General features: G+C 27.2%; 4 protein-coding genes and 1 long non-coding RNA gene across 13 annotated transcripts in view; 4 read left to right on the top strand and 1 right to left on the bottom strand.

Annotated features, from left to right (window-relative positions):
* The window catches only part of LOC126907980 (uncharacterized), a 13,429-nt gene extending 10,275 nt beyond the window's left edge, over positions 1 to 3,154 (top strand). For both annotated transcript variants that reach the window (XR_007704672.1, XR_007704673.1), the window contains exon 3: positions 2,248 to 3,154. This is a non-coding gene — a long non-coding RNA (uncharacterized LOC126907980). The remainder of the gene's footprint in view (positions 1 to 2,247) is intronic.
* Positions 3,155 to 5,652: 2,498 nt separating this feature from the next.
* Positions 5,653 to 9,910, bottom strand: LOC126908234 (mitochondrial GTPase 1-like). Its single transcript, XM_050690146.1, has 6 exons — positions 9,744 to 9,910; positions 8,464 to 9,460; positions 7,526 to 7,554; positions 6,553 to 6,704; positions 6,252 to 6,462; positions 5,653 to 5,986 (listed from the first exon to the last, which is right to left on the bottom strand). The coding sequence occupies exons 2-6, from the start codon at positions 9,405 to 9,407 to the stop codon at positions 5,895 to 5,897; spliced, it is 1,428 nt and encodes a 475-aa protein (XP_050546103.1). The 5' UTR covers positions 9,408 to 9,460; positions 9,744 to 9,910; the 3' UTR covers positions 5,653 to 5,894.
* Positions 9,911 to 10,072: 162 nt separating this feature from the next.
* On the top strand, positions 10,073 to 17,405 carry LOC126907923 (melanotransferrin). Its single transcript, XM_050689615.1, has 15 exons — positions 10,073 to 10,278; positions 10,384 to 10,541; positions 11,710 to 11,842; positions 11,947 to 12,089; positions 12,156 to 12,273; positions 12,728 to 12,907; positions 12,967 to 13,130; positions 14,296 to 14,472; positions 14,699 to 14,863; positions 15,006 to 15,094; positions 15,164 to 15,330; positions 15,513 to 15,779; positions 15,853 to 15,996; positions 16,706 to 16,877; positions 16,935 to 17,405. Exons 1-15 carry the CDS (start codon positions 10,206 to 10,208, stop codon positions 17,164 to 17,166), a joined length of 2,382 nt encoding a protein of 793 aa, XP_050545572.1. The 5' UTR covers positions 10,073 to 10,205; the 3' UTR covers positions 17,167 to 17,405.
* A 13,119-nt stretch (positions 17,406 to 30,524) lies between these two features.
* LOC126907922 (ABC transporter G family member 23) lies at positions 30,525 to 67,410 on the top strand. Of its 4 annotated transcripts, none has more exons than XM_050689611.1 (16): positions 30,525 to 30,865; positions 52,541 to 52,834; positions 56,689 to 56,848; positions 61,322 to 61,476; positions 61,563 to 61,670; positions 61,736 to 61,829; positions 61,901 to 62,071; positions 62,359 to 62,606; positions 62,686 to 62,893; positions 62,962 to 63,139; positions 63,767 to 63,882; positions 63,947 to 64,017; positions 64,083 to 64,171; positions 64,854 to 65,030; positions 65,217 to 65,303; positions 66,692 to 67,410. In XM_050689611.1, exons 1-16 carry the CDS (start codon positions 30,813 to 30,815, stop codon positions 66,904 to 66,906), a joined length of 2,424 nt encoding a protein of 807 aa, XP_050545568.1. In that variant the 5' UTR covers positions 30,525 to 30,812; the 3' UTR covers positions 66,907 to 67,410. The 4 variants fall into 4 exon arrangements, with proteins under 4 accessions (XP_050545568.1, XP_050545570.1, XP_050545571.1 ...); XM_050689613.1 differs by lacking the exon at positions 30,525 to 30,865 and adding an exon at positions 36,464 to 36,575; XM_050689614.1 differs by lacking the exon at positions 30,525 to 30,865 and adding an exon at positions 45,388 to 45,649.
* A 1,528-nt stretch (positions 67,411 to 68,938) lies between these two features.
* LOC126907944 (uncharacterized) overlaps positions 68,939 to 72,089 on the top strand; it is a 67,677-nt gene continuing 64,526 nt past the window's right edge. For 3 of the 5 annotated variants that reach the window (XM_050689675.1, XM_050689673.1, XM_050689679.1), the window contains exon 1: positions 68,946 to 69,859. In XM_050689675.1, the coding sequence (XP_050545632.1) occupies positions 69,027 to 69,859 (833 nt within the window). In that variant the 5' untranslated portion in view covers positions 68,946 to 69,026. Of the gene's footprint in view, positions 69,860 to 72,089 lie in introns of all 5 variants that reach the window. The other 2 variants (XM_050689680.1, XM_050689677.1) reach the window with 2 other exon arrangements.

Raw genomic sequence — 72,089 nt, 5'->3', positions numbered from 1 at the left:
ACGAAGCTGAGAAGGTATTAATTTTACTATGATGTGTTTTTTTTTTTTTATGTCTGTTGCCACTTTTTCTCAGCTCTCACTGGACCGATTTCTTTCAAAAATACGTCAAAAGATCACAAATCGTATCTAGTTGGAGACATTACCCTTAAAAATTGAAAAAAATTCCCTCGTTCCCCGAAAATGGGGGAAATATCCAAAAAAAATACAAATTTAAAAATCGGTAATTTTCGAAATTTTTTCACTTTTTTTTCTTAAAACTTCCATAACTTTTTGAAAAATCAACAAATCAACATAATTTTTTTTTATACTAAAACCTTTGATATTTAATTTTCATTTGATATCATTTTTTTGAAAATCTATCACTTAACCTGCTCATTGGGAGGGATTTAAAATAGTAACTTTTTTACAAAAATTAACTTTTTCAACTTAATTTTTGAAAATGTTCCGGAAATACTGCGTCTTTCAAACATATATCAAATTAAAGCTTATTTTATGTACTATAAAGTGAAAAAAAAAATTTGTCCCGACACTTTATCTTCTACATTTAAACGGCTGCCGTAGTTAAAAAAACACTATTTTTTGTTAAAATTTTCAATTTTTGATTTTAAATTTTCAACTTAAAAATGCTATAACTTTTTGTAAAATGTATATATCAGCACAAATTTTTTTTTCTAAATACATTATAAGTACATCTTTCATTTGACATACTTTTTATTAAAATTGAACAAATTCCCCTTATATAGAGGGCGTTCAAAACTTGAAATATTGTAAAAAACATCAATTTTTTTCAACTGAGCTTTTGAAAATGTTCCAGGAATACTGCGTCCTTTAAACATATATCAAATCAAAGGTTATGTTATATACTATCAAATGAAAAAAAAAAAAATTTTCCGACATCTTATCATCTATGCGCAAATGGCTACCGTATTCAAAAATATGCTATGTTAAAAAATTTTTTTTTTTTAAATTAAACACTATCTCCAGATTTGCATCGAAGCGTTTTATGATAGTTATTTTAATTACTGTCAGATATCATCTATACTGGACCCAACTATGCCGCCACCCAACTGTGCTTCGATTTTTTTTATATATAAATGCACGATGTCTGTACCTATCTTTTGGTATATTGTTTTTAAAATCTGACCTTTTACCTGCCCACAGGGGAGATTCAAAATGACAACTTTTTCAACTGAAAAATTAACTTTTTCAACTGAACCTTTGAAAATACTCATAACCGTAGTTAAAAAACTTGCTATTTTTGTGTTCAATTTTTTTTTTTATTTATTTATTTTAAAATACCTATACAAGGGTTTGTTATAGTAATGATTCCATCAATTTTTATAAAATTTACATGAATTTAACATAGATTCAATATAAATTTAAACTTATTTTACCTCCTCAAAAGTAGAAAAGCTACTTTAAATTTTTGAATTTGTTTAAATGGTTTTTTTTATCTACTTATTTATATCCATCATAATATAAATAATTACAATAAATAGTATTGTATGTATACTATACAGCCATATAAGTTAGGGGTACCAATTACAAACCCCGGTAGCCAAAATAACTTTTTTTCATTTTTTTTCTTAAGTCTTTTTTGAGGTGGAAAAAAAATTCAAAATGGATAATAATAAATAATATTCAATCAAATTTCTCTCGTTCCCCGTTAATGGGAGATATCTCCAAAAAAATTACAAATTTAAAAATCGGTAATTTTCGACTTTTTTCATTGTTTTATTACTTAAAACTGCCATAACTTCTTTAAAAACCACCAAATCAATAGAATTTTTATGCGAGGATAGTTACCTATTATTTTGTATATTTTTTTTTTATAAATCTGACACTTTACCTGCCCACAGGGGGGATTCAAATTAACAACTTTTTCACAAAAAATTAACCCTTAGACGTTTATACAAATCGTAATCGTAACAAATACGATATTATCGAAATAAAATCGAAAAAATATTATATTTCAAGGTAGGTAAATTTATTATAAGTGAAATAAACACACTGTTAATAACAATTGAATACGCATAAAAAATTTGTGACGTGTTTATTTTACATTACGTAGTACGCCATCACATAATAAACTTGTTAATTTTGAAATTGGAAGAAAATATATTATTTTTTAATTAAACTTAATTGCATGCTATACGTATTTTTAAGTAATAACTGTATTTTTCAATAATTACGTATTAAATCACTTAATTATAATGATTTATAACATCTTTATATTTATCTTGGTAGTCAACGCAACGAATGGACAAGATGAATGCGACAAAGAGAATGCAATTAAATTTTTAAATTCATTTCTAAAATCGAGCAACTGGGAGCTTACTAAGAACTTCGTGCATGACTATACAAAAAATGATAAGGATGATTTGATAGCATGGGAACTATTAATTGATGAAAGTGATAATTTAAACATCGTCGATATAAATAATGTTTATAAAAAAATATATGATACAATATTGCTTATTAATAACGAGTACGCCATAAATTTTGCATGGATCGTTGATCACATAAAACAAATGATTTTTGAATGTAGACATATCAAATATTTTACAAATAAAGATTCATCTCATTGTGTGGAGATATTGATATCAAGTGTTAAGAAAGCCGAACAAATTATAAATAAATTTATCAATGCAATAAATACCCTAAGAATTTGTTAAATATCAACCAATCCAATCCGTTTATTTTAGAAGAATTAATAAAATTTGTTAGATTGGTAGAGAAAGTAAAAAATGTAAATAAAGATGTATATTTAAAATCGATTTATAATGAAGCCTCCTCTATCTACTTTATTAAAAATTGTGAACTGAATAAGATAATCAAAAATTATAAACTTATTGACTATATTGTGTTGGATAACAGTAGATTTATTTATAATTATTATTTAAGAAATAAAAATAAAACTGAAGAAACGTTTTCATATTCCGAATTTTTAGAAGAACTCTTAAGAAAAGGTATTCAGGATATGGATAAAAAATTGTATACAATAAAGGTTTTCTTTTTAAACACAAAATACGATTTCTAATATTCACTGTAATAGTTAAAAAAGAAAAAAAAAACTTAATTTTGTTTTAACTGTGTTTAATTGTTAAATAACTTTGTCTCTATTATACATAAATAAATGAAACAAATCCATCAATTATGTCTTTATCTATAGTTATTCTAGCTTTGATGCGAAGCTGAGAAGGTATTAATTTTAATATCATATGTTTTTTTTTCGTATCTCTTAACACTTTTTCTCAGCTCTCTCTGGACCGATTTCTTTGAACGATACGTCAAAAGATCACAAATCAAATCAAGTCGAAGACGTTTTCCTTACAAATTGAATAAATTTCCCTCGTTCCCCGTAAATTGGAGAAATCCCCCAAAAAATTATAAATTTAAAAATCGTAACTTTTTGAGTCTTTCAATTTTTTTTACTTAAAAATAACCTATTTAATATAATTTCTTTTTTTTTATATAAATGCATGATGTCTTNACCTATTTAATATAATTTCTTTTTGTTTATATAAATGCATGATGTCTGTACCGTTCATTTGGTATATATATTTTTTAAATCTGATCTTTTACTTTCCCACAGGGGAGATTCAAAATGACAACTTTTTCAACTTAACTTTTGAAAGTGTTCCAGAAATACTGATACTTTTATACAGATCTTAAATTAAATCTAATGTAATATTCTTTATTATGGAAGAAAAAAATATCGAACTTTATTTTGTCTTCACGGTGAAAATGGCTACTGTATGCTATTTTTGTGTTAAAATTCTCGATTTTATATTTTACATTTTTAATTTTATAATACTGTAACTTTTGAAAAATGTATGGATCAATAACATTTTTTATGAGAAATATTATTTATATACCTCTTTCATTCGACGTAGTTTTTTTTAAATCTGACCATTTCTCTTTATACAGTAGTGGTTCATAACATAAATGCATCTAGAAAGTAGATTTTTTCAACTTATTTTTAATTAGAATATACTTATTGATTATTCATACGTAACCTAAGGAAACAAAAATATTTGTTATATTAATAAGAAAGATTTTGTTATTATTGAGGCCATATGTGAAACACTATTTGCAGATTTAAAATCGGTGCAAAAAGGGGTTTAGAATTGTACATTTTGGTTTTGGATGAAAATTCCTTGTAGACCAGTAAATTTATTTATAAGTAACAAATCATTTTTTTTTTAATTATTGCATCAAGACCTTCAACTTTTATATACGTTTGCCATAATAGTAATAACTACTTTATAATTTTTTATAATTTCTCCGTAAAAATTACAATACTAAATTATTAAATATCAATTTCATACTATATTTAATTGCTATAATAAATATTTATACATATATTACACTAATAAATCATAAAACTTCAGAATAATAAGGATTTAAATAAGGAAAAGGAGATCATTTTTTTGCTTTTGGAATAGTCCACCAATANCATTTTTTTGCTTTTGGAATAGTCCGCCAATTTTTTAAAATTAAACACTATCTACAGAATTGCTTGGAAGCGTTTTTTATAATAGTGGTTTTAATCACTGACAGATTAAATCTATAATGGACCCAAATATTGTTNCACTGACAGATTAAATCTATAATGGACCTAAATATTGTTATAATACATACACCACTCATTGTTCAGTAGTCTATATATTATTGTTTATTAGTCATCAAATTAAAAATATATTATTCATGTTAATATTTTAAACTATTCCGAAAAATATGTCTAAAAATACATTGACACAAATCTAATGTAATAGCTATAAGAAATTCTTTAGTTGTGACAAATTATCTATTTTAAGTAAAATAATATGTAATAAATAACACAATTGAGTAATACACAGATAATAGTAAAAGGTCGTGACACTTCTTGCATATATAGATGATTTAAATTTAATATAAATGACATAAATACTGTAAATCTCTCTCACTACTACTTCACCTTATGAACTTTTAACGAATGCAAGGAGTGGTTTGACAAAATACGATTTTACATAGAAAATTGAAGTATATTCATTTTACCAACATTATTCCTGGCATCATTAAGGTAAATTCATATTTTACAGAAGATTTATAAGGTCTAAACTTAAGCATAATGAGTATATAAATTAAGTAGGGAGCCAGAAAAATTAAGTGATCTCTAGAGTAAAATATTGTCTAAATAAATAAGAGAATCAATAACTTTTGTACGAAGTTCGCTAGTCTAGTCCAATCTTCGAGTGGGTTACCTGTGTAGTTAATACTAATTAAGACTCTCTTGCGAAGATAGAGGAGAGCCCACTTGTGGTTCCTATACTACTCGAGGTATTTATTGACACGACTCACAGTCAGCCCAAGCCTAGATAACTACTGGTACGAATGGTGTTGATGATAATCCATGTGTGATAATTAATCACAATAATTTTAAACAATTTTAACATGATTTTTATATTTTACGTATCAATAGTTTGTGATAAAAGTTTTGGGCCAATTTGCGATAAATTTATATCTACAAATTATTCATTTAATTCAGGAATATCATTAAATTTTAATTTCTTAATGGTATTCTACCTCAGTACGAAATACGACTATGTTAGTTTGGATATTAATTCGTAAAGATTTTACGAAAACAGTATAATTAAAAAACAAATCAAAGTTTTTGTTAATTGCTATATTTAATATATCACTCGTATTTTTTTCTTGTAAGTCTAAATAAAATTTAAAAAAATATTTGACATACGTAGGTTTTGTATTATTACACATAATAAACTAATTTACAGATAGTTCAGTAAGTAAGGAAACGGGTTTCTATGTTCTTGTTGTTTGTAACAATTAGCCTGTTTCCTTACTTACTGAACACCTATATATAAATTATTATTTTAAATTAAACATAGGGTTTAATAATTATGAGGCCTGAATGGATTATCTGGATCGAAGAGCTTTGGATCATGACTAAATTCCGGATTTCTAAAGTAATGTGGCAAAAGACCTGAAATTAAAAAAATAAGCCGTTAATATAATACAAATTAAGTTTTCAAAAATTTGGCACATACACATTCACAAACATTTTTAATTTTTATTTGCAGACACATAGTTCTATTTAAATTGTGTAGTTTAATTGATTGCATAAAAATGGTTCGTTGTTACTTACTGTTCACGGCAAAGGTTTAGATTACGAATGAAATTATAACATGGTTGTTTACATTTTCGAACTAATAAAAATTTAAGTAAAAAATATGTTGATCCTTTATTACCTGCTTCTCTAGCCTTTTTAATTTCCTTCTCGACATGATCTTGTTTATGTCGGCAAAGTCCTGTTATGTGTCTGCCGTAAATTCGACCGGTAAACCGAGATATAAACTGAGATAGCATTCTGGTATTTTTGTAATCCGGAACGATGTTCATCTTGCAAAGTATGCACACACGTTGTTCCTTTTCGTATGGATTAGGGATGTTTACTAAATGCTAAAAAACAAATTTAAAACAGTTGAAATTAGTGCAATATAAACACAATAAAATAATGCATGTGAAACATTGTGCAATTAAAGGGTTTACCTTACTGCTCTGCATCAGTTGACTGTCTGTTTTTGTTTCGGATTTTTTTTGCTCTTGCATTTTGTGTAAATTAGTCCATGGATTAAATCTGTTTATACCTCGACCTGTAAACCTCGCCATATGACGTATGTGGCTTACGTTGATACTTACTCCTAAAAAAACATTCATATTGTAAAATATATCAATTTTTAAAAATTAATTATATAGTCAAGTGCTTTATCAAAATCATGTAACATCATCAACCTACTTTTTTCTTTTATAAATGTGCAGAGATACTAAAACAAATTTTAAAAAGAACTACAATTTTCTATTTGTAGATCCATTTATCAATTAATAGCAAAATAAATACAATAACTATCTTATGACTTACAGGGATGTAAACTTCTTTTTTTTTAATGCCAACATACAAAACTATCATATATAATACGAAATATTCTAAAATAATGACAAGTAATATAATAATTAAGATAATGACAGGTCGATAACAACTTTTGGATCTATAGTTCAAAAGTTATAATGATTTTAGGATATAAACTGGTGGAGAGACGTGAGTATTAACTTATCCCGTTGGGTTATAAGAATGTTATAAACTTTAAAAGTTCTCCATCTGCCTTTTATTTGATTAGATAATTTCATATTATATAAGCTTAGTAATATAAACGTTGCCATTAAAAATAAATAAAGTCATAGCGGATAATGCTAAAAAGTAATTAAAAAATTAAAAATCATGAAGCATATATAACTGAAAGAAATCAAAACATTTTTTTTCAAATATTGTATTTATTTCGTAAGTATATTAGTATATTATATTGATTAGGTTATAATTATCATATTATTATTCTATATACATATATATATATATATAGAAAAAGTTTAATCTATGCCAATAAATTATAAGAACTGTATCAATCAATACTTAAATCAATATTTCAGTTGCTTAATTAAAAGTATATCGTTATTTTTTTTTTTACACCGTAGTTTGAGTCATAGGGTTTATAAGCACTGAAAATTCAAAAAATTATGTACATGATAAATTTTTATAAAGTTTTAAAAGTATGTTTTACGTGGTGGAAATTATAATTAGCTCTCGGAAATTTTTTTTAAGCTCCACCTAAATTGTAGATACTTAATAGATATACAAACTTGATATTCATTTCGTCTATGGTAATTTTCTTTTATATTACCATTCATAAATTATCATTAAATTTAATGGTTATGTGTACATTAAGTGCATCATAATCAATCTTTTTAAAAATCTATTGTGTATTAAAATAGTAAGAATATTTAACATAAAATTAACAAAATGTAAAAATGAATTTAATTCACTTTATAACTTTTTACCATTACTGCATACAATTTAGTAAAAGCAGAAGCAGAATATAAGATAATTATACAGTTATATATATAGTAGTAGTACTATAAATTATAATAAAATATAATAATTTAACTATAGTAAGTAAAGTTAAATTTGAGAACATTCAAAACAACAAATTGACCTTGATGATTAATATTATGCAGTAGGTACTACATTGATATCATTTTATCTAAGGTCAATATTGTTAAACTATATTTTTGAAATAAATATCTTCATGGTTAAATTGCAACTGAATATATTTAATTTTTTACTATAAATTTTAGCTTATTTAATTTAAACTATTTAAATTTTTTACAACACATTATCAAATTCATATTTAGCAGCACTTTTGACAACGATTGACTAAATTAAATACATTTTGTGGACTACACAATACCTAACAAAGTTTTTTTTTATATAAAATACCTATCATAAAATAAAATTTTCTTTCTTATGTTTAAGTTTATATTTAAAAACAATTAAAAATGAAACATAATTGCATGATTTATGTGAACAAAAAATTTTTCTTAAAACAAATACTAGTTAAAAATTAAAACTCAAGTAAATCTTCATCTAACATTAGTTTCCCAAATACTCCAGTTCTGAATGCATTAATAAAATTTCTAGCCATTCCAAGTATATCTGGACGATATATATATGATCCATCAAAATTTCGATATTTAATACTAGATTGACGATGTATTGCAGCTTTAGCTAATGCAATTCTAATATCGTCGGTTGCTTCATCACAGTTCAAATAACTAACATAGTCAAAATGATTATTTTTGTTAAGCCAATACAATAAGTAATCTGCTATTATTTCTTCTCCAACTAAATGATCTTTTAATGTAGCACACAATGCCAATTTTAATCCAGTTTCAACATTTTTAATTGATGGTGACATTATTCCGGGTGTATCATATACATAAATTAATGGATTGTGGCTAACTTTGATTTGACATTGAACGGATCTAGTTATACCAGCTACAGCTCCTACATGTGCAGCACTCTTTTTTCCTAAGTACGCATTTCTAATAGAATTAATTAAAGAAGATTTTCCAACATTAGGTACACCAATAATCATGATACAAAAATCTTTATTTTCGGAACGATTATATCTATTTGAATTTTTAATTAAGTTCTGGGCTGTAGGCACTAATTGTTTTATTCCTGGACATAATGATTCCTTACAATTAGTAAAAATCACCTTAGACACATTTTGTTCTTTTAATATTTTCTTTTCTATAGCTTTTTGATACTTCATTTCAATCAAATCCATTTTATTTAAGACCAAAATATGAGGTCTTACACCTGAAATAGTATATTTAAAATCAGGATTACGCCCAGATAATGGTATTCTAGCATCATGAACTTCAATAATGCAGTCAACCGATTTTAGTTTTTGCTGCATCTGTTTCATTCCTTTGCCCATATGACCAGGAAACCATCTTAAAAGAGCCTTATCCACAACTTTAAATGATTGCCTAAATTGAGAAGCCATTTGTTAATTTCTCAGAAATTGATTTTTTGAGTGAGCAAGAAGTAGTAAATTTGCTGTAAAAAACAATATAACTACATGAACTTTACATTGTTTACATACTTTACATGACATTTACACTTCACTCATAAAAGAAATCCCAAATAACAATATATTGCAATTAAACAATTTAATAGTATACTTTTGTTTTAAAGATGAATATAAAAATAAAAATATATAAATATTGAAAATTATGGTCTTTAAAAATTTTTCAACTATTTTATTAATATTTATGTCTAATTTTGATCATTACATATTATACTTAAAATATTAATAGCGTTATATTAATCTGAAAATTACCTTTAAGTAAAATATCACATTTCCTTAATATTAAAACTGACATTTTTTAATTGTGTTTTATTCAATTAAAACAAATTTTCATTTAATAAAATACAAAAACATTTTTTTAAATTGATAAATTTTTATTCTTTCAAATCCTGTTAAAAATTTACCATAACGTGCTCTTCAATTAAGTTGTTATCAATTAAAATAAAAAATATCTTTTGATAACATAGACATTTATTTATCCATGATATTTTGGGTGGGGTTGCCGCACCCACTTGTAGAAGACAGGCAATAAACGGTTATCACATTACATATTATTGTTTATGAAAAGTTTAGTAAGCGTTTAAGAGTGAATTTTTGAAATTCTCTCCTATTGAGTAAATTTATCAATTGTCAATTATACTCTGAAGTTTATAGTTTTACATTATTATAATGTTTATAAAGTTGTAGTAAATTTTTTAGAAATAAAAAAAAAAAATGTTTTCGTTAAAAACGTTAAATCACTTAATAACTGTCGTTTTAATATTCTTACAAGTTGCATTTATGAATGGTTTGTAAGATTTTCGTAAATAATATTGTATGATAAAATATTTTTTAATTTTTTCTAAATTTAATTTAATTTTGCTTTTCTAATTAAATTTGATTATTATTTTAGCATTTATAAGTGATTTTATCAATGAAAGAAGTAATCATATAGCATGGTGTACAATAAATACTCAAGAACAATCAAAATGCTTAAATTTATCTGCAGCAGTAAACAGGGATAAACAAATGTTCTACTCTAGAGATTTTATGGAGCTTGTTTGTAAGCAGGTATGTGTGATATTGTTATTATTAATCATAAAACTTGACTATGATTTTAATATAATAATGTTACTTAAATATTGCAAGAACCCATAGCTTTAAAATTTACTTGAAGTCAAAAGTCAGTTCCTTAGTCCTAATTGACTATAAATTTTGTGAAAATGACTTTCTCTATTTTAATAAGGATTTTTTTTATCATAAATAAGCAATTAAGAATTTTTTTTATACAATTTGAAATATCTTTGTGGTTATTTTTACAATTAAAAATATGATAACGAGACGAACCAAATATAATAGTTAATTATTAAAAAAAATTGTCTCTTTATTAGTTTACAATAGCCCTAGAAATAATTATTTAAGAAATGTGTCTTGGTAGTAAGGGGACTTTGTCCATACTGGTTTGTAAGTATAACTTAATTTTAGAATCCACAGCATTTTTGTTTCAGTTGCGCCTATAAAGTTTTCATTTCTATATTAACTAATTATTTATCCATTAACATCTCTTAAATAATTGTTTTCTATTGTGAAATTCAATATGAATTAGAATTAAATTAAATTCATAAATTGTCTAAAAATAAATTTAAAAAGTATATTTTTATCAGATAATTATGTAAGGTTGTATTAATTTTGTATTACATAATTTGAAATTTTAATAGTTGATAAAAAACTTAACTCACCTAATAAAATCTAAATATATGAAAAATATGTATGCTTTTGTTTAAAAACTTTAGTTAATATACTTATAAAGTATAAAAAGTGGACCTAAAAAATACTTAACTCATAAATTGAAAATTATGTAAAATTAAAAAAATCCTGAAAATAATTTTACTAAATTGAATGAATTATGGTACACTGTAACTCTATTACTATATTTTTTTATATTAATTTAAGTAATTTATAAAATGTAAATTTTTATTATTCCAACCAAACATGAATCAGCTTTTCTTAAAAAAAAATCTAGTTTTATAATAAGCAACATATTAAGTTTTTGACTTCCTTGTGGTCATCCATTTGTGGCAAGTTTTCTTGAATTAGTTCTACAATTTAATTGAATGTCCTTAGTACCTTATCAGTAAAAATATTTTATTTCTATTAATAGTTTTAATAACTATTAAATCTATTTTGTTAAATTATATGTGAATCTAATATTTATTCATATATTTTATATTATTTATAGGGCAGTAATAAAGAAGACTGTATGGTGATGTTAGATAATGGTGTTGCTGACATTTTAAGCTTAGATGCTGGAGAAGTGTTTGTCGGTGGTCGATATCACAGTCTAATACCGTTAATGCAACAGCTTTATGAAGGTATTAGAACAATTAGTTAATATATTGATTATAATTGATATGTTGGTATACTCTAATACTTACTTCAACATAGATGTTTTTATATTTATATTTAAAACTTATAGATGGGGGAGATCAGTATTATGCAGTGGCTTTAATAAAAAGAAATACATTGAAAGATGTTTATAACCTTGGCCATTTAAAAGACAAGAAAGCTTGTTTTGCAGGAGTTGGCACTCAAGCTGGATGGAATATACCTATTAACACTGTATGTTATTGATTTTTGTTCTAATAATATACATAATCATATAAAATGTGTTAATACAATTTTTAGCTTATATCCAAAGGCTTTATGAAAATAATTGATTGTAATAATCATGTTAAAACTGCTATAGATTTCTTTGGTCCAAGTTGTGCAATAAATTCACTACTAGACAAATACAATCCTATGGGTGAGTAAAAAAATGTGGACTTTGCTTTTATTTAAATAATGCTGTAATGAAAAATATAACATTGTTTACTTTTTAATGCAGTCCATTAAGAGAGTTAAAGTAGGTATTATTAAATGATGGAGGCCAAATTAATATGCTCTTAAAATTCAAGGTACTGTTTTTATTGATCTATTCAAATTTAAATTTACAAATGATGTTGTGTGCATTATTTAAATTTTTTATCTTATTGAATACCATTACTATTTTATTTTATTAATTTATAAAATAAAAAAACTATTTTCTAAATAAGTTATAAGAGTAGCTCTAGAAAAACTTTTTTTTTTTAAATTTAATATTAGAAATTCTTATGTTAGTTTATTTAAATATTATGCTCTGGATATTTTTATGAGGTTACATTTTGTAAAAGTTTTTGCTACTTCCTCCAAATATTTTCTTTAATATTTTATTTTTATAGGAGACAACTCTGACCGTCTATGTATTCTTTGTGCTAGTAAAATTTCTGGTCAAAAATGTACATGGAGTGATCCTTATGCTGGAGATGAAGGAGCATTTAGGTGTTTAATAGAGTCAGGTGATATTGCTTTTCTACGCCACAGTACAGTATTAGAAATGGTGAAAGACGAATCTTTATTTTGTAAGAAATTTTGTACAGTTACTTAAAAAAAATGGATACTTATTGATAATAATTTTTAGTCCAAACAAGAGAAGAAAATTTAGAGCTATTATGCTTGGATGGCTCTAGACGATCTATACAAGACTATGAACAATGTAATTGGGGACCTGCTCCCACTGATGCTATTGTTACAACATCAGCAAAATCATCTTCTCAGAGAATTTTGTATCAAAAGTGGTTACAGGTATTAAACAAATTGAGTTGTTGTTAATTTATTGTTGTTAAATTTTTATTTTCTTATACAGTTAATTTTAAAGACCATTAAATGAATTTCTTACAAATCAAAATTTAAATAGTATATTAAAATTATTAAATAATATATACAGGGTGATTTTTTTATCATAACCCACTCAATTACTTATAGAATTATTATAATTAAAAAAAATTTTTTTATTATTATCTTTAGTTACACATTATTCTTGAATTATTAACTATGTAATACTTTTTAAATTCACCCTTTATACCTAGTAAGGGTGCCAACTTTGTTCTTTTAAATGNCAACTTTGTTTTTTTAAATGGTAACACATATTTTTAATTTAATAAAATGTTTGAGTTTTTAATTCAATAATAAATGGCATTTGAATTTTTAATATAACTTAATTCGTTTATTAGATATATACATTTAAAGTTTCAAAATTTTGAGTTACTATACATGTATAATACACATGGGATTGTAAATACAGGTAGCTAATTGGATTTTTATGACATTGCTGTCTCAGTCACGGATTGTTTATTATCATTTATGATTATCAATAGATATACTTTTTGTATTGTCAGTTAGTGTATTTATAAACTCACAACAATGTACCTTACTATCATTGATAATAACAATGCTGTGTACCTGCTAATATCGATGTCATAAAAAATCAATTAGCTACCTGTATTTGTAATCCCTTGTGTATTATACCTATATATTAAATCAAAAATTTGAAACTTTAAATGTTTATATCTAATAAACAAATTAAGTTTCATTAAAAATTCAAATGCCATTTACTATTGAATTAAAAACTCAAACATTTTATTAAATTAAAAATATGTGTTACCATTTAAAAAAACAAAGTTGACACCCTTACCAGGCATAAAGGATGAACTTAAAAAGTATTACATAGTTAATAATTCAAGAATAATGTGTAACTAAAGATAGAAATAAAAAAAAAATTTTTAATTATTATTATTCTGTAAGTTATTGAGTGGGTTATGATAAAAAAATCACCCTGTATATAGTTTTTATCTTATATTTATAGATGTTATTTCTACATTATATAAATTTATATTATATTTCTCTTTATTTTTATGTTTTATAATTTTATAAAATTTGGTATTTTACTATTTCAATTTATTTTTTTAAGAAAGTTGTTGAATTGTATGGAAAGTCAATAACACCTCAAACATTAGCATTAACTACTGTTGCTCCTTGGAATATTGCTTTTTCTTCTTCATTTCAACCGAACACTAATTTTAATAATAAAACATTTTATTTATTTGATTCTTCCCGATATGATCATCATCATAATCTAATGCTACAGGTAATAAAAAAAATTTTTATTCTTTGAATATTGCTTTTTAAAATATCATTACTTCTCTAAAAAATTACTGTGCAAAGAACAATATAACTTCTTAATTTACAAATAAATGAAAATTGAAATTGTTCTTTTTTTTTTTCTAATAAAAGTTATTCATAAGAAATTACTTCATAAATTAAAATTAGAAATAAACATTACTTTTCTTGTAAGTAATAAAAATATTTGTCAGGATTCATCTAGAGGACTGAGAGCTTTTGAAGAATCACAACAAACTTATTCAAAATATTTAGGAAGATCTTTAGACGTCATTCTTGGTGTTCGGTACTGCCCTGCTACTAGAATGACCTTATGTGTCACTTCTGAGCCTGAAATGGAAAAATGTATTAAAATGAAGGTAATTTAATATGTAGGGTGTTCATTATGTAAGGGAATGGGTTTCTATTGTTCTCATTGTTTGTAACAATTGACCTGTATTTTTTTGAAAACTTAAAGTAATATTATTGATTTAATAAACATAAATCTATATTTGTACATAGATGGCTTTAAAAGTTCAACTTTTAGTACCAGAAATGCAATGTTATAGAGGCTATAGTCAAGTACATTGTATGCAAGCTATTAGAAATGGGTAATTTTTATTTAATAAATTTTGTGAACAATACTTCACTTACTATAAGTTATAATTTTTAATTAAAAGAAATGCTGATGTTGCTGTTATGGATGCTGGTGATGTATATGAAGCTGGATTAAATTATGATGAAATTCCATTTATTACTGAAATGTATGATCTACCAGAACCAGAATATTACGTTGTGGCTGTAGCAAAAGAAGAGGATCCCAGTACTGAATTAACTTACTTGAAAGGTAAATTTATATGTAATTGTTCATTCCTAACATAGATTAAATTTTGTTGATTCTATTAACAATTTCTGAATTTTATTTATTAAAATTTATTACAAACTTAACTTACATTTTTAGCTATCTTTATTTTAAATTTACATTTTTCAGTAAATATTAAAAATGAGTATTTTAATTCTAATTTAAAGGTAAAACGACTTGTCACCCTGGTATCTATTCAGGAGGTGGATGGATAATACCTATGGCCTTCATACTGAGTAATGGTTGGATGAGAAGTTATGGATGTAATTCCATGCAAGCTGCTTCTGAATATTTCAGTAAATCTTGTGTGCCAGGTGCATTAAGTTATGAGTATAATTCTGGTCAGTCATATGACAATCTTTGTCATTTATGTAGGGGTTCTAGTTATCGTTATTGTAGAAGAGATGCTACTGAAGACTTTTATGGATATACTGGTATACATTTGGAAATAGTAATTTAATATTAACATGAATAAAAAATGAAATTTTTTTCATGTAATATTTATAGGTGCCTTAAGATGTTTAGTTGAAGGTGGTGGAAATGTAGCTTTTGTTAAACATACTACTGTGTACGAAAATGCTGATGGTAAACGTCAACAATGGTGGGCTAGAAACACATTAAGTCTTGACTTTGAACTTCTGTGTCCAGATGGTATTTTTTGATGATTATTTTTGTAAAATGTTTAGTTTGATATTTTTTACTTAAAATGTATATAGTGTACTGATATTAGTTAATCTAAAATATTTCTATTTTAATATTTTTAATACTGTTAGGGTGTGGTGTGGCGCTGTGGTTATACTATTTGTTGACAAAACTCTAGTTTTAAGCGCGCGCTACCACCATAGGTGAACAGATTGGTGATCATGCGTGCGCTTCTACGGTGGCGAAAAAAACACCATGCTCCCAGTGTAGAAGGCAAAAATGATTGTAAATCAAAAAAATATATTGTTAAATGTTTTATATAAATATTTGAAGTCCTTATTCCTAAAACTAATTATTAACCAAAAAGTTTAAATCTACATAAAAATCTTACTTGCTCAATCTGATAGAATGGAATAAGTTTTGAAGATGAACTACATATTAATTAAATTTTCAACTGGGAAATAAGTTATGGACATTTCTTTCAGGAAAATCAAACCTATGTATGATGATAAAATTTTAAAATTATAACATCAATTTTAATAATTTGGTATTTAATTAGTTTGGATATAAAGTCTTCAATTTTATTTTAGTGTTTTTTTTCTATAATTAATATTTTAAACATAAAGTAATGTTAATTAAGAAATTCTCTTAATGTAGTATAAGATAGTAAAATATCTGAAATTTTAACTGATTATAACTTATTTAATTTTTAATATAGGTACCAGAACTACAATTGATAATTATAAAAGATGTAATATGGGTAAAGTCAAAGCTAATGCCATTATTACTCGTGGAGGTGAAGCATATAACCATACAGAAGTAATGGCTTATATTAATCTTTTCATGGCTGCTCAACAACTTTATGGTAGAAAGACTAATGATGAGTTTACGTATGTATATAGTTTTAACTTTTTACTTTATTAAATTATTAATGTTTTTAAATTTAGTTTCAGTATGTTTACTTCACCTGAACCATACAGTGATTTAATTTTTCAAGATGCCACACAGCAACTAGCTGCTATTGACAGTTCAAAAAGGTATTATTCAACGTGGTTAGGAGAAAACTTTTTGCGAGCAAAAAGAATAGTTGATTGTCGAGCATCAGGCACTGCTATTAATCCTTTAAGCTTATTTACCATACTAATATCAATTCTATATATTCATTTGTTCATACAATAAAGTAATTATGATTAAAAATTAAGATCTGACTGTCTAAATAAGAATATAATTAGAAAATATGGCTGCTTGTAAATTGAAAAAAATTTTATATATAATAATATTCTTACTTTTATATTGTTACAATATTTAAAATAACTATTTATGTAGTATAATTTTATTGTGATCCTCAATAGTCACTATCTCCGTCCATTTTTTTTTAATATTATAGGATTATTTTATAACAAACATTTTATGACTATATGTAATATGTGTAATATGTATAATTATTCCTTATTTTATATATATAAAAAATTTAAGTTTAATTTTGTATTAGTGATTAATTAAACAATAAAATAATTATCCGTTCACATAAAGAAACTATTTTTTTTTTAATTTTATATTTTTACTATGATATTTTTTATAAAACAAATGAAAAATAAATCCCGATATTAAATTGTTTGTTTAATATAAGTTATTAGTATTTAAATTTATACACACTTGTGTAAGTCAAATGGTAATTGTCTGTTGAATCGCTGCTTCATTATGTATAATTTAAATAAACATTGATATTACCAAAAGAAAAAATTTGTTTTACTTTATTACTTAGAATTTTAATTATGAATTAATAATTAAAATTCTAGTAAAATTTAATACTGATTTTAGATATTGATAAATAATTTCAGTCTTCAGGAAACTAAATTATGACTCATTAATACTTTTTGTAATTATTGAATGCACTATTGAATTTCATTTTAATTAAACATTAGTATTACATGTTATATTTCAGTTGTATTTGAGGATAATCAGAACCGCATCTAGGGGATCAATGGGTGCACATGCTAAGGATGACAATGTAGAAAATGTTGGCCAACTATCTAGGAATATGAATTATAGAGTTAGAGACTTTTTTTTGCTCATTCTAATTAAAAAAAAAGAGAGAAATAAACAGAAAATTGTTTTAATGATCGAAATACTCTATGATAGGGCCAAATTAAGTACCTTGGGCAGTACAATTCCTAAACCTTGAGGATAATGATAAGAATAATTGACACGTATTCTAATTTGGTGTAATTTACCAGTCAAATTTTATTTTATATTTATTTGCATTTAGTCACAAGTACTTACAAAATATGACTATTTTTAGTTATTAAAATATAATTATAATAATATATATGTTATAGTTATATGTTTGGATGAACTTAACATAGTTTATTTAAAAAAATATAACTCCAGTAACTAAAAGAAAATAATATTTATTGAAGTAATTCGAATAAAATGTTTGGAGAATCTAACTAGTCTTTACCTCTCTTTAAAAATATTTCTATAGGAATTAACAATAATTTTAAACCCTCTAGACTCCTAAATTGCACCTATGGAAATAGTTATTTTCGTTAATGTGAGGACCATCTTGTACTGATCAGTCTCTACTGTAATTATTAAAAATAAGTTACATTATTATATTTAACTTCTATCACAATTATATATTTTATGAATATAATAAAAACAATAAAATGCATGTATCTGATTTTTGACTAACGAGGGAAGAAAAGATTCTTAACAATGTTTTTGATGTGTAAAAAATAATTTATATTACATTGTTTTAAATGACAAAGAATTACAAAAATTAATGAAATTATATGTTCAAGCTCACATTTAATTTAAGGTAATTAATTCTATAACAAAATGATATTATAATGGTATTTTTTGTATTTTAATAAAATTATGTTTTATTTTTCGTTTTTTGTTATCCGTTTTTAATGTTACAATGCTAAAGTTTTAAGTTCTGTATATTTCTAGCTATTTAATTATAATTATTATCGACTGTTATAATATACGCCATCAATATTTGTAATAATTAGACCAAATTCAAACAAACAGTTAGCTTATAAATGATATTATGAATCACAACCATTATCAAATATACCTTGTTTAATATTATATACAACACTATATCTCATGTTTTTACACTTCGATCGTACAATTATATTATACATGTACTAAATAATGCATAATGAAAAATAAATGTAAAAAATGTCAAATAAATAGTTCCTAGTGGCTCGTCTTGTTTTCCACTTTTGATGACTTTTCTTCAGCCTACTCTTACACGCCTTTCAACATTTTTCTACTTAATCATCAGAGTCTGTTGCTGCCACCAATGAAACTCTTGTGTTCTTGTTTTATTGATGAATCATGAGTTCTTTTACTATAAGAGTCTAATTTATGTGTCAACGCAACGCAATTCTTCAACAATTTTAACAGCAGTGTAATAAAAGATAAGAGTAATTATAGTTTTCCCCTTCTTTAGCTTTTTAGATTAGCTTTATACTAAGGTATCGATAAAATAATAGCACAGAAATTAATAACGATCTTATAATTTCATTTTGATTTGGTATGCATACACAAAAGACCTCAGACCAGGCTGAATTACTACTGCCTTTGCCACTCAAAGCAAAAAATCCTTGGAGCAACGTGTGGGAAAATCTCCCACGGCACTCAAGGTAAAAATCCTAAGAGCAATGCGCCGACACTAGTTAACACATTACAAATTTACAAATTCACACAGCAAATTTACAATCATTGAATTAATTTAATTATAAATTATAAATAATATTATTTTATTGAACTGTACCCTCGAACCACACTTCCTGCTAAAGACCAACAACATCTAGTTCCCTAAGTTAGTAGCCCAGAATCAATTTACATTTTTATCTAAATTTTTTGTTTATAATTTCAATATTTAGATATTTACATCAGTTAATATTTTTTAAACTTTTTTCGATGAAAAGCTAACTCAGTTTAGCTGAGAATTTATTTTTTTTGTTTATCCATAAAAATACTCAAGAAAAAAATATTTTAAATTTATACAATCGTAAAAAAGGCATATTCAGAATTTATTTCTGGATTTTAAAACTGCTATAACTTTTTTTAATTCGTGGACCTCAATAGAATTTCAATAAAGTAAACTAGAAATAGGAAGCTTCCTTTTGGTATGCTATCAATTCCAATTAAAACCTAGATACAGAAAAGAATGATGCGAGATTACTCATGCAAACAAAATTTTATATTATTTTTAATTTTTGAAAATTTTTTGAAGCGTCTGACAACTTTTAATGTATATCAAATTAAAGATTTTAAAGTGTACTTTAAAATAAACTAATTTAAAAACAACGTTCTTAAATTAGTTTATAATTTTTAAATTGCTCATATTATATTATGTACCCGCTGACTTAAAAATAGTATTGCAACACATTAAAGGCATAATTAAGAAGATGTATATTTTTCATCATATATAAGTTTGTAAGATGAATTTTCACAAAAAATAAATAAAATAGTTAAAAATGCATATAGAGAAACTAATAATTGAAAAATAACGATAGACTAAAAATATTTTGACCATGTTTATCGTATAAATAGGTAAATATACTTTAGTAACTTAGGAACCGTCATTTTTACGTACATATTTAATTTTATTTTCATATAATAGTATATTTTATCGCTATACTTAAAGAACAAGTCAATAAGTCATTTAATATTTTGGAGTTCAAAAATATAATTTATTTTCTTAAAAAAATTTATATGATTATCGATATTCAATGTACTTTTATTCTGATTAAAGCCAAGTTATTGATAGCATTTTTTGCCTAACGAGATATTATTTGCCCTTTTAAGCATAAATATAACTCATAGAATAATTATTTTTAATTTATTGAAATAAAAATACACAATTTCAACCAATTAAAAATTAAATTGAAGGTTAGATTACATTAGTTTAATATGATTGGTGGTAAATGAATAATGTTATTTTTTACTAAGACGTTGAATTTAAATATTGTAAATAAAACATTGTTTCTTGTATCATTCCTAAAGATGAGCGGGGGAATTCAATGATTAAAATATTAATTAGTAAAAAATATCTGATTTTAAATAAATTTTTTATAAGCAAATAAAGGTAATTAATCAACGAACAAATTTAATTTTTCATTATTACTAAATTTCTTGTTTAATAATTTGCAGACTACTGGAAATATCTTAGAGGTAAATTGTTTAGGGGAGACAGAAACAAAATCTATTACTTTATTGACTTAACTGTAATTAAAACATTTGTTGGTTATACATTCCTCAATATTTTGCTGATACCGCACATTTTAAACATAAATCGAATAATTATGATATTACATGTGATAAAATAAAAATCAATCTTTAAATAAGTTTTTATTCACAAGCAATCATTAATAAAAAGTACTATCATGCAATTGTAGTTTCTAATTGTGCAATATTAAATTAAGGAAGGAAGTAACAAGGAAATAGGTCAAACCTTGCCAGAAAACCGGTATGTGGTTTATCTGTTTGCTGGATGAGAATATAACATAACGAAGGTTTGAGTCGATGAATTCTTGAATGTTTGCCTTCTCTCATATTTTCTAAATATCATCATTTGCTAAGGAGTGGAATCGTTTGTCTCCACATAAGTTGTTACATAAATATATAATGTAGTACTCTGTTAATAAAATAATACAAAAAAAAAAACAACTGACATTATGTTTGAATTTAATATGAGCTTAAAAATAAAGTCTTGTAAGTTTTGTGTTTATTTTTTTCTTTTATTATTATATTATATTTATTATACAATATTAGGTAGACACTCGAGAGTACTTTGTTGATTGAAATATTCAGTGGTTAAAAAAATATCAAGTCAATATATTGCTCAAGTGATTTCAATATATAAGCTGTTTATTTAATAAAAATGTACCTAAATCCCAACATGAATGGATTAGGAACATAACACGTGTGTATCGTGACTCGTATTACATAAAATTATACTAAACAGAAAATATGAAGGTGTTACTATTTTACATCTTAACAGTAGACATGAACATTTCATTGAATATAGTTTCGCTTGAACTTAAGTTATTACATATTATATTTTTTAATATTATCATTACTGCAAGATAGTTATAGTTTCATGAAATATGCGAGTCGCACCTTAAAAAAATAATGACTCAAACACTGACATTTTATTGTTTATGTAAGAATTTGGAAGTAAACTTATATGGAGTATTTTGTTTAGATGGTCAACAGGTTAAATATTTTAACCCTTTGTGACTACTTAAATTTAAATAATAATAAAATAGTTACTACCTTACTTAATAAAAACGCAGTGAAAAAATTATAATAAAATTGATAAATAATTTTTAATTTACTACCTTTTTATAAAAGCTATATTTATGAAGTAAAAAATTAAAAATATTTTAAACGTAACACTCGACAAACAGTTGTTTTAATGAAATAACTATAATTAAAAAATAGAAAAAATTTTCTCTTTTGATATGTTTTTTTAAGAACCGAATACGGTCCTTAAAATAACAATCTATTTTGTCACAACAATGTTTACTTTAGATTTTTATCAAATATTTTTGAAATCAACTTGTTGACATAAAAAAACAAATCTGTTAATTATTCTAATTATAACCAGTTCGAACTAAATAATACCCATAATTATGGATATTATTATTATATTACATTTATATAATAGCTATTTGTAAGGAGTAGCTTACCCGGAAGTATTATATATGATACCCATTTTAATTGTAATAAGTTTAAAAGTTTAAACTTATCACGAATCTAGTTAGATAACTAATTTTTAAAATATAATGCGATAAATATATTATAAAAGAACAAAAACTATACAATTACTTTTAACCAAATATCTCATTAAAACCTGTTTATATAAAAAAAAAAAAAATTAATTAAATATATTGTACGTTTATTAGTTGAAACATTATATATATTTTTCTTAAAAATGTTTCGAATGTCAATTAGTTTTAAAATATTTTCAAGGTAACAATTCGAACTATTAATTTTTAACATCACAAATATATACTTGAATAATGCCAATTTTAATGATTAATTGTTCGAAAATAATATTTCAACATGAATTTAGTTTATGGTTAATAACTAATATCATACCAATTACAATTGGAATGTATATTTATTTCCAATGAAAAACGATTAAGTTCATTCCAAAAATTTATCCGGATAAAGTAATAAACAAAATTTTAAACATTTGAAATAATTTTTACGTATATCTTTTGTATAAAGAAATTTCTATTTTAATCATTTTCTCTCTTAAGATAGTAATAAAATACATTTTCAATAAAAAAATGTTTAATATTATATGCAGTAACAAACTACGTGTATCACAACAGTCACACACGTAAAACTACATATGTCATGACGTATGTAGTTTTTTGCTACACGATAAAATACCTAGTTCATGAGATTTGAAGGTTGATGTCATTAATTCAAGTATTTTATTTTATTTATATGCATAAATTTTATAATCTATGCTTATTTTATAGTTTTTTTTTCTAATCATAAATATATTGTTATATAAATTTTACTGAAATATTTATTTCAGCGAAATTTAAGAATTCTACTACATTGGCTTTAAGAATTAAGGCTAAATGCACAAATTTAAAAATATCCCCTTAAAGTTTTTAGTTTGAACACAAAAATATGTATAATAATATAATATAGTATAATATAATTGTGGTACTTTTAATCAAACGATTTTTTTTTTTCATCTAAATAATTGATACAATTTTTTAACCAAGACTCAGTATATCATAAGTCTCCATTTTACTGCACCCATTCTGATCTATTTTGATTGTATTTAACTCTATTTTAACAAAGTTTACAACATTTTAATTACCTGTGAACCGTATAATTTTTTCATTTAGAACAATTTGAATAAAACGAATAAAAAAATTATATACTTAATATATAAACCAATATAAATATAGAACCATTTGTTTAAGGTATTTTAAATTTATTTGATTGAGATATAAAAGAATTACAATGTTCATGGACGTAAACGATAAAAAATTATTTAAATTAATAAAAATTATCAATATATTAACTAACACAAAAAGTTATCTAGTGTTAAAACTAAAAAATATTATGTTACACAATTGTAAGAAAAACTGGTATGTGCCATGAAGGTCTTTAATTTGATAGTCGAATAATTAAATGTGATTAATTGCCAAGATTACATTGCCGTATAACGAAAAAGTTCAATGGAAGAGCAGATATTTCAGTAGGCCGATTTTTTAAAAGAAAATATTCTTATAGCTTAAAGAAAACTTATTACTAATTATAATCGACAAATTTAAGCGTTGAGAATTTGTTCGAATATTTAACAAAAATATAAATTTTTACAAAAGCTATATTTATTTAATAGAACTTTAAACTTGTTAACAATAAAAATGTTTGGCTAACAATTGCAGGCATAAATATAATAAGAAATTGTTATTTCAATTTGGTTTTAAATGACTTGATGGAATTTTGAAAGAACTAATTATGGTGGAGTTAAGCTAAAAATTATACCTCATTATACTATGCTGTCATATTTTCTATAGCAAATTTATTACTAAATAGCGGTAAAATATTTTTTATCTTGTTTAATGACATTAAAAGTGGCTTAGAGCAAAACAAGTCGAATGTGGTCAACCAATGTCCCGTTTACCATTTAATATACATAATTTGCGAACTTTGTATGAAATATTGTACAATTCTAATTCATTAGAATTGCCATAATAACGCGACTAAAAAATAATGAAACATAGCAGTGGTTTTTCAAGAAATGTTAAAATAAATGCCGCACAAATTGAATCTTTTTAAATATAATATTTTTCCCCGAAAATTTACTTTATATTAATGTTATGTACTTACAACAAATTAACTTACATATTGTGTAAGTTGTACTTATCGCATGTTACAAAATACTGGAGGTGAATAACATTTTTGTTTAAACAATAAAATAAATAAATAGTATTATGTAATATTCTGTATCTAAATGAATTAATCTAAAAAACATAGCTAACAATAATAGGAAATTTATTACTAACACCGAACTACATATGATATATGAGTAGCAATGTTGCACTATTTAAAAAAAAAACCTTATGAAGAAGAACCACTATATTTTAAACTTATAAATATATTTTTTTCCTATTTAAAATATTAAAATTTTAATTATTCGACTGAAGTTTGATTTTAGACAAGCTAATACCAATCGTATAAAATACTTTTAAGTTAATACAAATGCGCCTTATTTTGCAAGATTGGGACAAAAGGTGCACTTATGAATGCATCCTTTGCTCTAGTTTATCTAATTCAATTTTAGTATAATTAATTTATTGATTAATTAAGGGAGTTAATAGGAAATAATTGTATCATTGTTCTTTATTGTGAGCGTAGATGTTGTGGGAGATCGTGTCAAGTTTAGAATAAGGGTGGCCCATCCCGAGTAGTTGGGGTTAAGGTGAGAAAAAAGAATGATTTTTTATTTATGAACAATAAATAAATATTTAAAATAATAAAAATAATTTTACCGTCATAAGACCGAATTTAAGAGTCATATTTATCATAACAACGCACAGTGGTCTTAAACGATAATTGAACAGGAAAAAATAAATATAAGTCAAAATGTCTACTTCTGTGTAGACAAAAGGTTGATAAAAATGTTTTTAAAATCGTTGAATTGATATTTGACGTTATTTTTTCAATTTTCCATTTTCATAAAGGTAACACATTGTTCTAGAAAGTTATTATAAGGGGACAAAATTATTAATTTATTAAATAACGCTTATTTTGTTGTTGTTGCATAAAAAATCTGATTCAATTAAAAGTTCTAATGTGCGAATTGGCGCAACAAAATCAAATATCTCTAAGAGGACTAGTCATGCTATTAAAAAACACTTATTTAAAACCTTTCTTTTTTCGTATTCATTTTTTAATATTTACACATACATAAACTTCAAATTTTACAAGAAAAATTCAAGTTAAAGTAACATTTGTTAAACTATAAGTTTATTCGTCATTTTGAACAAAAATTAGAAAATACAAATTCATTTGTGTATAACTTGAAACATTATTTTACACTGTAGACTTGAACAATGTATTTTGATTTTAAACACTTCATGTTTAACCATTTGGTAATCCCGTACAGAGTAAAAATTCATTTTACCAACTGAATTTTTTAAAAAATTTTATGCCCCAAACGTTTTAAATTACCACCGAGTTTAGAAAATATTTACTACAACGGGTAGGGCGACAAGTACATTTAAATCAGTTTTTGAAAACGACTTTACGTTCACCGCCTAATACATTTGTAAATTTACTAATGATTTATTTAGTCGATTAATTAAAATTACACGTAAAAAGTTCTACAAATAGTTTTAAAATTACTTATTTTTTTACAATTAATCTAAATTATCTAAAATTAGTATCCGCTTAAAGTTAAGTAAAATATTTTAAGGTAATACCTTTGATAACCTCGTGGTAGAGATATAAATAGATAGAATAATATTCGCTGTGTATTAATGAAATACTCGGATAAAAATTCATTCTTAAATTTTAGAATATTTTAAAACATAGTTTAACCAATACTTTAATATTTTAAACCTAGTTAATTGGTTAGTTAAGACTTAGTTCGCCTGATTGATTAGCGTTATTGTCAACGATTGCTAGCTAAGTCAAAAAGAAAGTCCAGTAACGTACACTAATTTCTAATAGCAAATGTCTAACTGTACGATGACTATAACAATGGCGTGACTGATTCTGCCGCTTAAAATATCAAAATGTTAGTTAAAGTTTGTCTAGAGTGTCTTAATTAGAAGAAAAAATAGAAGCTACAAATATTATTGTAACAAAAAAATGTCTATTTTCTTAGAAAAAAAGAAATTTAAAGAAATCAACAAATGAAAACGTTTAAATTACAATAACATATTTTTAGTATATTTAAGGAAAGCGTCATGGTCATAATTATTGTACACATCTTTTTATGAAGTGGCCTTAATCTTATTACAAGTATTAACAAATTATTTATTAAAACACTTCTTTGTCTTTAATGTGACTTAGCGGTACATTTTTATCTGACACCTTGACTATAATTTTAACGATTTATTGTACATTTTTTCAAATCATATTGTTTCCATTTTTTTTTAACACTTTCTGATTTATTGCTCACGTGATTTGTATATTTAAAATTTTGATTAACAATGAATATTACTTTTAGAGGTCTAACTTAAATATTTTTAGCCTTGCTTAATTATGAAAAAAATGCATCGCACATTCTTATGGTATTCTCTACATTTAACCACACACGGATATTTTTTTAAATATTTGTTGTTATGTAACAGGTTTGATAATTCTAGTATGGAGAATTTATTTTAAAATTTACACTTAAGGTAATTAATTAAAGTGATTAGATTAAATCTGTGTTATTTCAAACATATATGAGATTATTAATACATTTTTTTTATATTTAAGTTATTTTGTTTAATAAACCATAATAATATAAGTAAATTATCTTATACCACCGTTATTAAATGTATAATATGGTAATTTTATTACTTATTAGATTAATGATTTTTAGTACTCATCGAGGAAAAATATATAATTAACTTATAATAATAGGTTAACTATCTTATACCTTATTGTACGTGATTTTTTATAATAAATCAGATTGAAAAACCGTATACGGTTTTTTAAACTTCTTTGTAGACAATGATATTTTTATTAAAGTATCTTATATATTGTTTTTATGTATCAAATAGTACATGGTACCAGTTTGCATTTATTTGGACTACAAACATTTCGGTGCATTTGTTCTTTGTTGTCTTCATTTCTGATGTGTCCAAGTATCAAAAGATAATCAATGATTAATATTATTTAGAAACTTTATATATATATATTTTTTTTTTCAAGAAAATTGCAGTTTTTGTGAATTAAAACTATTCGCGACGTCCTCGATAATATTTAGCAAGTTATCAAATATGTCGCTATATTGTGTTTTTCTCTAATTATTTTTTAAATAGCCATTTGGACAAGACTATTGTATTAAAATGTTTTAAATTTTATTTAATTTGTATACAAAAGGAATATTTACAATCTTTACTAGTTTGTATAATAAGTAGCTTAATTAACTAATATGAATATGTGAAAATTAAACATTTATTAATAAGTTGTATGTCATTAGTTTATTTTTTATAGTATAAAATTCTAACGTCTACCATTTTTTCAAGGTCTTAGAGTACATCTAGAGATATTAGTTATACTCATTGAAATACTACTTTTTAACATTTTAGCTAACTTTATTTGTTATACATGATTTTAATTATTGTTGTTTTAGATAAACATAATTCTCAAGTCACTCTTTACACTGAGTTGCTTAAGTTATGTTTATAATTAATTCTTAAATATATGAATAAAATATCAGACATATGTATTTATAGTCGTAATTATACTTAGTAGCAATAAAAATAAAAAACCTACTATGGTAAAATTAATACCTTGTCAGCTTTTTATCGAAACTAAAATGTATGTAATATACATTTAGTTATATTTACTACTGACTTTAATCCTTATCAATTTATCTCATATCCGGGTAGATTTTTAATTTTGAAATCAAACAACAAATATAACATTAAGGACATTTTTAAAGTAGTTTTTTCACAAATTTAATTATTTCACTATAGCCATATATTTTTATACTCTCCATTGAATATTTGGCTCCAATCCAAAACCCAGTAAAGGAACCAACAAAATAAGATCTTTATATTATAGTTTAGCAATGTAATATGTCTAATTAGCGGAAGAAAACATTTTTTATTATGATTTTGTTTCAAATTTACTTAACTAACACCGGTTTTATTAAGGGAAACGTTTTAAGGGTATAACAACTTTCAAATTTAAACAACTTTAAATTTTCGATTAAAATAAATACACATGAATAATGAATAATGTTTATTTAATTAATACTGGCGTTATTTTTAAGGTTGCTAAGTTTCTCACACCAATATACAATGCAACCGCACATGGTTGTCATAAATTCAATTCAATGTTATAACTATGTCTTAAAATTTTATTTATGTCATTAATATGCAAATATTTGAAGTATAATCGAAAAGGACCTATATCTCAATATTTTGTTTGTGGTTTTCCCAAAAATTACATTTAATTTAATTATTATTAGAAAATTACTTTTTTCTCTCATTGAAAATCTAAATGAATTAAAAATAATCTTAAGAAAATTTAATTGAATCATTTTGTTAAAAGTATTGAAATGCCGTCGGTTATAAATTGATTAGATTGTAAGTAATTACTTACAATTAAATGACGGCTCATTAGCATATATATCGGTAATTTAATAAAACATACTTCCTAATAATGCGAAGGTATTGAATTTAGTAAAAAAAAAAAAATAATAATTTATCGATGAAACATAGTTTACCAATGACAAATCGATTGGACATGATGAATAGGACGGTCAAGTCTGTTGATGATATTAGCACAATTTGTAATTGCCACCATGTAGAAATGTCAATCAATCATTATTTTTTATACGAGTTGGATTATTTATACTTTATTAGGGCTCGTGGGTTACCTTAAATCTTTTATTTGAAAACAAAATCACAGCAAAAGATATTTATAACACATTACACCGTGAAATACTTTTTTCGTCGACTTTGAGAAACATGATAAGCGAATTACCTACGTATACTTTAAGTGTTTGTATTCCTCAAACTTAATTTGACCAACGCGAATATTTTAGAACCAAAGCCTCAATAATGACACGTGTAAGCTAAAGATGATTGTCATCGTCATTTACGATTTCTCTTATAATTCACTTTTAACCTAGACGAATAGTTTTAAACGACTATTAAATAAAAAAATGTATTCCGCCGAACGACTGGATGACCCAAAGAGGACACAAATTTACAAATGCGCTAAACAATCGGTAGTTGTTGTGAGAGAATCGTTAATATGATTGGAACAGAGAGGTTTTTGTCGACTGCAACGAACGACTCTTTTTAATTGGCACGTCACGTGGACATGTCTCTTTAGGTCGATCTACCAGAACAATTAATTGGCGCCGTTCGGAAGAGCATGTGACAACTGCAGAGCAGGTCCGCACGCGTGCTGGTACCTGGTCGGGTCCGCATTGTTTTTAGAAGGACCAACGGAGCGAAGAGAAATTGTATGCACAGTGTTGTTTGATAATAATAATAATAATAATAATACACGCGATAATCTCGATAGGAACACACACGGACGGTTTTATTATTCTAGGACAGCTCGCAGTGGGTACGCTAAATAGTATTTTTAACTATTATGTTTCAGGAATGTCGGGCGACCTTTCTGCCGGTTATCCGGTGCCCCGTGCAGTCCGTCGGCGTTGAAGAGTGAAAACGTCGCGAAAAACCTATCCGGCCTGACGTACTCGTCTCGTTGCTCTTCCGGTACCGCACCGCCCGTATCAGCAACCGGTCCTTACCACAACCGCAACCGTACGCCATTAGGTATCGTACCCACTTGCGTCCCAATCGTTCCACTATCGTTACAACGCCGACTTGTGCGTTCGCGCGTCCGTCACTGTTGGAAATTTATATTTCATTTAATTCACTCGAAATAAGTGTGCGGCCATCGCGATTAGTTTTATTCGTAATTATTAGACAAATTATCCGTACAATTGCTGCTTTCCGTGCGGATATCCATTAAACAACTAATAGTCGTCGTTTTGCGGTAATTAATCGACGAAAACCACCGGCCGTCCTTCAGCCGCGGGACACACCCGAAGCATTAACGCCGGACCGTCTGCAACTATGGACGACAAGGATAAGATACGCAAAATGTTCAGCTGGAGCGCCAGCATAACGTAAGTGCTATTATATTACTCTCAATGTTGCCAATCGACGGGCACCTCACAAACTTTTCATCGGACCGAGTGGGTCTCTAGGAAATGTCCGTCTCGCGACAACATTTGTGGCGCTCGTCTCGGCCGACACTTGTGTTTGTTCTCGGTAAAAAAAAAAACTCTTTGCAATGAACAAGGCGAATTATCCACTGGCTAAATGAAATTTTTTTTCCGCTTCGAGCAACACCTCATAAACAGGAACGTATCGGTCACATCCTCATCATTACATGCCGTCGTTATATCATTATTTACCGTGTAGGACCCTTAGACGCAAAGTTTTCGAGATTGTTGATCGTTGCGCAACAGAAGAAGAAATCGGTAGTAGCGGACAGCGGGGGAACCAACCACACCGGTTTTGTTACGCCACGGCCGTTTAGTGTTCCCCCCCTCCCCCCTCTGAATGCTGGAAAGCTAGTCTAAGGGTGTCGGCCATGAGACCTGATCGTTTTTTATAATGTGCATTTTTTTTATGCGTGTACGTCACATCTTGTAAACAAAATAGTTTAATCCGTCGACGATTTAAGTTAATAGTAATCTTGTACGTAAGTTCCATTACGTAGATCATAACATTCAACACTTATAATAATACGTTCCACTCGAATCTTCGGACTATTTCTTCTCGTCGGACCACTGATTATTTGTTTTTTATTATATAAATTGGAATGTTTCGAACACCGCAGCATTCGATTGACGCCACCAAATATTATGCATTCGGTCATAATAATTTGCGCACGTTCGTTTTAGAACGGCTCAACAATTTACAAAACCAGTGTTTTAAAATTGGTCTTGTGAATTAAAATAATAACAATTCGCAATTACTGCGATAACGTAAAATCAAATAATTATAAGGATCTGCGTAAATAATTTTGACCGTTGCAACGAGATCACACTACTGACACCGACAATAAAACTTCGGATAATCCATTTGTCCTTTAATCGCTGGTTGTAAATAAACGAAAGTGGACTAAAATTGTGTTGATGTAGCAATTTTTAATACATATATAAGTTCTTTGCTAAAAAAATTATTTACAAACTTGCAACCGCTTTCAAATAAGCAAACTCGCACGAATATTATTGATGTAGTCGCACTGCAATAAATCTCTCGTAGAATAGAACGCTTTTAGTTAAATATAGAGTTTTTTAGCTTCGATGCGAAGCTGAGAAGGTATTGGTTTTTTATACTATACTCGTTTTAATACGTCTCTCTTTTTTAAACTATATCATTAATAAAATTTGCAATACGAATATTTTTATTACACATTAATTTTGAACACTAATCATTCAGGTAAAGGTGATCTGCTTATCATACCCCACTAAATTACTCGTTAAATAAATGCAAAAAAAAAACAGTTTTGGATTAGGTACATATGTGACCTAATTTATCAATTATTAATTACTTTAAAGTACCATCCCTTATAACTTTAAGGAGTGTCATCTTCTTTATTTTAATGTAAACATACATATTTAAATATTTTATAGATTAGATAATGATCTAATTGGAACATTTATTTATACCCTTATAATTTTTGATACCATTGTCATTTTGTTGACACTTTTTTTTCTCAATAATAATTGCCTTCTTGGGCTATATTTAAATATTTTATACACAGTTTTTATTATTTATAACTAATAGGAAAAACAAAAATGTTTTTTATTATTTTTGTGAATAATAGAATAGCCATTTTACACCTCTTTTTATAAAAAAAGAAATTTGATGAATCGATAACAATTTTAGGACAAGTACTCATTGAGTTACAAGCATTTTATACATGGAGTGGGTATGAAATGCAGATGGATTGTAAGTACACCGGTGCGAGCTGCAGCCACCCTCACTACATACCCGTTTTATGTATAAAAAATTCAACAAAATGATAATTGTATCAATCAACGTTGTCAGTTAGGATTTCGACATTTTGTATATTATGAAAAATTATAGGTAACATCTGTTATTCAGTTTATCAAAAAGTGTATAACTCATGTATTCCATTTGTTAAAAATGTGTTTCTTTTTTATTGTGTTGTTATGTTTTTTTAAATTATCTAAAAATCATATTACAATGATATATTATATTAAATATTGGGTTACGTTACATTATAATATTGTTTTAATTATAGAATTTCAACGCACTTATGGCCAATGTGTACTAAACAGTATTTTTGGATAGAAATGATATTGCCTTATTAAGAAAAATATTTTTTTAATTTTAAATTCAGTTATTTTCGTTATAACTCATTTGCTCGCCGTTTTAATATAAATATATTAAATAATAAATTATTTATTTAATATTTTTAAAGGAATAAATTGAATGAAAATTAATTATGAAGGCTGATTTCTTTGTTGGAAAAAACAATGATTAAAAAAAAATATTACAATGTCAATAACAATACTATTTAAAAAATTATTTTATTCAAAATTAATTTTATAATCAATTCGAAAAACGTTTGTAATGCACGTCATTATGAAGCAATAAACACGCGGTGTTTTTAAGATTTATAAATGTTTGAATCGTTTTAAATCTCATGAATAGATATTTAGCTCTGCAGTTAAATGCTAACAAATTTAATTTGTATTTTTACTTTAACTTGTATTTGAGTGAAACCTTTGTGAAGTTAACATTCACTATGAAAAAAGTCACGTCCTCAAAGTAATTATCATGATATAATAATTATGTTGTCAATAAAGATAATTTGTTTAACTTTCTTTTTATTTCCATTGATTTTAGTAATTTTATGTGTTGAACGGTAGACAGTGGTTATTTTAATTTTTGCCCAATTACACAACAATTCATCTGAATTAAAATATACACTATTAACTAAATATTTTATAAAACTGAGCATTATGACATAGCGTTCACGAAGATATCCTTGCATGATTATATTTAATTACAGAAATCTGTTCTGTTAAACAAGCGCGCCGCCATGACATGTATAATTATTATAATGTGTGCCTCAAACATTTATTGAATGCCCTAAATTCCAAAACAAGTTTCTATTGATTTTAAAGCTGCTTTTGCTTTTTGCGCGACCTTCTGTTATTACTTAGGTTTGTTGGTCTTGTATATTAAGCTCTATTTGATTACGATAGGTTCATTTTGTTAGTTAGAAATGCTACTTTACTCTGAAATTTAAATACGCATTATGTTCCGTGAAACCACATAGGAATGACAGTTTAAAATTTGGGTATACTTAATCAAGTCTGCATCATTAGATTCTCATGGGCTTTTGCATTCTAAAGTCACTCATCTTCTAAACCGAAGTCAGACTACTGTTGTTGTTTCTTAAGTTTATCACTTTAGTTTCGAAAGTAATTGATCGGGACAGCTTACAATTTTCTAAATATCAATCGAGTAAATTATTAATAATAATCGTTTCGTTATTATATAACATGAAGTGACTAAAATATGTGCAATTAAACCTTGAAAGTAAACACAGAAATTGATGTTATTCTACTTAAATATTAGCCTAAATAAATGGTTTTAAATATTATTTAAGAGTCTGGTTATTACTTAAAACTTCAGAGCCTGTCCGCACTTCTAATTCTTAATTTCTTCTGGTAAAAAAAAAAAACAATTTCAATACATTCTTAACATTTTTGATATTATTATCTCTATTATGACTGGTGCGCACAATGGACCAACAGGTCTGAGTGCATGGGCATTATGTCCATCTCGATAATAACTATGACTGATGTAATCATTTTAATATATTGATAGATGCCGCTAAATTCAATAGTATTGTTTAAAATTGAAAATATATTTAAGATATTAATTTAAAACTAAAAAATATTTTACTCAAAAGATACAAAATGTATAAAAAAATCTAAAAAAACATACCCCTAGTAAAGTTATCTCTAAGTGATGTTGTCACCTAGTTGATTGTCATATTTTACCAGTTTACATAAATTTAATAATGATTTTTTTAGTGTGTCAATTAATCCCAGTTAATTAAATTATTCTTATTTGTAATCATTTCTATTTCCATCCTTATATTAAGTTATTTGTAATTATTTACGTTTTTAATAAGTTATATGATTGTAATCCACTGGAGATTAATCAATTACTTGATAATTAATATATCTTAAGTCTCTTTATAAACTTGGCTTTTATAAATTCGTTTGGAAAAAATTTTTCTCGCTTTATAATCCGATAAATTATTATTAATATCAAATTAATTAAATTAAGTTATAGGAAAATTACGTTTTAGAAAATGTTCTATTACTGATTTTCAGTAGAACAATTAAAAAACATGCAAACTATCGCTTTTTGTAAAATATCTGAAAAATTAACTCAATTTTCCTATAGCCATTAAACAACAGTTACTTGAGCTGATGAAAATTAGTAAAACTCTTAGTTGTTACTTGCCAAACTTAATACTATTTGTATAAAAAATGATAATTACGCTCATTTATAAAATAATACTAAGTAATTTCTCGAATTGCCTTTTTCTCCTAATCAAATAGTATCCGTAATAAAAATTCGTCTTTAAATAATTAAAAAAAATTTTCATTGAATAACATGGCATCGTCGTATATGATGGATATTGTATTTATATCCGTACTGTATTTTTATGGCGTACATTATTTATTTAAATCTTCAATAAATGTTAATTATTTAAGGTTAAATAATTGCATAGTATAACTTGATTACACAGCAAATTACGATTTCTATAATTTATATATATATATATATATATTTATATTCAATGAAAAATTATACCTCATTGTTTATTAAAACTTTTTTGTTCATAAGTGTACATGATTTAACCGACACTTAAATAAACAATCAATGAAGAACATTCCATTTTAAGCTGTGTGTATGTAGACATAAGAATGTGTCAAGATAACCCGACAAGGTCAGGGTCATTTTTTGTGGTGCTTATTTTATGCATGGACCTCTTGTTAATTAAAAAAATCTGTATTAATCCGCGTTAAAGAAGATTAAAGTACAACCTAAGGTTATCATCTAATAATTGTTTTTCCTTTAATATTTTACAGTTTACGAAACAAATGCATCCATGCAAAATTTTAATATAAACCTTGTAGTCAATTACAAAATGGACTTTCGAATATCATATTAATGTTTTATCGACAAATTTAAAACTTAAGAGTTACTTTATAAATGTCATTGAAAATTCCTAAGTGGAAACAATAATTTGCAAAATAACTTATTTTACATTAATAAATCCAATAAAACATTTGTAAATTATGATAATGTAACATTATAATCAAAGTACCTTTAAGTTTCAGATTGCATATTTATTCACTTGGCAAAAAAATTAAAAATATTATAGTTTTCGATTAATTTTTTTTTTATTGCCAACAGTTATTGCACTCGTAAAAGTTAAACATTTTATCGGTTTGTATATTTATAATAAAAATATTTTATTATTATTAAAATTCAATTTTGAATTACACGTTCATATATACTCTTGAAAATTGTAACGAACGAAGTTTTTTCATATTATTTGATATTCTTTAAAAAAGTATCCATGCCTATGAATAACTAATTACTAATATTTTTAACCGCGGTGGTATTAAATGTTAGTCACTTGTTTGAACTCTCGACGGATAAACGTATTATGTTGTGAGAAATATTAAAAGAAATTAGTGTATATTGAATTTTTACTGCTCCAAAAAACCTTATAGTGGCAATGCCATCAATTGGAGTACGCAGGTAGGGTGATATTTTAACCATTTTTTCAAATAAACATTAAACGCGCCTGTCTAATATTTGATAACAGCTATTAATTTACTGTGTACAGATCGATGTTCAAATTAATAGTTCTTGATTGAGTTTTATTATTATTTCGGATTTTAATAAGATAGAATGATTACTGTAATATATAATTCGTATTTTAATAATAAGTGACCACTGATCAACCTTCTATCATAAATTACTTTTATTAAAATTTTAATAAATTAACATTGAATACCAATCAAGGTCATTGCAAAAGGTAATGTTGAGAATTTCCAAAATTTCTCATGAAGATGGTAACAATATTACTACTTAAACAGTGTGATTTATTAAGTATACTGCCCCTCATTTTATGTTAAACAATATGATTTTTTTTTATAAAAAAAGTGTTTAATTTTAAAAATTGGTGGATTATTCTAAAAGCTACACGATCTACTATTTCCTTATTTATATCCTGATTAAGATAAAGTATGACGAATGAAAAAGGGATATAAATATTATATCTCATAAAAAAATTGTGTTTATCCATACACTTTTCAATAAGTTATAGCATTATTAAGTTAAAAATGTAAAAAAAAAATCGAGAATTTTCATAAAAAAATAGCATTTAGTAGCCATTTTTCACCGTGAAGTCAAAATTAAGTCCGAAATTTTTTTTTTCCATAATAAAGCACATTTCATTAGCTTTAATTTAAGATACATATAAAAGTGTCATACTTCCGGAACACTTTCAAAAGTTAATTTTTTGTGAAAAAGTTGTCATTTTAAGTCCCCCCTGTTAGCAGGTAAATGGTCAGATTTATAAAAAAAATATACCATATGATAGGTAAAGACATCAAGCATCTATAAAAAAAAATTATATTGATTTGTTAATTTTTGAAAAAGTTATGGCAGTTTTAAGTAAAAAAAATTTCGAAAGTTAGCAATTTTTAGATTTATAATTTTTTTGGAGATTTCCCTTATTTACGGGGAACGAGGGAAATTTTTTCAATTTTTAAGGGTAATGTCTTCGACTAGATACAATTTGTGATCTTTTGACGTATCATTGAAAGAAATCCGTTCGGTGAGAGTTGAGAAAAAATGGTAACAGATACAAAAAAAAAAAAAAACACTTCATAGTAAAGCCAATACCTTCTCAGGTTCACGTCGAAGCTAAAACTAATTATCGATCAGTCAGAATTTATTTAGACCATTTAATAGTAATAAAATACTAATAATATTTCCTTTAATTTTCGAAAGTTACCTCTAAAATCTACCCTTAGAAACAATTTTTTTTCATTCAATAAACTTGATATTTACATTGGTTTATAAAAAAAAAAATTTAATTTTAATCTGTAAATTTTTATAAAAAATATTATTTAATAAAAAAGTGAGGGTTAGTATACTTAATAAATCACAAAGTATGTTATAATAAATTAGGGATAATATAAAATAATTTCGGAATATTTATTATATCAAAATATTTTTATGAATATCAAGTATATGAAAGAGTGTTATTCAATTATTTTTGTCTAATAACTTGCTAATGAAGTAATTATTAAAAAAAAAACTGATAAACTTGGCATTATGCTTTAATTCAGCTTTTTACGCATTTTTTAAACATGCCGTAAGTTGGGTGCGTCATGAGGTCAGTGCAAATGTAAAACTGCAAAGTTATTCGAATAGAAAAATATTTAAAAACTTAAAGAAATAACTCGTTAATTTTGTTACAAAATATTGTAGTTTTTGAATTATAGTTTGCACCAAGTTTATATTTCCGAAACACGTTCACACATATCGAAATGATAACATCACATAATTCGTGCACTTACTAAATACTCTTTATTTGTTTGTTGACCCCATTGCAAAATTCTTAAAAACATTTTTTTTATACTATAAATAATAATAAAATAATGCATATATGATTTATTTCAATATTTTATTATTATATATATATATATATATATATGTATATTTTTATTTAAAAATAATATAAATCGTTTTAACAGGTAATTACTAATAATCATGCCATGGACATTTTTTTGTAACGAAACATTTAAATATAAACGCAACAAACTGATTTTTTGTTAAGTTCTTTAGTTTACTCTTTGTTATATGTTAGCAATATGGGCTTTCGCGGAAATCCAAATAAATCATTTATCATGTCATATCATTTGATATAAAAATATAGGGTAATAAATACTCTAACGAATAAGCATAATTAAAAATATACGTTGTGGTCTTTAATATGACGTTTAGTCGAATACAACAATTATCAATAACATACATAATCATATAGTATTATTTTTTTATCATTTAACATTACTGATTTTTAAACGAATGGCTAGTTTATTGTTAAATTGATCTTCACGTTCTTTTAAATATTCTTATAGGTTGTCTTTGCTGGTGAATTTTTAATTGCATAGAAGTGTATGTGTAGAGCCTCTGTAATTAAGTGTCGTAGAAAATCTTTTCCGCATTACGCTCGTTATAATGTAAATTGGTCACGTAAATCCAGTCGATTTAATATTTAAACTCGAGTTTTAAAATATTCATTAAATTTATAATTGATTTTTAATATATTTTTTTACATGAAACGACCGACAACAAAAATGATTCATTAATAACATTGAACGAGATTTAGATTCCACAGCCAATGGCATTCAACAGGACATCGGTTGGTGCGAATGATGATCCGTACACGCTGTAAAGCACACGGTTCGTACTGCGTGTTGTATTTTTTATCTGTTTGTCGGCCGCCGGTAGGTACAAGAAATGGTGGTGACGCGACAAGATCACAGTAGACTCGCGTGGGTCCTGTCTAGGTGGGTTTATTTATACGTGTAGACATGCGTTAGTACTATTCTATAAGATTAAAGTGAGTGTGTTTTTTACTGTGTATATAGTATACATAGATTTTACTACACAAAAGACACGGTCGTTGGCGGCCAGAAGTGAAAGTACTTGAGGCTCCGTACGTAGTGACCGTGAAGGTAATTCGATAATAATTCGGTTTCGAGGCAATAACGATTGAACAAGTCGTACACATGTATGGCGAAAGCTCTTTTTTCCATCGGATCCGTGTCGTCATTTTCTTCTTATTAAGATATCAACGCGTGTCCATACAGCCGTTGTCTAGCCATTGTTATCTTTGGTCCGAATTTATTAACATAACAATCGGCTGGCAAACTATTACAAGTCGTATGTGTTGTGTATGTTCACTAACTCAATGAACTCGATCGCCCTCTGGCGAATCACAAGTCGAAACCAGCCGATCTAAACGCCAAGCTGACGAAATGAAGGGCCTTTATTCGTCCTGAATTTGCACATTCCATAGTTTACGGGATCTTTGTCGTGTCGATTATTTGCTATTAATTAAAAAGACTTTCAACCGCGTAAATAATTTTAATGTTAGCTTTTTGACCATTGTAAATGTTTCAGCCGGCCCGTGGCGACCGAATGGGAACGTAACCATATCGTTATCAACGTTGTTATGAGAAATGCGACAATTAAATATTGTCGTTATGCTGAAAATTCAAAAAGACTGAGCGATGAGTAACGCTCATTGATAGACAAAATATTATGCTTATTTAATGGTGATCGTGTTACGATTTCTCTAAACGATTGAAGTGGCTGACATTAACTACTGAATACACGCCGTTCTTAATGAACTAGTTATGGAAATTATAATAATATCTGTAAATTCTTTGGTCTGTTATGTCGAGAAAGTAATTCTTCCTATTCGGTAAACTAATTCGTATTTGTGACCCGACTGAGCATTCTCAAGGTCGTGGAATAAACGAACCGAAAGGGCATCAAAATCCTTTTGATGTATTTTATTTGCCATTCAAACGGGAATCGTTCCCAGAGATTTCTCGTCGTGTTTACACGTGTCAAATTATCGTGTATAATTTAAATGTTGCCATTCATTTTTGAGTTTTTTTTTAATATTCAAACAACATTAGCAGCAACTTGAACGTGCGTAATAATAATCATTTTTTTCTCGATCGAGTAAACACTTCATTAGATCTATGGATTTTCCTAAAGCCGTTCTTAAATATGTTTAAATTACTTGTCGTATTGACTCCGCAAAGACGTAAGCACTTGACGATTTCCGCATTGATTTAATTTTCCGAATTATTTGCAATTACCATACGCGTATACAACTGTGGTGGTGCATATCATTATATTGAGGCGCTCATACACATAATGCAACTGAATACGATTTCGAAGTAATGTCGTTAGAGATGTTTGTTCAGCAATCCCACAGTGACAATTTACCGGATTAAAAAAATATAAGTGAACCCATTTGTCATCAGTTATTTCCAGTAATTCGATTGCACAACAAAGTGCGATGACTCAAGTTGCCTTTACAATATAATAGCTGAGAGGCAGTGTAATCACCACGAATGTAAAAAGTGTATTCCACTAATAATGTATCGTCCGAGAGGATTGAACGACCTCCAAATTTAATAACATTAATAAATATGAACAAACTGTAGAGGTCACGCGAAACAAACTGGTAGAGAAACAGATGCAAGAATTTCCCATCACCTTGTAGCCCCAGCCGTCCTAACACGTGTCACGTGCCGTTGATAATTTTCCTATTCTTAAGATAGCCCATTTTTTACTGTGCTCGCACGAAACAATCGAGTCGAAAGTGGGCCAAATGGATTTTCGTATATGATTTTACGTTTGGCGACCTCGAAAGAGATTACTTATTTTTGACGGGAAAAATTTACCGTGTCTGTTGACTCAATTGCGGTAAAACGGTCGAAATGTCCGAAACGTCGCTTTCTTTTACACAAAAGAAACCCGCTGGGAGCAGTACTGCAAGCTACACGGTCGTGTTGAAAACGCATTGCCGTGGTCGCTATTGTTGTTTTTACGGTCAGTGCAGTGTTCTATATCGGACAGCGCAGGTTACCATTAAAAGACAAAAATGAGACGCGTGAGCCAATGAGAAATAACAATAACAATACGCGTTATCGGGCGAAGACGATTTTGAGCACCACTGATTACGACCGTCGTTGTCAGGCGAACATTACAGTCGACGAAGAATGTCGCTTTCCGAGCGATCACGGCCGCACGTTTGCCGTTCAGCGGCTGCTGCTGCCCCGTCGCCAGGGAAAACTGTGTCGCACCACAAGCGCATTCGGATTCGATACACGTACGGGTTATGTGAGTGCGTGTGCGTGTAGACGACAGACAGTCGATAGTGTTGTGTACAAATCGAAGACACCGTAGTATTTGATGCACACAATGTGATATTCATGCGTGTCGGGTACGGTGTTTTTTACACGTGTAAACATGACTTTTTTGTCTACGAGTCAAAACATCGGTATAATATTGCATTTTCGGCTAATAAATGAACGACATTCGATAAAAAACCGTATGCACCTGCTGCTGTTATGCAGACGATCGTTCGCGATGACCGATGAGACATCGTTAACGGGGAAACCAACTAGTCCTTTCAATTCCAACACGATAGTCGTTGTTACTGAACCACTGCGGTCATGCCAAGTCTATACGACGAACGAAAGTTTTACATTCCGACGCGTGGAGATGTTATGGCATCGCGCATCTAGTGTTTCAACACGTTTGGCGTTCTACTTTAGCACACTTGGGTACTAAATCGATTGTGGTCGCGTTGACACGACTTTCTTGACCCAGTAATCCCATCGGTTGACAATCCAAAGGGTTTGACCTAGTTGAACTTTTGTTTGTAAAACTACATTTCGCGTGATAACTATAATTTGAAACGTTCGAATTTGAATAATTCAATAAAATAATCGTCAACAATTACGAATTCAATTGGCGGTCACTTAATAATAAACGATCACGTGTATGTTGTTTGCGGCTTGTCTTTTGTTTTTTTTTCGCGAATATGTCGAGCGTAAAGTTGCTGTTGTTGTCACTTTGCCATAGAAACGGTGCGACGCGATCAAAATGAAATTAGGACGTACATTCAGTGGAAGATTTTGCCATTGAGCTAGGCGCACTCGACAGCAACGGCGCTGACCTCAATCGAAACGCGGTTTTTAGAATGCGCGCAAAGCTGTTTCCACTGTTTTGCCAGACAACGGCCAAAAAACATCAAACAATATAATCGCCATCCGCTGCGTTCCTCGCACCATTATCCTTTCACGAGTCATTAACGACGTGGCTCATAAACGACGCAAAGGAAGGTTGAGAGGTGAAAACGCGCCATGTCCAATTAATAGCGGGCCAATTAAAGGCATATGATTCTTGTTCAAATGGTTGTCGACTAGCTTGTCGTTATCCTAATAGCTAACAACTCGCAAACAGTTTATCTGTCGTCGTACACGTTTCCCAATACGTTCCTATCGTATCATTTTATATCATCAAACAGATAATTAAGCAAATTGACAATGTTCGACATGACATTTTCTACATTTACATTAACACCCAGCCATACCGTTTTGTTTATTTACATTGCCCTGCCCTTTAGTACTCATGTCCACGTGCAATCCATACAGTTACACATTTAATGCCATTTAACCTATTTACAATTATGTCTTATAGATTACTAGTCTCTAATCAATACCAGTTATTTCAGATGTTAATTTATAACATCTACACGAATCAATTCGAATTGTTGACATCGGCTAATCTCACGAATACGGCCAAATGACCTTTAATATAAAGAAATATTTTTATATGTCGCAACAACATTATGGCGTTTACATTTTAACATTAAATTTCTTCAGATCAAATTGTCTTTTATTTTATTTACAAACCTCGTTTGAAAGCATCCGCTAATTTTTCATTTTGGGTATTTCCAGTTGTTTGGGTATTTAATGTTCTCATATTCATACGCGTACTTCGAAATCAACCATCCAGGCAAACGCAAAGGAAAAAACAATGAATAGATTTTACGGTTCCTTGACCATATTCGAGTGTTGCATAATCACATTGTGTTGTACATATATAATATAATGTAACGTGCATTTGTATTATACTATTTTTTAAGTCTATAGAAAGTTACATGACGGCCGACTGTTAAATAAATAAAATGATTGCAATATCTAATTACTGATTTGTTCAGTACCTCAACATTGATGCCCAATGAACAAGTGAAAATGACTGAATATTTTTTTAATTTTGGGAATAATCGTTGTCAACTGCACATTTCATATTTCCGTGAGAGTTTATGTTTTGTAAAGTTATTAAAACATCTGCGCCTATTCATCATCTTAGTAAACTTTGCCCTAAAAGAGGTTTTTTTAAATATCATAATGAAATCGTAAACCAAATTATTTTGATCAGTGCGGAAACATAACACCCAGATTCTTATAAGATACACGCGTAAAAAACATGTTGAAAATCTCTCGAAGTTAACAATATGAGAATTTTATTTTATTAAATTTTTTTTCTACTGTTAAATACAGTAGAATTTTCACTAGTTATATATTTCAAGCCATTCAAGTATTACAAAGTTCTTGTTTTGGATATTAGAATATCTAGAACCTCGTCGTGAGTTATTTATTGAGTAGATAAATGTACTGAATCGATTGATCGTTTGTTCAACCCATCCCCGCATGTAAAATGAACGTATTAATAGTTCAACTAAAATTTGTATGATAAAAGTAGGAGTTTCATCAGCTATGACGCAATGCGGATGTGGTATGAAAACCTGATCATGAAAATAATAATTACGTTGTAGTCAATGCAATATCGATACCAACACTATTCAAGTATAAAAAAAAATTTATTTATTTCAGAACAAAATCATAAATATTATATAATGTATAACAGAATTTATGTATTTAAAAAATTATATAATAAGTTTAAGACCTTTATTTTTATTAATGGAATAACAAAAGCGTATGTGTGTTGCCGAATTGTACGTCTAATGTTGCTCTACTGTGAACAAATATTTTTTTAATCAGTTTTTAATATTTATTTTTATTCTTAAAAATGTAAATACATTTTTTGAATTATTAACAAAAAACGTGCAAATAATTGGTACTTGCTTGACATCGTGTATTGTTAAGATTAGATGAAAATAATGTTTTGATTATTCATAAAGACTACTCATGACAATGAAAAGAAAATAGACTAAACTCGTTTAAAAATTAAGAGACTCGCACGACTGTCACATTTTCATTGCATAAAATCGGTGTACGTAAATCGATAGCCAAAGAAAATAATGTTCCTCGAGTTAAATTAAAATATCAATTATTGTGACGTCAAAAAAAAATTGTATTATTAAATGTGATCAGTATTATGAGTTGAAACTTTTATCCGACATAGTTTTATATCTGATATGTATTAAATTGAAAAACTATTTTTCGTTTCACGCTAACGATACATGAATTTTTTGAAAAGAAAATTTATGTATTAGATTTAATGAAATGTACGCATTAATTTAAGATAAATAGAGATTTTTTATATCATTACTCGCGTTAATTGAAATTAAAACGAAATGCATTTGTTTTATGATAAAATGTTGAAAACTCGAAAGAACTATCGTGTAGTGTCAGTACACGAGTCCATCACTTGACGTAACCCATATGAGTTTTCCAAGTGATTGTAGACAGCATTTGGTGTATACGCGTAGGATAATAGTAAATAATAATAGAAGTGCGGTAAACATAATGACGGGGGGGCCGGTGGGAAACACAACAAATATTCGTTGCCCTGACTCCGGCGGTGGTAACGAAGAAAGAAGAGAAAAAAATGGTGGGGTCCATCGAGGAAGGCATTCTGGTCGATGGCTTCGCGCCGTTCTTTCCTCGCCACTGATAGTTACCTATTGTCGTCGGCCGCGGTCCGTGCCCGGTACGTTCACTTTTTTGTTTTCTTTTTTTACACATAGAACGACTCACGTTTACGTCGCGTCTGTTTTTCCGGAATAAAAACACAAGAGTTTTCTCAACGCGAGTACATTGTAAAGATAAATACATATATATATATATATTTTTAACGATACGGATTTTTCTTAAAAAAATGTGCGTCAAGTGTCGGCCGTCGAATTAGTGTTGAGTGTGTTGAAGCGCCCAGTACCCGAAATTTGCGCGGCATCTCGGTCGGCCATCACCGCTGAAAAAGTTTGTAAAATACTTGTGATCATTTTTAGAACCATAGTCGGCCTAAGTGTGTTGAGCAAAAAACGATTAATATGCGCGAGATGTCGTTACAAATAAACGTTGCGCCACGGCGTGGCTTTTTTTTTAACGTCGCGGCTATTCGTTACGCCGACTTATTTAGTAAACTCGTACCAAACAGCACGGCCAAAATATACGCCGCGTGCGCCCGAAGAGATAAAAAATTTACCGGCCTACAGAATAATATTGTTTTTTTTTATCGACCGACAACTGTCAACACGCGAACGTCCGCTTAGCCAAAATATTATTATTATTCTGATGGCACACGAGCGCAACAGACTCGTCACGCGATAGTCGGTCAAGCCGGCGGATCGCGTATAAATAATAACAAGGAACTTGCGGTGGTCGACAGTGCGGTGGCGGCGGCGGCGGTGAAAACCGTGTATCTTATAGGGCAAAAAAAGAGACCTCGTCATTACGTTGCTCTGTCGCGAAACTGCTCGTCCCTGTCCGGTTCGTACCGACCGACATTGTCATCAATACCTTTGCGGTTCCGCCAATTCGTTGTTCTTGTTCGATTGGCGTTTTCATTATTAGACAGGGTGTTTTTATTTTTGCGAGACAATTGTGTGTTGTTCGCGTACACGTACACGGCGTTTCGCCGTTCCGCATAGTAATCGCGCGCTCAATTCAGCGACTGTATCTGCGGCCACACCGAAACAAGGTCGCCGTCGACGGTGTGTACATAACATTATCGTACGCGTTTGTTGCAAAATCTTGGAATTTCAGCGCCGGATCGAGTTGACCAACCGCTGCAATAGTCCGACCGCCATATTTCGTGCTGTTCTACGATCAGAACGGCGAAGGTATGGCGAATACAACGGCCTTATAATTCACCAACGCCGTTAATCGCTCCCGACGTACACTGCACTCGCACACTTACGTATGATTGGAATCCCTGGGCAATAACAATTTTACACGAAACGCTCAGAGTCCGCGGATTGCTAACGACTTGGGTACGTGCGAAATCGTTGAGATATTTCAACGGGTTTTCGTTTACTTAAATTTCGTTTGTTTCGACAGACAATACTCGCGCGCAACGCTGTCGAAAATGAAAAGGTGAACCGGTACAAGTAGGACAATGAATAGAACTCGACGAACTGTTGAGTTTACTATCGGACAGAGTCGCATTTTATTCGAGTGTCGATAATTACTGTTTTTTGTGCTGTCCACGTGTACTGTCGGACGGTCGACCGTAAACAGTCGTGTTTGTGTGGTGTACTACGCGAATGCGCCTCCGTGTATCTAATATTTACTATCAATGACATGCTACTGATAAAACATTAATTATTATTGAGAATGGATATGACCACTGGGTTAGATCTATGTACAATAATGTACACCATTAACACTAATTTGTACTTAGGGTTTCCTGCACACATCTCTGCGACACATAAACATAATTAATTTAATCAGCACAATCGCATTAGTCTTCTCTGATGAACAAATGTCCGTTCAGTAATTAGACTCCTCAAAATAATAATATTTATTGATATCTAAATGTGTGTTTATGGTGTTTGCTCGATTGTGGGCGAGTAGTTTTTGCAATAACATAGTCAAGTTTTCCATAGATTATTATCATTACCTAGATCAAACAATTCTTATTTTTAAACATTTTTGTAGAACAAGGATTCACGGATGCCAAACTGTAAAAAAATAACAACAAAATAGTTCGCTCAATATCTCATAAAACAAGAAAGTGTCAATAACATTAGGACATTAAATTAATTTCAATAAAATATACTAAAATTTCTTAATAGGAATTTTTTTTAAACTAATTAAATATTTATATAATAATTTAAATCCTTTTTCTAGGATCTCGAAGAAATATTCCCAAATAAATATAACTTTTGTACTCAGATACAACATTACTAGAATAATTAAAAATATTTTTGAATGTGTATAAGATAATATTGTGGCTAAAATATGGTTTTTTTTCAATTTTAAATCAAATACTATAAAGAAGAATAGGCAGAGTAGAGTGGTTTAAGAGAAGTATATCCGTACATTGCTAAAGCTAATGAAGTCAAACCGGTTCGATCCAAAATCAACTGAATGAAAATTCTGATTATCGAAAAAATAAACCCCTCTTTTTGACTCCGAAAATATATTTAAACAATAATAGTTCTTCACGCCAATTTTGTTATTTTATACGAGTTATTTTATTTATTAAAATGTGAAACATTATTTGAAGTTTTAAATGATTTTAATAGATTTTAAGTTTAACTGTAACTAGATTTTATGTAAAATAGTACTTGAATTTATCGATGATTTCATATTTTTTCTAGTGCTCATACGTTTCATAAACAAATGAGTTACTATGTCCATAAGAGTTTATGTTTCGAACTAAAACGTGAATATGTAGCTTATAAAATTTTTATTTAGCAGTATTTTTTTGAAATAAAAATTACCCTACTATTGATGAGTGGAGTGATAAGAGAAGATAAGATAAAAAACGAACATATAAGAGGGATCTATACTGTCTCTTATAAGTAGCGTCAATCGTGGATAAGAAAAAATTGATGAGAGAAAATAGACTTAGATGGTTTGGTCGTGTTATAAGGAATCGGAAAATCGAAGAAAGAAGAGGGAGAGGGAGACCAAAATAGAGATTATTGGATGTTATTGAATGTGATATGAAGATGGCTGGTGTGTGCGTAGATGATGTGGGAGATTACGTCAAGTAGAAGTTTAGGATAAGGGTGACCACCCCAAGTAATTCAGAAAAAGAAGGAGAAAAATATTTATATACGGGTGATTGATTAATCGCCGACCACTAAATTTCTCATAAAGTAACAAGAATCTTGAGATTTTTTTTCTACATATAATTACATATATTTTAATTTATAAGTCTATCCCTTATGAGGGTACTAACTTTATTTTAGTAAATGGTATCATACACGTTTGCTAACATTTACTCTATTAAATATTTTTATTATAGTTAAAAAATAAAGTTAATATCCTCATAGAGAATAAGGAATATATCTAAAATATATTTTACAACTTATTAATCGATAAATAAATAATACTAAAAAAAATAATAAAAATTATTATTTTAGGAGAAATTTAGTTTTGTCAACGATAAATTAATCACCTAATGTATATTTCAACATAGCTTATAATGGTTAGTGACTTTTTTGTTATGTATTAATTATTGCGTCAAATTATACTAGTTAAAAAGTTGTTTACGACCAGACATTTTCTTAGTTGCAGTTTATGTATATTACCATATGTAAAAATAAGGTATAGGTCTAAAAAATATTTAACTATTTATAAATCAAGAAAAACGTTACTTAAATAAGTCGAAAAAATAATATATATTAAAATTCTTATTATTTCAAAATAAATTTAGTTGGAAACTAATCACTCTGTATTATTGTCATTCGATTTTTTTGTTAAATGATTCAATTCTCAACAACATTTACATTATCTTGTATTTCTTTTGATAAATTATATTTACCTTAGATCTTTTAGACATATATTACAGAAGAAACTATTGTAAGATGTTTTTGTTTGACTAGTTTTTACATAATTTGTATTGCGTAGATTTTTTTTTGTTACTATTCCATTACTTAGAGCTATTATTAGACTGTTGTTTAAGAGGTTTTTTCAAATGAGTTGACTATCATTGAACAATTTGCATTTATGTAGAATATTATTCTGTAATAAATTAATAGCAAACAAGAATTAAGGTGTTTTTTTTGTAAAAATGAAATACGTCTTATTCTAAAAAGTTGTACATTAAAATAAATATTAAATCTCAATTTGATTAAAATGACCTTCCATAAAATTGTGATAGTTCCATAAAGTAGATTAAGAATGTTGTTTGTGCAAATTAAACATCTTATTTGTTACTTCTTTTAACGCAATATTGGCACAAGGGCAACTAAACTTTACCTATACTTATCGTATTAATTTTTAAGGAGAAAAAATTATAATTATTATTATTATTATTATAACGAAAAAATATATTACATTCCTATAATGGACGTGCCAAAAAGTTAATGTAAAACGATTAACGTTTAATTATAATTGAATAGGTTTTTATGTACTAAATTCCCACAGAATGGTCTAGTTAGTATTGACTTATGTACAGAGACTGATTTTGCAATCGTCATGTCGATTATAAAATTATGATAATTTAAATATTGATTTTTAGTACTTACTGTTCCAAACGTAATTTTTAATATAATCAGATACACTAAAATTGACAATTAAAAAATTTTAAATAGTTAAAAGAAACTCAAATTGTAAAAATTGTTCATTTATAATAGTTAATTATTGTTTTCTGCAATTCACCGATAGTTTCAGTTGTATGGTCTCAAAAAAAGAACCATTTTCACCAAATTTCTAATATACCTGAATGTCATTTTACAGTTAATGATAAGCATCGCGTCGGTAAGGTCCTTGCGACGTCTAAAAAATTGGACCACGTTTCCGCATATTAAACTTCCATAAACTGAAAATCGTCTATGTGATTGAACTCATTAATTATCGACTTAGTACCATCGAATTCGGCGAATATCTAATAGACATATGGTGTTATGCGCTTTTATGGTAAACTATAATATCAGTGGGAATTATTAAATACGTTTAGATAACCATTTTTTACAGTCGATTCAAATGTATTATCATGGTATCGACCATAATTTCGATTGGGGACCAACAATATACTTTTTACTGCGTTGTGTTCACACGTGGGCTCCGAAGAGAGCTGTTCTGGTCGAGGAGGTCGTTCCCCAAAGTGCGTCACGTAACGTCCGCATAGGTTGAGCCTTGGCCGACATCAGATGCGCATTATTCTTATTGTCTACCGCTAAAGACAACAATGAAAGACATGCATCGTTTCTTGTGTCTACGCTCGATCAGTGGTCGCGAAAATAACAATTGCATTGACAAACTCCGACTGCGTTATGATTTTTTTTTTTCATTCTAAATTTTGTCTTTGCTAAAGTCATCTCTTACCAACCCTAAAACAAACAAGGAACGCATTGCGGGCAAGTTTGAAAATCGGCGCATGTGTTTACATCATCGTTTCGATTTTCAATTATTTTCGAGTGGATTCTCCAACAAAAACTCTTAAAAAAGAGTTACGCCGTGCGATGATAACGCAAATAGCATTTCGCAATATTTGTCCCGGGGACACACCAATTCTATTGCAACTCGTTGCGGGATTAGTGTTTCCGGATCGAACGGTCGCACACATTCTCTTTCTCGAGACGGTCATTAGGTAACTACCGAGAGCAGCTGTACACTTGCCGATTATGATTAATGCCGTTTGAAAGCCATTTTAACAGCCGGATCTTGAGAATAACACCTTTATGAAACTCGGGAAATCCCATAGAAAATTTAACCAGGCAGCTTTGTGACATTTTATAGTTCCGCGTACATGACTATTGCAATGATTTTTATTCGATAAATATGCATTGGACGCGTCAACAAATTCATTGTGCAGTTGCCGAATTTCGTATACACGCCAACGGGCCATTTAATGACTTAGTGTTATGGCGTCGTTCAGGGTTGATAAACAAAATGGCATTCTGGCCACGAGATAACTTGACATTTAAGGTCAACAAAGTTATCGCTACGTAGCAGTCTCAAGGTGTACTAGCCCAGACAAAGGTCCAAATTGATTCGACTGCCCTATCATAACACTAGACTATTTAATTATGAAAACATTATACATTATCATGAATATTAAAAAAATAACTTAACGAAATTCCAAAGCGACGTGAATATATTTTTGGGCAGTTAAAAGAAATAATGTGTAAACATATATAATTAACATTGTCGGTCGGGTAAACGAATAATTAGTCGATTTATCGAATAAGACATTTATGAATATTTTAGTCATGAGATGCGGAAAAAATATACAAGGGAAATATCACAGCATTTGAGTCAGTAGAACATTATGAATAAAAATTCGTTAAATGACTGAATAAAAATACACGATTTAAATTCAACGGCGCTGGTTAAAACACGTGCGGAATTAAAACTGATTTTAAATGACTACCACTAGAATACTTTGCATGATCACAAATTTTCTTATGTTTTCTTTATAGAATAAGAATTTCGTTTAGAGTTCACTGAAATCGTGTTGTATGTAGTTTTTTTTCAGAGTATACTTTTATTTTTAAAAATTACAAAATAGTATTTATTTCAGACATGACACGTTTTTCCGAACTTGATTGGATTAAATTAGAAAACCGCATTGAATAAATTTTATAAGTTAACATCACGCAGAAAATAAATATGAAGCATTTAGTTAAAACTGTATGAATGTCCGAAAAATAATATTATAAATATTTATTCTTTTGCCATTGTATGACTCATATTTAAGTATACTGGACTTTAGTGATTTAATAAATGCAACAATTAGCGATAAATAAATTCAAATTGATTTAATTGTCTGAAATTGACTACCACTAACTAATTGAAGCAGTTTTAACGCGAAAAATTTTACGTGTAATAAGCCGACGGGGGTGCTTATGAATAGTTAATTTTAGCCGACGTATATTCAGTGTAATTATCAGTCAGTAATCAGTAATCAACTGGTTTGGCTACCGTTAAAAAGTCAGAAACCATACAGAGAGCTCGGTCTATGAAAATATTTTTTTGTGTTTTTTTCATTCGGTTTGAATTCCTTAAAAATATCTACAAAGTTTAGTTGTGCTGTCTTTTAAGACACGTGCGAAACGATTTCAATTCAAAGTTTCATTTTTTTCGACAAAAACTAATTACAATTTTTTATGAATTTTCTCGTGACACATTTTATGCTGTAACTATTTTTTGCCCGCAAACTATTGATTAATCATTTGTGCATTTTATTTTTAGAGAAGGAAACGAAGAAACCGGTGGCAAGGGTGTGATGTCTTCCGGCGTGGGCAGTTCTCCAGACGTGGTCGCCATGGAACCCAGAGGAGGCAGTGTGGTTGTCAGCAGCGGTGGCGGCGGTGGAATCGTAAACCCGGCTTTCCAACCTCCATCCCTTTTAAGCCAACAAAGCACAGTGTGGACTAGGCGGCAACAGGCCGTGTGTGTCCGGCACGCGTTCAAGCACTATGGTTCTGCCAGCAAACCCAATCACGTTCTCAGCAATCTCAACATGACCGTCGCCAAAGGCACAATGTTAGTACTTATAACCACAGTAACCTGTGTAAGATTAGTCATTTACTTAAGTCGTGTAGAATTTCAAGGAGACTTTGATGTTTCGACATCTCCAACAAATATTTAAGACATTTAGATTCGTGTTAATTGATACACGTTAATGTGTGAAATTACACAAAAGGCTCTTTCAAAAAGTTGATAGTTTTTTCAAAGTTATTTTATGTTTCGGATATTTCAACGAAGGGATTACATTTTGAGAAGATTTTCCATGATATTAAAATAAAGTACATTTAAATTTAATTGATTTAACACTTATAAATAAACGAGCAATTAAAAGTTGGCCTTGATTTGTCTCTTCTAAAATACACGAGTAGTTTTTAAAGATTATTTTAATTGACTATTTATAATCAATTAGACATTATATATCATTTTTCATACAGAATAAAAGTTAAATTGGCCAACATTTTATCACATTTTTATATTTTAATGTATAGCTAATAATATTTAAAAAAATACCAAAAGTTTATTTTTTTGTTTCAACCAAATGAAAGATAAAATATTATTTGTGAAATAATATGTTTAACTGGTCGTTCTGAATTAAAATAATATACAGACAAAAACACTTGTCTGTAAATTTGAAATATTTCACCATTTATACACTTATTCATTATAAACGATAAATATTAATTACAGTTATTGTATCTGTGATCGATACAGAGATATTATACTAAAGACGTTTAAAACAACTTTTTTTTCCTTTGACTTTTTATGAATAGCAGTTTATTACTGTTTTGCTGAATTTCATTAAACACCCACTAGCTGATATTTTTATAACAACTGACTTTTAATGCAATTATTTTGTTATTTTTATTTTACGAAAGTTTTTATTATTTTATATATTTACTGAAATATTAATGTATTAATTCTAACAGGCTCTTAAAATTTAAATAATAATATTAAAAAAATGTTGTTGCTCCATTTCATATTTAAAAAATATTTTGAATAATTTTTTGCATAGGAAACTATAATTATTTTTAAATAAATTTTTTAATCTTACCAACAAATTTATCATTGAAATTAATGATTAACTATCATTTAACGATTAGTACCGGTAGATGCAACACGGTAATGTCAAAACGATAAAATTAATACATTGTTGATTAAAATTCTGAACAGACATAAAAAAAATATGCACACTTTAACAATCACTATTTTATAATATTCCTAGTGATAACCTCTAAACTATGATAGCAATGGCATTTATTTCCAACTTAAGTGTTATTTATTCATTTCAAACGTTATTCTTAAAATGTCCATCAAATCTCTAGTCAACAATCGTTTCAAAAATTCTAATTCGATTATTTGTAAATATAACTAATATAGAAATGTGTCAAACTACATTTTTATTTTTGATTTGATACACCAAAAATCAAATAGCATTGGTTCTATTGCTGTTTCTATTTTCATTAGTGTGTTGAATTTTAATTGAAATTTCCTAATCCGTTCAGAGCATTAACTTCAGTGTGTATTTAAAAAGATGAGTGATTGTTATGTTACGACAGTGATACTAAAAGTATATTACAATTAATTATATTTTATTAGTGTGGATGGCATACTTGATATTGTGGGAGAGTAAATATGTTCATGATAGTATTGCCATTTGTGTGTAACAATACAATGATGTTTTTGGCTAATCGCGCTGTATAATTAATTTTTATTTCCGGGTAAGCGCGTGGTGTGCTAAAAAAAAACTGGTTTCGCGTGTCAACATTTTTATTCCAATCATATAGAACAGACCGCATGTCATGTAATGTTTTTTGTTTTTGTCTTGGAAGCTTAAGGTTTGTGAACCTGCACCGTGCCGTTTCTGTACACATCTCGGCTTTAACTAAAGGGACAATTCGCACGATTCGGCTCGCAAAAGTATTGTTACCGTTGTCTTTATTATGTAAACAGGTGTAAAATAATACTTAAATCGTCTCCGAAAAAGAACGTTTGGGTAGCGTGTAGGAAATAAACGTGCTTAATAATCATTTCCTTAAAAATTATTATTTTGGTATACATGAGAGATTCACTGACAACTCACTCGTTAGTACACACATTATCCTTGTGATGACCTCCAACATTTTATAAGTGTGTTGTGTATTAAAACAACCGGTTTAAAAGTTTCCTATGACCATTGGTTGCAATGTCCATATTTCCATAAAATAATATTTGGTATTGTTATTACTCATTATCAATTCCAATCCTCCAAACGCATACGTCTGCCTAAGATCGTCATCGGTCTTTTCTAATCCACTTTATTGCTTTGATAGCGTCAGCTGTTATATACTTGTTACAACAAAACAATATGACGTTCCAAATGGAACCCAAGTCTGGTTTAATTTCGAATCAAATAATAATGCTAAGTCTTCGGGTAGGACGTTGATCCCATATGAATTATTTATTTTTGGGTAAATGGAATTCAGATAAAAAAATTATGTGCCGAGTGAAATATTTTTGTTAATATTACTTCATTAATTAGTAACGTGACAATAGTAAAATAATTTATTTAATTGAATAATTTAAGAAATTAATTTCTATTTTTTTTTTCATAAAAAAATTGTTGGAAAAAGGACTATCAATATACTTTACTTAATGTATTGTGTGTCTTTGCTACTTAAATGTAAACACACTTGAATCGATAAAATATGAATCATTATTCTCAGTCTCGTGTGATTAAAACTACTAAGAACCATGTTTGCATTTGTATTATATTTACACTTTTGTAGATCAATTTCACCTACTTTTTTGACTGTTAACAAACATATTTTATTTTCATTTATGTTTTAGCAAATTTTTAATTTAAGTCAACATTTTCCATACAGTATAATTAATTAATACAGTTAATGAATTAAATAATTTAGTAACTTTATATGATACTAAAAAAATTCTATAAAATATAAACCGCTAAAGAAAAAATAATTTATTTAGGTTATTTTTCAGTAGTCAGCGTCTTATAATTAAATTCTACTCTATGACGACATCAAGTAGAAAATAAAAATGTACACAATCTTATAACTACCTACGTCATTCATCTTATGGGTTTATCCAACTTTTTTAAAGTATCAATTTTAGTATTTATATACTTATTATAATTGATTGTAATGTAAGGAATAAAAAATGTTGGTATTGGTTAACATTTATTAACATTAAGTTTATTATTTATAAATACATGATTCCAGTCCGGTATGATTAATAACGAACCGGTTTCAAGAGCAATTTTAATATATACATATAATGAAGTAATCCTTAAAAAATAATAACAATGTAAAACATTTGCCGAATAATATGTGAAAGAAACTCGCCGTCCTTCTTTAATCTTAGACTTATAATTTTATTCACTGGATTTTATTTTATTTACAGAAAAATCAATGTGTTTACTATATTGTAGTTTGTCATAAAATTTTATAAAAATTTGGATTTTGTTAGCATATAATTTAAGTATGTTTCAATTAAATACCTAGAATTCCTTTAAAACCATATAAAATCTCGAATAATTTTTTACAAAGCTAATAAAAAAAATAGTTGCATTTAATAATGTACTCAGGATCAAATGTATGTAGGATTGTGTGAGAGTGGGGGTTTACTTCATAATTTAACCAAAAAGAACTTGAATAAGTCTTCTTCACTTTTTTCTTTATTGCTAAATTAGAAGAGAGAAGTCATCAAAACCCATGTAGAGGTTCTTCGGCTGAGTCCCTAGACCCTCTCCAAATGAAATCTGTAATGCGCTATACATATGCGCGTTATAAAAGTATACAATATTTGATAACAATTATTTATCTGTGCTGATATTTTTCAACTAGTTAATATGAATTTTTATTCTATAACAGATATGGACTACTCGGAGCTAGTGGATGTGGAAAGACTACATTGCTTAGTTGTATAGTTGGTCGACGACGACTGAATACTGGGCAAATCTTTGTGCTCGGTGGAAAGCCAGGAACTAAAGGCAGTGGCGTACCTGGAAAACGCGTCGGATACATGCCTCAGGTAAGTCGTGTTGAATCTTAACTGTTGTGTGGTAACAAAGCTGAAATAGGATGTAACAATAGCAATTACATTGTAATAAATAGATAAAAATTTATCCGATCATGCTCAAGTACATCGATCTAGAAATGATATGCATAATCCTTTATTTCTGTTAGAAAAATAACTCTTCAGTTGCACTGTTTGTCCACCTGTAACTGTTAAATAATCGTGAACTTGCATACTTTGAAAAATCACTGTTCATATAGATTAAATGCTAACACGATGAGCAAATATTAAATTTGACAATTTCCTTAGTATACTTGACTATAATAACGATTTCATTTAAGTACTAGTACAAGGTGATTGATGATTATTAATGTTATAAACGAGATGTTTAAAAACAGTTTCCTAGACAGAGTTTACATACGAACAAATTTATTAAATGAGCATCGTAATACTATCTACTTTAAAACTTTGAAATTGTGACTGTTAATAGTTTTTCCTTATGGCAATCAAATAATAATAAGTTTTTAAATGTATAGATAAAATTTAAAAGACTGAAGTTTAGTTATCAAAACACAAATTTATGTTTTTCCCGATAATTTGTCTTTAGTTCTTATTACTGTCTTATTAGTTAAATACAATTCAATAAATCTTACAATTTTTTATACGTTCAATGAAACAACGATGAAAAGTTATTTTTTCTGTAATAAAGACGAGTAATCAAATAATTGTCTTCGTTCTGAGATTATTTATTGAAATTCATTTGAATTTGTGTATGTGGCCGACATAACGGTCTCAAGGCTTAAAGCATTTTCAAGTTATATTTTCGTCATGTTCCAATAACGGCAAGGTTAATCACAGTGGAAACAAGTGATTCTACCGTTTGATTTCAAGGCATATGGAGATGCGTTTGTGCGTACCTTCTCGCGACAACCGTTTTTTTTTTTTTTTTGTTTTGAGGACGATGCCAAGGTCTCGGCGGGACTCTGTCATCAGATTCTGGTGGCAATAACGCGGACGGTTTAATTAACGATTAATCATCGTTAACGCGAATAAAACTTGTAAAAATATTATTTACGATTATTATTATCATTTTTTGTATTCGCACTAACAGTTACGAGTTTTAATGGCTTATACACTCCTAATGTGACGGTCTTGCATTAATTCATTATTTTACAAGACCTCGAAGTATGGTGCAATCAAAGGCCATAAAACTATGAAATAATAAATGTCTCTGCACAATTACTAAAAGAGAGTTTTTTAAATAATGTTATTCATATAATAGATAATGATACGACTAAACGTCTTACTGGTTGAAAAAAATAATGTTCAACGCTAAAAAAAAATAAAAAGTACTACTAAAGTGGTATTTCAAAATAGTAGACGATACGAATCAGAGAAATGACTACGAATTTAGAATATTTCTTTAAATATTTATGTTGAATAATCGTTACTGACGTGAAAAACCCAACACTCATGATCGCCCTAGTAATCACTGCATCTAAAATTGGTGGTTTTTTATGTATTGTTTACATAATTCGAGTGTATGCCGCGGTCAAATAAATTTCTGTAGTAGAGTTCTACAATTATTTTTTAATAATCTATTGATTTCTATTCCTAGTGAATAATTAATTACTATGGATATTAAAATTTTAATGTATATCTAATAATTTAATTCATTATAGTTAATTGTACTAAATTAATAATTTTTTTCGATCTTGCTCATAGAAAAAAAAAAATTGAATGAATAAATATTCTTTTTCCATATATATTATTATATTTAATGATAAATATTTTTTGCTAGTCTATATAAAACATTAGGAATATTACTATTTTTTTCCATTAACTTATGAATTACGGTGAATATCTAGTACAGACCTTGTGTTTTTTTATTTATTTAATAACTTTAAAATATAAAAGAAGGTTTGGTTGTAAACTTGTAAAAATATTCCGATAATTCAAGTATTCAAATAAGTCTATTTATTATATATACCAATGCACTGACTTAAAACAAGCAAAATTTTATTTTCACCTTGGTTCCCCAATATTACACAATTATTTTATTACAAACATTTCAAGTTATTTATGTATGCACACTTTGTTTATTGACGCTTTTAATCTTTAGCCGCTCATTGAGATGATATTTATAATTCTTCTTAGGTCAGTTTTTTGTTGCAAATATGATTGGCTACAACATGTATAAATCTCATATTTCATTAACTTCTTTTTTTATTAAAGTATAGAATGGGAATAAATAATTCTAGAAACATTTTATTAAATAAAATCAATGAAATATAATATAGTATTTTTAAAAATAATATTAATTCTTAAGTGTAGGTCTGATCAACTAATAACAAATTATACTCTGATAAACATCTTATAACACACATATATAAATCTATCTGTGTTGGATATTAACAACTAACATTAGAATCATATAGTTTTATTTTCTACACTTTTTACTCTTAACATTTTGCACATTACAATACACCTAATTTACTGATTTAATTAAAAATTTTTTTTTAATGAACATGATATGAATTGATTTTATATTTTACAATAATATTTCATTAAAATAATATTTATTATTATTTATAATATAATAAAAATATATATTGAAAATGAATATTAATTTATTAATTTTCATTATAACGCAATAAATAACATTTTTTGACATTAGATTAATTATTTTTAATTCTGTATTATTTTCGTGCAACACGATTTTTCCTTGTGTATTTATGACTAGTGTAGTATAGGATCGTCATTATTGAGTGCATTAGCAATCAAACCTCGTAATGATATTATAATTGACACATTATACACACAGCGCACATAAGACTACTGAATATATAATTACCGCGTTCCTTGACGTAACTAGTTGTCGACGCCTTCGCTAAATAATAATAATATGTTTACTGTGGTTTAAGTATAAAAATAAAACCATGTGTATAAAGATATGTTGACTTCCTTAATTATTTATTTATATTAAATGAGATATTCGTCTAAAAAATAGCATTTGTTTTTTCTTTTATATGTTTAAAAAATATATCATATTTTACAATAGAAAAAAAAATCTCATTGTTTTTATTGTTGATTTAATCAAATTGGCTGAGAGTTTTGCATTAAAATTAGTAGACTTTTTTTTTTTTTTTAAACAAACGGGTCCATCTTAATATTTTTTCTTTTTGTTCTTTAGACACCCAAGCGTATAAGATTTAATCTATAGAATGTATTCACTTATTGAATTCACGATTTCTCTTACATTACAGTACCAAATGGTTTCCCCACTAGAAAAACATTCGTAGTGGCTTCATAGTGTTTGTTCAGCAATTAGACTTTAATCATTTTTTAACAAACTACTGGAAATAATTTCGGTAAAATCTGCGCCAGGCACTTTCATACTAGTACAGAAACTTTTCCACTTAACTAGATTCGATTTTCGTTCATATAAAAGTTTGTAAATTACATTAATCATCAGAGTACAATTTTATAGTTTATACATGTAAACACGTAGTACATAAGCTCACGTGCGCAGAAAGAACGTTTGTTGTAATGCAATATTTATATTCTGTTAATTTTAATGTAAGCAGTTTATTGCATTGTTTGAGTTTTAATATATAATGAACAAACAAATCAAAAAATATCAGTTGTACAGTAATATATAGACCACTAGTATTTTACATTTGATTTTATGTTAACATGTAACAGAAAACTCGATTGCCATGATCTCAAGTTGATGCAAAAAGGAGCTGAGTACATTTTGACTGAATTTATCTGAAATATTTATTGATTTAAAAAAATATTAAAAATTTTCATTTTATGCTTTTTGGATCAATTACAAGTTGAATGTTACGATGGCCAACGTTTTAACACTAATAATTTACAAAAACTTTTACTATTGATAAAAAATAATTATGTTATTTTTGTATGCGATTACTTTATTTACTTGTACACCGTACACAGAAATTGAATTGCGAATGTATGAAAAGAAGTGTGTCAACTGAATTCTTGTAACTCTTCTCTTTTTATAAAATAAGAAAGCTATAGTACCCCAACATGCATATTACTCATTAACGATATTAACTTACACGAATACAATTTTATTTACATTTTATATAACTTCGATGTAATTTATTACTTGAGTGAAAATTAAAAAAATTTATTTTTGGGTTCTTGAAATACTTATACTCATTACAAGTTACTCTTAGATGATTTTTTAATGAAGCTATTCGATAATTTTTTCTCAATATTAATACATTTTAATATTTAGAATATAATATATAATAAAGATTCAGTCAACATTTAAAAACAGACTTAATTTTCAAATAAGTACATTATGAAATTTTAATATATGATCTTTAAATATGTTCTTATATGAAGAAATAATATTGACGTAATTAACTTCGGCTTTGTTAATTACGCTTATCAATTATCGAAAGTTTAGGAAATAAGATTTAATAAACCTAATTTATTTTAAAATTATTCTTAAAGGAAATAGCTCTATACGGAGAGTTTTCCATTAAAGAGACGATGATGTATTTTGGTTGGATATTTGGCATGGAAACGTCAGAAATTAATGATAGACTGCAATTTTTGTTGAACTTTTTAGACTTACCTAGTCAATCCAGACTAGTGAAAAATCTTAGGTAATTGTATTTAAACAAATTATTAAAAGATTCATATCACTTAAATAAAAAAACATATGGGCAATTTAAAATTGTTTATGTTTTAGTGGTGGTCAACAAAGAAGAGTTTCATTTGCAGTGGCTCTCATGCATGATCCAGAACTTTTAATTTTAGATGAGCCTACTGTTGGTGTAGATCCTTTACTCAGACAAAGGTTATTAAAACTTTAACCAATTGTAATTTTTATATATAGTTATAATAAATGTATATTTTTTTTAGCATTTGGAATCATTTAGTTCAAATTACTAAAGATGGACATAAAACTGTTATAATTACTACGCATTATATTGAAGAAGCTAGGCAAGCACACACAGTAAGTTTTTAAATTAACCTAAAGAAACATAATATTACTGTAACAAAACTAACATATTTTTTTAACCATAGATTGGTTTGATGAGAAGTGGAAGACTGTTAGCCGAAGAATCTCCAAGTGTTCTCTTATCTATGTATCAATGTCAGTCGTTAGAAGAAGTATTTTTAAAATTGAGTCGAAAACAAGGCTCAGATGGACAAGCACAAGAAGCTCCAGTAAACATATCAAATAATATTTCACTTGTAAGTTTTAATTAAATTATATTCCTTTGGTATGTTCAAAGAAAATTTAATTATCACTTATGAGATATTGATTAATGTAAAGTATAATTACTATAAAAGCCTTATAAAATTCACCGAACATGAAAAAAAAAAATTAAAACTAAGAACCGAATTTTGTAAATAAAGTGTTTATTTTGATATTTGTACTATTTCGGGTTTGGTTATTAGTCCGGTATTCGGCTTTTATAATCTTTGTCCTATCATTTAACAACTTGTGTATTATTATTAATTCACTATTTTAAAATTAGGCAACATTACACTGGGGTAAAAAAGATGAACCAGTATACGTCACTGAAGAGAGTGGTGTTGTTGGCTTAAATTTCCATCAATCTAAAGAAGTTCTTGTTCAAGATCAGAACAACGGTGTTAATGGAAAACTCGCAGAGATGCAAATGATGGAACCCCAATACGACTCAAGTTGTTGTGAAATTACAACTCCAGGAAAAACAAAGGCCCTCTTACAAAAGAACTTTTTGAGAATGTGGAGAAACGTTGGGTAAGACATTAAAATCATTTGATACAATACAAGTATTTGAATGATATTAATTATAAAATTATTATATTGAAATTTTCAGGGTGATGTTATTTATTTTTGCACTACCAGTAATGCAAGTCATCCTTTTCTGTTTGGCTATTGGTAGAGATCCAACCGGATTACATTTAGCCATAGTGAATAAAGAAATGAACTGGGAAACTAAGGACTGTCCGATTTATGATAATTGTACTTTAAGTATGTTCTCTTGTAGATACTTAGATACATTGCCAAAAGAAACTGTCATTCTAGTGAGTAATTTAAAAAATTTATTAAAAAAATTTATAGTGTGGTATTTATGGTAAATAATTTTTCATAGGACTATTATGAGGACCCGGAAAGTGCTATAGAAGCCGTTAGAATGGGAGACGCATGGGGTGCGTTGTATTTCACGGAGAACTTTACTGAAGCTCTTGTTGCTCGTATGGCATTGGGTAGAGATTCAGACGATGAAACTTTAGATCAGAGTGAAATTCGAGTATGGCTCGATATGTCAAGTAAGTAAATCTATAGAAACTTTTAGAGAACAGTTAATTGTAATTTGAGTCATTAAACATAATAAAACGGTTTTATAAGTTTCTGCAAATGTTGTGCAAGTGTTTTAAACATATAATTGTTTTTTGCAAATTTATTTTGATTTTAAGAAAAATGATTGATATCATTTGATTTGAGAGAATAGCATAATATGACGTATCTATAAGCTTTATGAAAAAAATTAAAATTTTTAATTTCAGATAGTAAAATTTGAAAATTATTATTTCGGATTTAAAAATAATGAATTTTGAAATAATGAAATGATACCGGAATAATTTTTAGAAAAATTAAATGATTTTTTTAATTATTCATATATTAATTAAATTAATTTTTTAGTAGTTAAATAATTTTCAGAAAAATGATTGAATTTCAACTCTTACATTAAAACTTAGTAAGTAATTTGAATTAAGAATTCAGACTATAAACATTTTTTAAAGTTTAATATAGGAATTATTTCCATCATTAGTAATTATACAAGAATACACTTCCCCAAAGAAAAAATATGTTTGATATCTTTAGAAAATGAAGTCCATTAACATGTATAAGTCATCAATGATGTTAATTTTTATAATATATTTATTATATTTTAGATCAACAAATTGGATTGATGTTGAATAGAGACTTACAATTGTCATATAGAGATTTTGGACAAGGTTTACTGAAAAGTTGTGATCAAAATCCAAAACTTGCCGATATTCCTATTCAAGTTAGTCGATTTTTATCTTATTTTTAATAAAACTAATTAATTCTTGATTTCATTATTTCTTTAGTTCAAAGAACCAATATATGGAAGCGCGGACCCAAGTTTCACAGATTTTGTTGCACCAGGAGTTATTTTGACGTTAGTAATAAAAAATATTTTAAAATTAAATTTCAAACGATTTACAAATTTTATCTGGTTTTTAGAATTGTTTTCTTCTTAGCAGTCGCACTCACATCATCAGCCTTGATTATAGAACGTACAGAAGGACTCTTAGATAGGAGTTGGGTGGCTGGTAAATATAAATTAATTATTTTACATCATATTATTAAATATATTAATGGCCTAGTATTCATGTGCTTTATTGTTTACTTCTACTAAAATATCTATATCGCTATATAACTTTTTGTTACCGGTATAGATATAAATTTATATAAATATAATAGTTTCTTGATTTATATGAATGTCGTTTAAAAATTTTGTTGTTTGTACATTTCATAAACAATAGCTAATAATTTTAGTTTTTTGAACATTTTAATATTAAAAATTAAAGTCCCATTGTCGAAAATGTTTCCATTTTCGATTTATATCGTAGGTCTTCTAAATATCGTGAGCTATTCATATTTTTATTATTCATTTTGTTGATGAATTTATAAATTTTTAGCAAGATCAAAATATTGTTTTGTTTGTAAATAATTAATAGTGTAAACTAAAAATTTTGAATAGAAAATTCAATTTTTTTCTATTGTGTAGGACTTAAATTTCCAACAAAAAAACAGGTAATATAAATTTTATTTAAATTAAATTTTTTTTATTTATAAATACAATTAATAATTTTTTGAAGAAATTTTTTATGAAACGCTCGTTAATAGCTGTAAAAGATATTTTCGTTTATAACCAATTAATGTATTTCAGTAATATTGTGGAAATTTTAAGGAATAAAAAAATATGGTGGTGTCTAAAGAATTTTATTACAGGTGTCACTCCTTTGGAAATATTGTTTTCACACGTAATAACCCAGTTCGTCGTGATGTGTGGGCAAACTGCATTGGTATTAATTTTTATGATACTTGTGTTTGGAGTGGAATGTAAAGGAGACATAAGTTTGGTCATAATACTCACCATCTTACAAGGTCTATGTGGAATGTGTTTCGGTGAGTTATTAGATTGGGGTTTAGAATTATATTTTTCATAGTTTTATTTTACTAATAATAATAATAAAATTTATTGTAATAGTAATTTATTATTATTACTATAATTTTATTTGAAAAGATAAAAATATCTATTAGAATTTTTATTAGTGTTGATAATTATGATAATTCATTATTTTATTTATATAGGTTTCGTTATATCGGCAATATGTGAACTTGAGAGAAATGCCATTCAATTAGCTCTCGGAAGTTTTTATCCAACCCTATTGCTCAGTGGTACGTATAATTTTTTTAAATTGTACAAAAGTATCTTACAAGTAGTTCATATAAGTAGCAACTATTTTAAATATGATATTCATTTTGTTTATGAATTATGAAAATACGTATTTTAATGGATGTATTGATTCGTTGTTGTATATAAATAAATTTATACAATTATTTATTTTAATCCATAATAACTTGATAGAATAGAATGAAAAAATTATTTTCTGAAGGAATTATAATTCATTAAGACCCCCTCATTGTTGCATCATCATAGTTTAATATAATGGTTAAGTTTTCAATTACACCAATATGGCATGCATTGAACATTAACTATAAATATTAAATGTCATTAGGTTATATAAATAAGTTAAAAAAAGTTTTAATTTGCTATTGGTTTTTAAAAATATGTTTTTATTATTTTGTTATTGAACAATAAGTTAATTACACCATGTACGTGATTTATTTAGCTGTACGTCTTTTAAAACACCAATTTTGAAATTGTATTAACTTGATCTAAGATAACACTATTGGACTTTATACAGGGTGGCCCAGCACTCACTGACAACTTAAATAACTTTTGATCCAGTTAATATTTTTAACTGATTTTTTTTTTTAATAATAGTTATACATTAGGTCTATAGCTATATCTCAATAATTAATTTTTTTACATTTTATTAAAAATATTAATTATTTTTAAATTTTAAATAAAATGTAAAAAAAAAATCTAAAATAGCTATTTTGTAGAATAGAATTTAAGAAAAATTTTAGTAAAAAAATATCTTATTAATATTCAGTAGTATTCAGTATTCTGTAGCATTTTAAAGTTTGTGAAAATTTGAATATTCATGTATCATTTTACGGTATTAAACATTACAAACTTGGCATTAATACCATGATAAGAAATTTGATAAGGTAATTATTACTTATCACTCTCATTCAAATGTATAAGTCATTTTCATGGAAAAAGTTACACACCTCCAAATTATAGTAATTATGAAAAGATAGTGTTTTCTTCTGTCCTTTTCTCAATACGTATTTCAATGTTTAATACCATAAAATAATACATGATAGTATGAAAAAACTGATACAAATATTGAATTGATTTTGCTGTAAATGCACTAAACGATTCGGACTTTGTTCAAAAAAATAGCTAATACTTTTTGGGTTATCTCATACGTGATAATACATAAAACAAATTGTTAATATAACATACATTATATCTAATGTTATTTTGATTAAATTTTTTTAAGAACATACACTACTTAAATATTATGACAATTTGTTGCTACCGTAATTTGTCTTACTTGTACAATGAAATTTATATAGTTTATTAAACATTGTCATTAATTATGGAAGCTAGATTAATGATGGCAATATATTGAAAATGTTCTTCTTTACAGGTGTCATTTGGCCAGTAGAAGGTATGCCAGTACTATTACGATATGTTAGTTACTGTTTGCCTTTGACTATGGCAACCACTTCACTTCGAAGTATTTTAACGAGAGGTTGGAATCTACTAGAGCCCGACGTCTACTTGGGTTTCATATCCACAATTTCATGGATAGTGCTGTTCCTGTCAATAAGTATGGCTGTACTGAAGTTCAAGCGCGGTTAAGTCGTATATCAACTTATTCTCGTATTTTACCACACTCAACCTGATTATTAGTTATATTGTGTTAATATTTGTGCATTTGTTTCTTATGTATATGATAGTATAACATAATAGTATTATTATTAATATACGTGTTGTGAGAAAGGTGGAGAAAGTATGCTAAAATGACGACTTATTGGCGTCAAAAATATATACAAAACTCCACATTGCCTCTCCATATTCCCACGTGAATTAAGTGGCGTTATATAAAATAGTATTCTTATAATATTATCTCAATATTCTATTGTGACATACTTCTGACATTACCGTCCAAAATTATTTTATAGAATATAATATATTAGACAAACTATTATTGCTCAGTACATATTTTTTACTTAATTAAAATACAATAAATATTTATATTCTACGAATATGTTTTAACTTACATCACCAAATATCCATTGTTATTTCTTTATAGTTTGTATCTTACAAATTAAGGGCTGTTGATTATATTTAATGTAAGTTTGTTTTTTACCAACTTTCTTTCGCTTTGTAGTGCTCAATATAGATTTCTAGATTAAATAAATTATATAATAGGTATATTAAATCGTAGTTGACTTACAGCACTTCGACTTATTATATTATTTTTAATATATTTTGTGATTGGTTTAATATTATGATTAGCAGAGTACAAGGCGAGTGCTGACAATAAAGTTAGTCCTCTCGCTTCAGTATTATCATGTGTATATATATATATTTAGTATTATTATTTTATTAATATTTTATTAGAATTTTATTATTATCATTACTCTTAAGGTCGTGGAATATTAACATTATCATTGAACCAACTTAAAAATTATGTTTGGTTAAAATTGTAAAATACTATAAGGATTATAATAAATACTTTTTTGCATTTAAGTGTTGTAATAATTACTGATTGTATTATTTACTGTCACTTTTATTTTGTAACCAAAAATTGAACATCAAGTAGTATCTATGAGTAATACGGTGTATATAAATAAAAAATATTATGTATAAATTTTACTTGTTTTTTATATTTAAACCAATCGTTTTTTTACTTACATTTATGGTTATAATTGATAAATGTGTATAACAAAATTGATGTTTATACTACTATTATATAACATGAAATTTTTAGTTAAATTAACGTAATACAAATGGGTTGATCGTGTGTATTTTATTGTTTCCTCAGATGTGTAGCAGAAAAAAGGTTATTAAATTTCCTTTATCGTTTTGACGTTGTTTGAGGTGAAGAAGGGGTTCAAATATTTAGCAAACCATTTATTGATAACTGACAAGATATTATTATTTAAAAAGTTTTGTGTCAAAGGCTTCAATTTTTATACACGTATGCCACAAAGTAATAACCACTTCATAATTTTTTATACGTTTTCCAAATAAATTACAATACTAAATTATGAAACATCAATATAATACTAATTTGATTGCTACAATAAATACTTATTCATATATTATTCTTTTAAAATAAAAAGCTACAAATCAGGAATAATAAAGGAAAATATGATTTCATATTGCTTTTAGTATAATCCACCAATTTCTTAAATTTAAACAATATCTATATATTTACATTGAAGCGTTTCTTATGTCAGTGATTTAATTTATGTTAGTATATTTTATTGAGAGATTGACAGCAATATTTTTAAAAATATCCTCTAGCCTGGTGTATTGACAAATATTTTTATATCTACGTAAGAATTTTATCAATGTGGTTTTTTTTATTAACATCACTACGTTTTTCTAACTATTTGAAATTGAATATATAAGTATAAATAGAATATGATTTCAAAAGAGTATAGTGTAGTATAAAATATTTTGGTAAGCAACTGATCTTATAAACACAGGATTTCATAGAGAAAATCTATCAATATAGGTGATAATAGAACCTATACATCCTATAAAAAATTATTTGAAAATATAATACAATAAATCTCTATATTTTATTTAAACATATTTTTACTGACGTAGAAAAAAGATTTATAATCTTTATACATATTTTTTATTAAATAAGTGATATTAAATAATAAAGCAGACATTTACTTATGTTCATTATAAATCTACCTAACATTTTAACGAGAAAATTTTCATATTAGAATTTTATTACAATGAAATTTTTTTCGTTTATTTTAATATTTATTGTCATTTTCCTCTTGCAACAAGACACAGGTGTTCATTGTGAAAATTATCATGATATGTATGAAAATTATATCGAAAGGGTGGTGAGTCACATTTATTCAAAAATTATATCGTATCGAAAACAAGATTCAAAGAATACTATTGGTATAGAGGAAAATCTTCAAACAAACACTAACATGTTAAATTTAAGACAAAAATATTGTTATACAATAGGTATACTCAATTATATGTACATTGAAATACTAATAAAATACCTTTATATAATAAACCTTATACTTAGTATATGCCAAAAATATCATTATAAAAATGAATTGAATTATTTCAGTCCCTGTGTAGAAATGCTTGAAAAAGTTCTACAAAATTCCAAAACTATGATTGCAAATCTACACAATGCTATGAAGTTTTTAAGCTATATAGATATAAGATTTTTGTTTTCTGAAGGCATTATACCGCATCCTATAATTGAAGTAATTGACTTTATATATCAGTACGTCTTAGGAAAAAGTCAGGATACCAGCTCTTTAGATCTCAACCAATCACCTTATGATATCTCTGAAATGAAACTTGAGAATTTGACAAAATTTCACACAGACGCATCAAAAATAGTAGGCGACTTTTTTCAAAATTCTAAATATATATTAATTTTTCTAATAAATGATTTGCCAAAAATAAATATTGCGGAATTACCTAATGATTTAAATTTTGCAAGAATAGAAATACTTAATACATTTTTCAACGAAATTGTAGAAGTTTGGTACAAAAACCTAGGATTTGAAGAATTTCTCAACCCTAAAACAGCAGAGTAAGAATTCTTACATTAAATATTAATTTTTAAAACATATTATAGATAATACTTAAAAAAATTTTTAGTAAATAAATATTTAAATAAGAATGTTATTTTCTTATGAATTATAGATACTTTTGTTCTATGACTATATCACACTAATAAAATATGTCGGTTTTTTAAATAGCTGGTTTATCGAAAATAAATAATTATATTGTAACTAGACTATGTAACGTCCTTATTTGGATGTTGTGATTTTGAATCAATATTAGGGTATTGTATTTATTGATTGGTTTTTATATCGATGAGAAGGTGAAAATGTATTAATTTTAGTATGATGTTTTAGCTTCGATGCCAAGCTGAGAAGGTATTGTTTTACTATGATGTTTTTTTTTTTTTATTTATTTATTCACTTTTTTTTTGAGTCTGTTAAAACTTTTTCTCAGCTTTCACAGAACTGATTTCTTTCAACGATACTTCAAAAGAACACAAATCGTATCTAGTCGAAGACATTACCCTCAAAAATTGAAAAAAAATCCCCTTGTTCCCCGTAAATGGGGGAAACCTCCAAAAAAATTACAAATTTAAAAATCCCTAATTTTCGAAATTTTTTCAATTTTTTTTCTTAAAACTGCCATTACATTCTTAAAATTGAACAAATTAATATATTTTTTTTAATAGATGCATAATGTCCTTACCTATCATTTGTAAAATTTTTTGAAAATGAAAATGTCTACCGATAATTCTCGATTTTATTTTATACATTTTTAACTTTTTAATTCTATAACATATTGAAAAGAATATGGATGAACACAATTTTTTTATGAGAAATAATATTTTTTATTTATCCCTTTTTCATTTGACATACATTATCTTAATCAGGATATTAATAACGAAATAGCAGATCATGTAGCTTTTGAAATAATCCACTAATTTTTTGAAATTAAACAGTATTTAAATATTTTCAGCGAAGTGTTTTTTTGATAGTGATTTTAATCACTGTCACATATCATCTATTATGCACCCAATTATACACACTGTGCCGGGATACTGCCGGTTTTTTTTTTTTGACCTAACTATGACATGTCACCACTATGCTGCGACACACCTGTGCTGGTTTTTTTTTTCTAATGTTTTTCTAAATAATACGCGATTTAGATTTCCGTGTCAGTAACATTTATGTCTTTCTGACACGAAGTACGAAGTTCCATCGCGCCTGTGGTATTGAATTTATAGTTTTTCATGAATGTAACAATGGATTGTTACAATTAAAATTAATTACATAATACGCACAATTTAGTATATTTTTTTAACAACTTTTTGATTAGTCTTTATAGTGAAAGTAAATTTCCTATTTAAGTGATCGATTACAATTAAAATGTAAAAAAAAATTAACCTTTTCTATACATTTATATTGTAAATAGTAATTATAAAATTTACTGACTGCATATTCATCTTAACAATAACATTTTTTAATTATCATAATATATTCTATTTGATGATGTCATTATCAAACTGCAAGTTTGAGCTAAAAGTTTTGATAGCAAATACAACTTTTTTGTTCTATCAACTTTCATAAATATCAACTTTGAGGACCAAAAAATTTGATTGATAAAATGATATTTGCAATGATTATTTTTAACATATAAAAATTTTAAATCAGTAATACTTAGAAAAACAAATTTTTTTTTTGTTTTACATAATATTTTTTATATATAAATGCTAATTTTTAACTAATTAGTATTAAAATCAAAAGTTAGAAGTGATAGAAAAAGTCTAATTGTTTATTTGAAAAAATCCATAAAATTGAAATCGAAAATAATATTCTTGATTTTGATGAAAGTACTTTGTACAAATGTGGTTTATAAGTTACAAACATTTTTTTTAAAAATATTGCTTCATGCCCTTTTAATTTTTATACACATTAACGATAGAAATAACGAAATATACTACTGTAAATTTTTTATTATATCTCTATAAAAATTACAATATTAAATTATTGAATATAAATTTAATACTATATTTAATTACTATAATTAGTATTAATTTAAATAATATATTGTACTTTAATAATATCATAGAACTAATAACCAGGATATAATTAAGGAAATATCAATTGTTACTTTTGGAATAATCTACCAGTTTCTTAAAATTAAACACTATATAAAGATTTATATTGAAGTATATCTTATGATTTTCATTTCTGTCATATTTAATCTGTATTTTTAGCAACTATGTGCACGTTCAT

This window comes from Daktulosphaira vitifoliae, unplaced genomic scaffold (genome assembly GCF_025091365.1).
Source record: "Daktulosphaira vitifoliae isolate Bord-2020 unplaced genomic scaffold, ASM2509136v1 Scaffold_5, whole genome shotgun sequence".
NCBI classification, from domain to species: Eukaryota; Metazoa; Arthropoda; class Insecta; order Hemiptera; family Phylloxeridae; genus Daktulosphaira; species Daktulosphaira vitifoliae.
The sequence above is the reverse complement of the archived record's forward strand: the minus strand, read 5'-3'. Positions and strand labels throughout refer to the sequence as shown.

Bases quoted from the DNA above. Each gene is read 5' to 3' on its own strand.
- LOC126908234 (XM_050690146.1), bottom strand. From the start codon at position 9,407: ATGGCTTCTCAATTTAGGCAATCATTTAAAGTTGTGGATAAGGCTCTT. The intron at 6,705-7,525 runs GTGTAAAAAAAA...ATGTTTTTTTAG, and splicing joins ACCCTATGACTCAAACTACG to GAGTAAGTATCAACGTAAGC. The intron at 5,987-6,251 runs GTAATAAAGGAT...TTTTAATTTCAG, and splicing joins TAAAAAGGCTAGAGAAGCAG to GTCTTTTGCCACATTACTTT.
- LOC126907923 (XM_050689615.1), top strand. From the start codon at position 10,206: ATGTTTTCGTTAAAAACGTTAAATCACTTAATAACTGTCGTTTTAATA. The intron at 10,279-10,383 runs GTTTGTAAGATT...TTATTATTTTAG, and splicing joins ACAAGTTGCATTTATGAATG to CATTTATAAGTGATTTTATC. The intron at 11,843-11,946 runs GTATTAGAACAA...TAAAACTTATAG, and splicing joins AATGCAACAGCTTTATGAAG to ATGGGGGAGATCAGTATTAT.
- LOC126907922 (XM_050689611.1), top strand. From the start codon at position 30,813: ATGGACGACAAGGATAAGATACGCAAAATGTTCAGCTGGAGCGCCAGC. The intron at 62,607-62,685 runs GTAAGACATTAA...TGAAATTTTCAG, and splicing joins AGAATGTGGAGAAACGTTGG to GGTGATGTTATTTATTTTTG. The intron at 63,883-63,946 runs GTTAGTCGATTT...TTATTTCTTTAG, and splicing joins TTGCCGATATTCCTATTCAA to TTCAAAGAACCAATATATGG.